The sequence below is a fragment of the Barbus barbus genome, assembly GCF_936440315.1.
Source record: "Barbus barbus genome assembly, chromosome: 40".
Taxonomy (NCBI): Eukaryota; Metazoa; Chordata; class Actinopteri; order Cypriniformes; family Cyprinidae; genus Barbus; species Barbus barbus.
The window spans coordinates 4,546,704-4,618,792 of NC_136718.1; the positions used below are offsets into that span (position 1 = coordinate 4,546,704).

Here is a 72,089-nt window from a genome sequence, read left to right on the forward strand (position 1 = left end):
AAACAGCTTGCAAGATGCAAAGATGTCACCAAACTTTAAGAGAAGTGTTTGAAGGGCGTTTTCACACCTGGCTCGCTTGGAGCGTTTGTTTCAAAACTTGTTGCATTTTTCATTTAGACATGATCCACACAAAAACAAATGGTCTGAGATCAGCTTTGCCTGGCTCCAAATGGACTTAGGAGCAGTTTACTTGTGGTAAGAAAGCAATTCAATCCAACGGAGCAACAAGCTAAGCCGAATCATAATTCACAATGGGAGATAAGTTGCATAAAATGCAGCAATGTAATTTTGTGAGGGAGCACATTACTTATCGCAGTTGAAATCCAATTATCTTAAAATGCTGTGTAATTGCTCTTCTCTGAAACATGTGCAAGAAAGCCATCCCAATAATGTCCTGGGCGCGTATTCATGAAAAATCCTAGTGCTCCTAGTAACAAAATTCTAAGAAAACTCTTAGAAATGTGGGTGTTTCCTCTTAAAATTAAAGAAAATATCCTAGTTAAGAAAAAAGTAATTCACCCTTAAAAGAGCTCTTAAGGTCCAAAATTGTTAGGAGTACGGACGAGGACTTTTAAGGGGCTTAAGAGTTTCTTTAGCAGTGGAGAAAATGGACAAAACATGAAGAGGGAGAAGAAATGTGGCACACAATGCCAGTAAGTTAATAAGATGCTACACATTAGATCGTGCAGGGATCATGTCTGTGACCGATCTTATTTGAGACACTCTAACATCTCGCTGGAATGGCATAGCGCCAGAAATGGACGTAATCACTACATTAAGTCCTTGTTTCAGAACAAACAAAACAATCTATAGGTCTGAAAATGCTTCCTGAAGATGCAACCCTTCCATTCTACATAATATTCATGACGTGTAGTATTCACGAAATGTATTTTATGAATTTGGGCATCTGAAATATAATTTACACCTTAATTATTTTCTTTCCAATTTTTTGTTCTAGCAGAGCCACTTTACAAAGAAACTCTGAAATGTCACTTTTCAAGACAAAAGATAAAAATTCATGCCCCCTGCGATCTTCCATATTTGGCTTTGATTTTTGAAAAATAATAATAAAGTGCTGATATATGTAGAATCATAAACAAACCTTCATGTCTTCTCATCTGTTGATTGTCCCCTCAGGGTAATGCTGGGAGCACCCGGGTCATGAACTTGGTTAGTAACGGTTGTCGGCCACTCTCTTCTGTGGTATGTTTACAGTACCTTGGTTTCGGTGTAGTTAGCTAGCATCAGAGGAGAGAGCTAACACAACAATGTTTGTAATTTTATAGCTCATGTAATTAGTCATTCATTACTTAGTTTTTTTTTTAACTGATACCCCAACGAATTCCCCAGCCAGAAGGGAATTTTATTGCTCAGTCTGGTAAACCTGAGACATTGTTGAGATCCAGCAGTGTAACTAAGATCTTAAGGAGCCCAGTACAACAACACATGATAGGAATGTCATTTCTAAATTAAAATTTTCCAAGAATACCTGGAGTATGTGTCACTTACGCAATCGCACCAAGGATTGTGAGGAGAGTGTTAGGAGTGCTTTAGAGCATCCAAAAGTTGAGAAATGTGAAACTTTATGCAAATGTCAAGAGAAAAATGGCAAGCAGTCGATCACGTGACAAATGAGCAAAGACTCAGAAGGTAGAGTAATTATGTTCCCTGCATTATAATGAATACTTAATATGATAAAGATTACGTAGGTGGGTGTGCTTGGTTGGTAAAAGTGTAACATTTAAAGCCACTTAAATAAAAAAAAGTTACTTAAATAATGAATAGTTTTAATGAACGAGATTGAACATGACAGTCAGTAAAATGATCCAACTGCCTAGACTAGCTGGTTTATCAAATTTGTATTAAACCAGAGTTTTCCAGTAGTGGATTGTCCTGAATTACCCCCCGTTCTGCACATTTTAAATATTTTCTTAATCAGACTTACCTGAATCTTCTCATCAGCTTGTTAATAAAGAATCCAAGACACAAAATAGGTGTCAAATAAGAGAGACATCCAAAATGTGTACTGTTGGGGGAATTCCTTCCATGTAAGGGTAGGGAGCCACTATGCTAAACTGGCACATTCTCTTTAACTGTTGACATAGACCTAATGCATCAGAGAAACAAATGCTCCGCTGTCTTTAGAATTTTGTTTTTGAACTTTTGTTTTTGTGGTAGCTCAAGAGCATCACTGTTGAAGAATTATTAGCTGGTGAAGTGGACTTACTTATTGTAGAGTTATCATGAGCACTGTAATGTATGAAACGGGAAGATTTTAAAATGAGCGGTTCATTCATAAATTCGAACAACATTAGCTTCGCGCTGTGGAAATACAAGCAGAAGACAAGAAGCACAGCGCTGAAAAGGGGCGGAGCTACATGAGGTCTCTATATGATGATGATATTGGTCATGTACTGAAAACAGCCATGTAAACCGGTCATGATTCCTTTTCAATTTCAAGTCCAAGACCATATTTTCATGGTCTTGTCCTGGTCTTGGGAGCATTTGGACTCTGTTTTTTGATCTGTGCCAACACATATGATCCGTTTGTGCAATCATATCTGGACTAGGGTACTGTGTGTTCGCTGCAGAGGTTCGAGTGACCCTGATGCGAATCCAGGCTTCATTCACCCCTAAAATATTAAATTTTTTAAAAAATGTTCAGACCCTTCGGCACTCTTTCTCAAGCCTGGTTTTGTCTGGTCTACAAGGCTGATAGATGAGGTTTGGTGTTTTCATTGGCACTGAGTGGTGATTTCTCCCACTGTAGTGGACAAGCACTGTTAGGAGATTTAATCTAGCAGGGCTGCATATGTTTGCATGTTATGAGATACTGTCATTGAACACATTGAGGGGTTTTGGTCATAATAGGTCACCTGTTCTGTGGGCCGCCTGCACTGCAGGAAGTAATGCTACTGTTGAGATCTCATCTGAAGGAAACTTGTAGAAACAGGTGACATTAAAGAGATGATGATTTCATGGTCTGTAAAACAACATCTCCTAAATGAAACAAAATACACAAGAAATATGAGATCAGAATGAGCATTATAAAGCTGTTTTTATGTGCAGAACAGAGAGAGATGACTCACAGGTTCACCATCTGTGACACACACACACACACACACCCTGCATGTCTGCACAGCATGCAGTGCTACAGCAGATCAGCCTGCAGCAGTTCACCATGTTCATCTGCGTATCACAAGACACAGTCCAGGATATCAATTATGCTCAATCTGCAGTCACAAATGAGCTGGATTTCTAAAGCGTGTGCAAGCAAATATTTATCAAAACAGACAAGAGATACACCAGTAAAACTGGATAATGTCTATAACTGAGCTCTTTCTGAAGAAGAAGCCCTGTGTTTTTGGCAGTGCTTACTAAAACACATTCTTCAGATTTCCTGGCTGATGAATGTTTCATGATGGTTTTTTTACAAAGCAAACATGAAGCAAAATATCATACTTGAGGGTGGGCTCTTTTAACTTGGGTCAGTATGTAACTACCTAACAAACCACCCATTTATCTTCAATAAACAAGCTACAGATAGTCCAAAATGCAGCGGCTAGAGTTCTTACCAGGTCAAGAAAATATGATCATATTACCCCTATTTTACAGTCTCTGCACTGGCTACCTATTCAGTTCCGTATCATTTACAAAATATTATTACTTGCCTATAAGGCCCTAAATGGTTTAGCACCTGCGTTCCTAACTTGTCTTCTACCACGCTATAATCCAACCCGCTCCCTGAGGTCGCAAAACTCTGGACTTTTGGCAGTACCTAGGATAGCAAAGTCCACTAAAGGAGGTAGAGCTTTTTCACATTTGGCTCCCAAACTCTGGAATAGCCTTCCTGATAACATTCGGGGTTCAGATACACTCTCTCTGTTTAAATCTAGATTAAAGACACATCTCTTTAGCCAAGCATTCACATAATGCATCTTATAATCTTCTACTGCAGTTATATCTGATCAAATGTACATTATTATTATTCTTTAGCTTGGGTTGAACAAATCATTTTTGCTTAGATGGAACAGCAGCTACGCTAATTATGTCTCTATTTGTTTCTCTGTTGATTAACATCCCGTGGTAACTAGGAATTACAGAAACTTCAGTCTGGATCAACCCTTAAATGATCTGAGACGACCGAACACCTGAGAAAAGATAATGCCAACCCCTCACAGGATGCCAACGCTCAGACAACATACAGAATTACCAAATTTTGCCATAAGTTAAATATATTAAGGTTCTGCAAAATATAAATATATTATGGAAACTTAATTTCCTGTAGAGCTGCTTTGCAACGATCTGTATCGTAAAAAGCGCTATACAAATAAACTTGAATTGAAAATTGAATTAATACTATAGAAGGCATCTAGCAATACCTGGCAACAACATCCTGGCATCAGTTTTGCGACTTATTTAACCCTAGCTGTCAGTGTTGTTAGATTTTTTTGGGAGTTGACGGTAGAAGGAAGTCTGTAAATACAGAGAATGAAATCTTCAGTTCATCTGATGTCTGTTTGTCACTCATTTTGCCGTGTCAGGACATTCTTCACATTCTGAGATTTTCATACTTTGTTCAACAAACATCTGGGCCCTGTTACCGCTTTGTGAGTGTGTATACATGTCTAAGAGCAGTTTCGACACAGATAACCCTTCATTAGTCTGACATGTGCTCTCCTGTTTAATGGTTTTGGTCGTCCAGCCAACAATGAACGCAGAAAACCAAGCCCAAATGAATTACAGAGTTTCTCTCTCTTTGTATTTTCTCATTTCTGATTTGTTGGGAGAGGGCACTTGTTGGCACTTGTATTCATCTTCATTTCCAAAATATTTTATCTGAACGATCAGAGCACTGACAACCACAATTGTTCACAATGTAGAAAAAAAATACAATTATTTGCTTACCATAGTGTGAGATTAAAAGGATTATGTAATATGAAAAAGGTGTTGAAAAAACATTCACAACTCAAAAGTCTTCCTTTTATTGAAAATGAGCTGCAAGAATGACTTTTCTGAGCATTCAAAACTTTCAAATGTCAAACATATGAGTACTTTTTTAACCGCTTATTGGATGATGAGAATCTAGGAACCCACCCATATCTAGAAACTAGGGGTGTGCAGCGGAGCCATTATTTGTATCTGTATCTGTGACAATCTCCAAATTATTTGTATCTGTATTCGAATGGATCCGGAAGTGGGTGTGGCTTAAACTGGAAGTCCGTCAAATTACGTGAAAATACCATTTTAAATGCAAATCTGTTCGATTCGTAGTTTTCGTTTAACAAATATGCCTTGTCTAACTAAAGAAATTATTTTTATTATAATTATAACTTTGCAAATATTTTCAGTTTAAAACTACAGAAAATGTTGATCAAAAAAGAAAAATAACTTTATTCTCCTTGTTTTCCAGTGAAACTGTGTACAAATTTGTCAAGAGACAAGCATCCACAATCTTAAATAAGATCACTAGTAGAAAAAAAAATTAATGGAAAGAAAGTGTTCAGTACTCATAGCAGAATGACAATAAAGCTCGCTTGAACTTTAAGTAACTTGGAGATCGTGTATTGCTGGAGTCTGTGATCATTTACGAGTATTTTATCAACAGAGCACAACAAATCATTTGGACCCTCCAAAAGCCTTGATCAAACCTCGCTTTTCTTCGTGTTGTATAATTAAATGTGATGCCATTCACAAAAAAGGCTAATGTAATGCGTTTTTACAGTTGGGTTTCGAAAAGGTTTGAAGTTAGGACCGTTTTTAGGATATTTTTGCGAGTTAAGCCCGGCTCACACTGTGCGATTTTGGCCACGATTTGGTCGTCTGAGACAAATTTTGAAAATCCTAAAAGATTCCTATAATCTGATCATCGCTGGTTTGACATGTTCACCGACAGCCGATTAATGGCCGTTGCGATCAATTTTTTCCTCCGATTAAATTCTGGCAGTGTCAGAAGATTTCAGACACTTTCCTGCAGTGTGACATCTCCTACGACGTCAAACCAAGAACCAATAGGAGCACAGAACTTGATGATGCAATTAGCGTGACAACTTCAAACCATTCATTATTTGTAAAAAACAATATATGTACAAAGTAAAGTTTAAAGTTTATTTATTAAGGGACAGGATGTTTAAACTGGAATAACAAAATTACCTTAAGTTCGCTCTGTAGAACTGGAAGTCCATAAAGTCCTCTTTTGCCCAGCCATGACTTGCTCCACACACGTCGTTTTTTTTTTTTTTAACATCAAGGCATGTAATTAATAAAACTAACGCTACACGTTGCTGTTGTTTGCTAGCTACCATTATAGCGAGAGAACGTGGGTCACGTATTGATGACGTAAAACTCCGGACAAGTCTTGAGTACGTCAGTTTTTGTCGCGTCTTGACTGTCGTACAGTCTGACATTAAGACAACTGAGATCCTACAGTCTGACATGGGGATCATGTTCGCACAGTGTGACAAGCAACAAACGCAAAAGACTATTAAAAATCGCACAGTGTGAGCCCGGCTTAGTTGATATAACTCCAGACAAAGCTCTGATTTCTGAGAGACGCGCATAGACCCCAACACGGCTATTGATTTGCGCTCATTTTATTCATATAGGCTAGTTTGCACTCATTCACTTTACACATCCAGGCCCATAGCCAGCTATGAGGTCCAGACCTCCGTAAATGTTTCATGTTCAAAAATAAAATTTGAAAACATATGAAAAATTATTTAAAATCATGTCGCTGAATAAATTGATGTGGCTGACTCGCAGCAGCTGAGTGAACGAGCTTGGCGCAAATGCCGTCTCCACTCCGCTCCGCCATGTTGCCAGATCTAGTTATTAGCGTCGCTGGACTTGTTTTAATACTAAATGTAACAGAGTTAATAAAGTAATTAGGGCATTAATAAACTGGGAAGTTGAGGTTGAGATTAGAGATTCTGTATCCTACTTGTGATTGTGCCTGCCTAATATTTTTTTCTGTTATTCGGATTAATTCGTTATTCGTTTTGAAGCCATTATCCGTGCCTTTCCGAATAAGGTATTCGGCTTCAGGCACATCCCTACTAGAAACGTCATAGAGACCTTTTGACTTGGATAAGTAAGCAACCACTTACAGTAGCAGCCACATAGTAATGCATTTAACCCCACATAGAACTTAAGCAAATGCAAAGCAACACCCTGGCAACTTGCTAAGTATCCTTTAGAAACCACATAGCAACCAGAATAAGCCACAACCTATTGTTATTTTGATTTTTGTACGGACGTCACTCAAATTTTCTTCAGAAAATATAAACATTTTGTTAACTCTATATGCACAAGCAAACTTTGAAAGAAAATCCAACCTGAAAACTCCACTGCAGTGTGCAGTGATACATACACTTTTGGCTTAGTTATATTTGGGTTGTATTTTAGAGACTGTGGTTGTAGCTTTAATACCAAACACATGGGTTCCCAATACTGGCTTACCCACACACATTTTTTATAAGTGTGTTTTAAAAACCACCATCTATTTCTGCCTTTGTGCCTAAAATGAGCTTTTTATGTGTTCTCTGTGTGCAGCTCCTGTGCGTGTGTTTTATTCAGAGTCATAATGTATAGCAGCATGGTTGTGAAGGGTTGATTTTGATAAGTCATTAGAACTAGTTTTGAGGTCATACTATCACAGTATCCATCAAGTGAGGTCTTTCCTCGATGAGGTCACATCCTGTATGCTTCCCAATCTCCAGAAATCCGGAGTGGGAAGTGGGGAGCTTCCCACTGCAATGTGAACGTGCTGTTGCGGTAGTCACCTGGCCAGCACTTATGCTCACTGCTGATTGGCTCTCAAGAGCTTTCTGATGGGTAATCACTGAGTCATTCAGTGGCCCACAGCCAATCAGGAGAACTTTGATCCCATCACAATGGTAGTAAATTTTAGATGATCTCACATTATGATGCATTTCCTGCAGATCATTTATCTGAAATGAATTGCTTGTTTGCTTTAACAAGCCAGTCACTGAAAAATGGTTGATGCTATCAGTGGTCAACAAGTCGTTTATCCTAAATAACCTAAAAGATTCCAAATGGTGGATAGCAACTTTGTGCCACCTTATATTTTGCAACATTGTGCCACCAAGATATTTTGACTAAAACACCATGTCTCAAACAGCCGTGATACGATATGATTCTAGTGACAAGCAATTCGTCTTCATGCGGTGCTGTGTAGATCGTTTGTCAATTTGAAGCAATGCATGTTGGTAGAAACCAACCACTTAAAATTGCACCAGTTACTAGCCATGTTTCCAACACAGTGTTTTTATGCGCATTGTGAAGTATCCCATCAGAATCGAGTGATGGAAATGCCAAATATGCCAATACCCTCGCTTTTTTTTGCGTTTTTTGCATTATTTATGTGTGCGAGAACACTCAATAGCTGTGATCTAAAAGCACTCGCTGAGCGAGTCCATCTCTGGCTAAGTGCAAACGCCGCTCTAATGAAACTGATGTGATCAAGTGCTTCAGTGATCACACTACTGACCATAACTCTGATATTTGGTTTTAGGAGGTATAAAGTCTTTCCAAATCAGAGGGCTCAAGTCCAAGTAAAGTCTTGAGTTATTGTTGTCAAAGCCTAAATCGAGTCAGAAGTCCTCTTTGATTGTGTCAAGTTGCAAGTAATCAAATTTATGATTTGAGTCCGAGTAAAGTCAAAATCACGTGACTCAAATCCACAACACTGTACTGTACAATTAAAAAATCTTTCATCTGGCAAATATTGCATCTAATAAATTAAATCCAATCACTAGAAACTTCCAGGCATGTGTTTTGGGGGCAGGTTGGAGCTGAACTCTGCAGGAAAAAATATGCCAATAATTAAAAATAATATCTGTTTTTTATGTGTGATTAATCACAGAAACCTGTGTGATTAAATAGTGTAATGTTATTAATCAATTTACAGCTTTAATTAGCTGCATGTTTTCCATGTGGGGTGTGCCAGACGTCAGAGTAACAGTCAGTGACCTGAATCTCACACAATCTCAAACAGTGTTGCCCCTGTGTGCCCTGTACGGGTGTATGTGAGCTTATGCCATTTTTACAAGGACATTTATTATTATTTATCTTGCATTGTATCTTTTGTCATGAATAAGGCCATAAATATGTGAGGGATGTGTGTTTTAGTAAAAACCAAAGTGTGATGGAAACACTTCAGTCTCAGGAATGGCCGCTAAACTCTACTGAGGGACTTTCCTCAAGAGTGTGAGGTGTGTGCAACACTTATCGAAACAATGCCCCTGTTTTACACCATGACATTGTTTTGGGTCTCATACAGTTTCACCGATTTCCTCTGGTGACGTTAGTGTGTTTGTGTGTGTGTGTGAGGTAAAGTTTCTTCGGTCCCACTTTATATTAGGTGGCCTTAACTACTATGTACTTACATTTAAATTAATAATTTGATACAATGCACTTATTGTATACATGTTTTTACATTGTACTTATATTTTAAAAATACCTATATAAAAAAAAAAAAAAGTCGTGACGGATTGTCAAGTATGGTGACCCATACTCGAAATTGGTGCTCTGCGTTTAACCCATCCAAGTGCACACACACAGCAGTGAGTAGTGAACAAATGCACACACACACACACACACACACACACACACACCGTGAACACACAACCGGAGCAGTGGGCAGCCATGCTGCAGCGCCCGGGGAGCAGTTGAGGGTTCGGTGCCTTGCTCAAGGGCACCTCAGTCGTGGTATTGAGGGTGGAGAGAGCGCTGTACATTCACTCCCCCCACCTACAATTCCTGCCGGCCGGGGACTCGAACCCGCAACCTTTCGATTACGAGTCCGACTCTCTAACCATTAGGCCACAACTTCCCACAGATCCTCAGATATATGTAATTACATCTGTAATTAGTTTCTGTAGTTAAATTTATAATTACACTGTTGACCCACCCCTTACACCTTAACCCACCCTTAAACCTACCCATACTACCAAACCTGTCCCTAACCTTACCCGTATCCCACCTCAATAGCAGCAAAAGTGTTTTGCAATACAATATGACCACAATAAGTACATTGTACTTATTTTTTGATGTAAGTACATAGTAGTTAAGGCCACCTAATATAAATAAAGTGTGACCGTTTCTTCATCTCCTCTGTTGACTGAAGGTCAACCAAGAGTCTGGTCCCTACAGTTACACCCTGAGTGTGTGTGTGTATTCAAAGCATTAGCTCCAGACTGAGCGCTGAGCAGAAATCCCATCTCTACGTCCATCTCAGACAGCTTTCAGATCTATTTCTGTGTGTGTAGCCTCTTTAAAGTAACCCAAAAAAAAAGTAGCCTCTTTAACTCTTAACCCCTCCGTTTCTCTCCAACTTTCTTTCTCTCAAACTCTTTCTTTTTGTTTCAGTATTTTTTTTCAATTTGCATTGCCTACAGCATTATCCGTGATCCAGTTACTGCATCCACGAAAGTGAGTGACTGTGTGTGTCTTGTGATGGTGCATCAGGAGAAAGATCCTCAGATATATGCACTCTCTCTCTCTCTTTCTGATCTCATAGAGGTGTGGACACGGTGGACGCTCAGCCTGACTTGGAGAGTTAGTCTCAGGCTGTGTGTGTGTTTGTGTGTGTCAGACAGCAAGCAAGACTGCTTGAGCCCATGGACATGGAAACATCCGAAGGATTTTATTCACAAGAGAACTGTGTGAATCACTCCAAGCGCCAGGGAACAGTGGTAAAGCTCTTTGAAAGGTGAGTTTATGGTTGTTATTCATTCATTTTACAACAGGAATTAAATTATAGTATTTTATATATTTTACATTCAACATTTAGTGACAGCAGCGAGTATTGTTTTTGATGCATGTGCATATAGATGTAGGGCATTTAGAGAGATATAGGGTACTTAGAGATACCTCTTATAACAGTTTTGCTTTCATGTTTATCAGGTTCTTGTTGTGACTGTGTTGTGCTGATATGTGTATTTATTGGAGTATTTATGGGTTTCTATGTGTATAGACTGAAACATAGTGGTATTAGTAAGCTTTAAGGTGTTATTTAGAAAGATTATATAACTCTACTGAGTTACTGAGTTTGCATGGTTGTGTGCGCTTGGATGTGCAAAAATTTGATACGTAACAAAGTGACCCGTTTGATGAACATACAGTCATTGTCAAATTATTGTTATATTTGTTGAATCTGTGATGTTTTTTAGATTATCATTTTTCTTCAGCATGCACACACACACACACACACACACAAACATCCATGTTATTCAGAGGAAGACCATTTCCACCTCCTGTTGACTGCTCACCCAGCGTGATCATCTGAGGCCAAACTTCCCTTCCTCCATCACTCACACACACACACACACACACACACACAGTGTCACTGACCCCTGAAAATTCAAGGCTGACCATAACCTACTTACTACACTGCTACCAAATGAACAAATAAATTGCCAGTTAACATTCATTCGAGTTGAAATAGTGAAATGTTGTGACTTGAGAGATGGGAAACTAGAAGAGTTCAGTATGTACATGCTGTAGAATGCAGAGTGAGTGTGTGTGTTTGTATCAGGGACAATAGCTTTCATTTATCATCAAAACTATACATCCACACAGACACAAACACACACTGATGCTACCTTACAGCAGGGCATATCCACGTCCTAGGGTTAACTTCACAGCTGGAATAACAGATCACTTTTCAAAATGCTAACACAGTGTCATGCATGCAAATCTACAACAAATGTAACTTGTATTTGCCCATATAGTGCATTGTGTAAGCAGAGTGTTTACCCTCTCTCCCTGTCTTTCTGTCCTTCTTTGAGAAGGAGTGCGAGAGTGAGGGACGCACTTGTTTATTAACGATTTTCTTTTGTGTGGGCCGTCCCGCCCCTCACATCCCAGGGCCTGCCACCGAACCTGTTGTCATAACAACAGCTGTCTTTCTGGCAACCCTCACCCCAGCCCTCTGTACTGTGTGTGTTTTTTTTACTTTGAAATGGTTTGGGGTAAAAAAAAAATCATTTCCAGAATTTAGCAAAATTGGATTAATAAATAACAGTAACTGTTTAATGTAGCTGTAATATAACCCTAATCCCAACCCTTAACCATTGATTGGAATGTTATTTCAATAAACAAATTCATGAATTGTTAGTGAGTGCTGTACAGTGATGCAGACAGTAATTGATGAACAGATGTAGGTATATATTTCACAGTCATAATCTGGGACTGCAGCTATTTGATTTATAAAATAATAATGATATTACTTTGCAATCAGGTTTAGCTGGTTAACTTTACTTCACTAGGTATCATGAACTAACAATTTACAACATTTTAACAGCATTAATGAACTGTAGATTAATGTTAGTTTATAAATATAATACTGTTTTGTGTTAATTCATGGCCATTCAAAATAAAGTAATATTAATTGGAAATGTTTAAAAATCTCTTATGTCACAAAGACTGAATTTATTTGACCAAAAATACAGTAAAAACAGTAATATTGTGAAATATTACTCACAATAACTGTAATGTATGTTAAAATGTAATTTATTCCTGTGATCAAAGCTGAATTTTTAGCATCATTACTTCAGTCTTCAGTGTCACGTGATCCTTCAGATATCAATTATGCTGATTTGCTACTTAAGAAACATTTATTGTTATTTAATCAAAACATTTGTGCATTTTGATGATTCTTTGATTAACAGAAAGTTCAAAATAACAGCATTTATTTAAAGTCAGTGGCTATTTGCACTAACTATAAATAGTGATAGATGTTATTTACAGTAAGTCCAAGTAGCATATTTTCTTAGCCATAGATACTATTTACAGTAAGTGAATATAGCAGTATTTTTTAACAATATGCTATTTACACTAAGTGAAAATAGCTATGGATTCTATTTGCACTATGTTAAAATAGCAAGATTTTCTGCTATTTATACTACTTATTGCAAATATTGGCAATTATCTGCACCTGTCATGGTGCACACACGAGCAAGATACAGGAACACGCAGATGAGGAGTAAACTCAAGATAACAGTCTTTAATAAATCCAAACAAGGCAGGGCAAGGCAAGACAAGGCAAGGCAAGGCCGACACAGACAGGAACACCGGGGAGTAACGAGTAGACCAGACCAGACGACACGAAACTGAACAGGCAGGAACTTAAATACACCGACTAATTACACAAACAAAGCTGGAACAGAATTAACTAATAATCACATTAAACAAGGACAGGAAACAAACCAAATAAGGAAACATGAGGCGGGAACACATGACACGCACGATAGCGTAAATTATAGTTTTAATTCAAATTAGGCTATTAAATGGATGCCACCTTATTGGGACAATAAAGCCCTCCCTACACCTACCCTAACCCTACCCGGTACTTTATTTAAATATTTTTAAATATTTCCTTCATTTTTATTGACAATAAATGCCTGTCCGATGTGATATGGGATTTGAAAAGGAAGAAAAAAGTTGGGTTCAAACTCAGGTCAATCGCGTCAAAAAGCATGTGTTGTACCAGCTAAGCCACTGAAAGTAATGTTAAACAATTGTCTTTTTGCATTGTTGACTAACCCAATCACACGTTGGTGGGCGGAGTTAGTGTAAATAGCCTTTGCCAACAAGGCGGGATATTTGCACTTAGTGTAAATAGACACTCTGTTATTGGCAATAGAAATCTTTTGAAACATTATTAATGTTTATACTCTCACTTTTGAACAATTTAATGCATCCTTGTTGAATTAAAGTGTTTAAAAAGTATTGAACTGTAGTGTATGTAAAAATCAACATTAACTTAATATGTATGTATGTATGTATGTGTATATATATAAATAATTCATTGCATTTCACAAACTGAGCCTTATTGTAATGCTTCATCAAATTAATACATTTCCGTTTTATAACACTTACAGCATAATCTGAAAAAAAAACAAAGTTTTGTGTTTCTGTGTGTTCTCTGCTCATTCAGTATATCTAGAGTAGTGCTGTCATTTCCTCCTCTGTGGTGTAACATTAGCTTTGGTAAAGTACAATATGCAGAGAGTATATGTAAACGTGACCCTGGACCACAAAACCAGTCATAAGGGTCAATTTTTTGATATTGAGATTTATACATCATCTGAAAGCTGAATAAATAAGCTTTCCATTGATGTATGGTTTGTTAAATGATCCTAAATTTGACCCGAAGACGTGGTAAACGTGGAGGCATTGCTGTTCGACTAAAAGCTGGAATGGTTATTTCTACCTGCTGCTCTACACGGACTGCGTGTGATGTACCTCTCCGCTGCCGTTGGATTCGGCCGATCATCCCCAGCTCCGTCGATTCGACTACGTTTTGTCTGCTTCCTCGGATTCGCCAGGACAGAGTGCACCCTCAGTTTCTGCGTCCGCTTAACAGGGGATCTCAAAAAGAGAACGATCCACCGCTGCTCAGGATGGCATTGCTCTCTGTTAAATAAGACTTTTATTTTACATGACTATTTCATTTCACGGAGTCTGGATTTTCTGATTATGACCGAAACATGGACAAAAGAAGGGGACTTAAGTCCTTTCTCCGAACTTGTTCCTCAAAACTGTTCATTTTTTAACACTTCGCGATCTTCTGGTCGTGGGAGAGGTTTGGCTGTTGTTTTCAAAAAATCTTTCTACGGCCGCATTATTCCGTCTGATGTCTATAAGAGTTTTGAGGCTCAATTGTCTCTAATGGACTTGGCAAATCCAGTTCTGTGTGTTGTTATTTACCGACCCCCTCAGTTTAATAATGCTTTTCTGAGTGAGTTTGCTGATTTTTTGGGAAATGTATTAACTATGTACGATAACATTTTACTGCTTGGTGATTTTAATATTCACATTTGTTGTCCCGGTAAACCACTATCTAAGGATTTCTGTAATCTTATGGATTCCTTTAGTTTTACCCAATGGGTGCAAAGTCCCACGCACATCAAAGGTCACATTTTGGACCTGGTATTCTCCCATGGTTTTTCCATTATGGACATGGAGATCAGAGACTCAGGATTCTCTGATCACAAATCTCTGACTTTCACCACTGCCCTTCCTCGTGGATCTAGTACTTCCTCTGCTACTGCCCGCTGGGTTCGATAATTTTCCCCTACGGCTTCCGAGGATTTTGCTACTGCTTATAAGGCAGTTGAGGATTTGTCAGCCACAAATTGGTCTGTAGAAAATTTTGACACTAATACTTATTTTAATCTTTTTAATAACACCTGCTTGAATATTGTTAACGATATTGCTCCTCTGAAGATTAAGCGCTCTATCAAAAAATCTGCTCCTTAGTTCAATGACTCTATTTGCTCACTTCGACGAAACTTTAGAGGAGCAGAACGCAAATGGCGTAAGGACAGGCTGCAAGTGTCCTTTGACATTCTAAGGGAGTCCTTTTCTATTTTTCAGAAAGCTGTCAAGTCTGCAAAAATCTAATTTCTTTCTGGGATTATTTCTGAAAATCACCATAGACCAAGAGTTTTATTCTCAACTATTGATGCTGTTTTAAATCCAACTGTTGATGTTTTCCCTGATGTGTCTGATTCCTTATGCGAAAACTTTGCGGCCTTTTTTGTCGAGAAGATAACAAGGTCAAGACCTCAATCATCGGCTGCTCCTCATATTTCCCATGAAATAACCGGGTGCTCTTCTACTTGGAGCATGTTTAGTTCTATTTCCCTGCAAACCTGTAAAGACATTATAATTAATCTGAAACCTACGTTTTGTCCGTATGACAGTATCCCGTCACACTTTTTTAAGCAAATTGTCGATACTATAGGGCCTGATCTCCTGTTATTTATCAATATGTGTCTGAGTACTGGCTGACTGCCTAAAACATGCTTCCGTAACTCCTCTTTTGAAGAAACCAAATCTTGCTGTATCTGATTTAGGTAATTTTAGACCAATCTCGAATCTCCCTTTTATCTCAAAAATCTCGGAAAAGGTTGTATTCACTCAACTACACTCTTTTCTGGATTCTAACTCATTACATGATAATTTTCAGTCTGGATTTAGAAAACTACACAGTACTGAATCTGCTTTACTGAAAGTTACTAATGACATTATGCTGGCTACAGATAACAGGAGTGCTGTTGCTCTGGTCCTTTTAGATCTCAGCTCAGCATTTGACATGGTTGATCATTCTACTCTTATCTCCCGTCTGGAAAATCTTTTAGGCTTTCATGGTACCGTTCTGAATTGGATCCGGTCTTTTTTAACTAATAGGACGTTCTCTGTTTGTATGGGAAAATACACTTCCTCAATTGCTCATCTTTCTTGTGGTGTCCCGCAGGGATCTATTCTTGCACCAACATTATTCTCTCTATACTTACTGCCATTGGGTTCCATCTTTTCCAAATTTGGAGTTTTATTTCACCTATACGCTGACGATACCCAATTATACATCCCTTTTAAACATAATGATTCAAGGTACATAGAGGTTTTGCTAGCCTGTTTTCATGAAGTGAAAACTTGGCTTTCACAAAATTTCTTAGCCTTAAATGAGAATAAAACTGAGGTTATACTGTTTGGTCCAAGTGATTCCTATTACCTTGGTGATTTGGACCTTGGCTACTTAAACTCTTATGTTACTCCTTGTGCAAAAAAATCTAGGTGTCTTGTTTGATTCAGGTCTTAAGTTTGACAAACAAATTAATTCTGTGGTTAAATCCTGTTTTTATCATTTAAGACGTCTTGCAAAAGTCAAACCTGTTCTTTCTATAAAGAACTTTGAAATAGTCATCCATGCATTCGTCACCTCGCGCCTCGATTACTGCAACTCTCTCTATTATGGAGCAAATCAATCATCTATCAGTCGTCTTCAAATGGTACAAAATGCTGCAGCTAGGTTGCTGACTGGCAGTAGAAAATTTGATCATATTTCACCCATTTTAACCTCTTTGCATTGGCTTCCAGTATTTTTTTTTTAAATCACTACATGGCTTAGCACCAACGTATCTTTCTGACATTTTAAAGTATCACAATCCTTCTAGGTCACTCAGATCAGACAGCCTTGGATTGCTCTCTGTTTGTAGATCTAGGTTGAAACATCAAGGAGACCGAGCTTTTGCGACAGTAGGTCCTAAACTCTGGAATAGCCTACCGGTTTCAATCCGAATGGAGTCATCGCTTTCTTTATTTAAGTTAAAACTTAAGACTCATCTTTTTAGTGTGGGTTTTTAATTTACTATCTTAGTGTCTTTGTTTTGCTATTTGTGATATTGTAAATTGTACCTTTATTTGATGACTATGATCTGTACAGCACTTTGGTCAACCCTGGGTTGTTTTTAAATGTGCTTTATAAATAAAAAATGAATGAATGAATGAATGAATGAAGGTGATTTATGAGGACACTGCCTATGTCCCCGTAATTCAAAAGGCTTAAAAAACATACTAAATGGTGTTTTTTTGAAAATCTAAAAATGCACAAAGTCTCCTGTGAGGGCTAAGTTTAGGTGTAGGGTTGGTGTAGGGCAATAGCACACACCGTTTGTTCAGTATAAAAACCATTACGCCTATGGAGAGTCTCCATAAACCACAAAAACCAACGTGTGTGTGTGTGTGTGTGATGAGCTGTATGCTGGAGCTGAAAGGTGGGTTTAAATTTGGGTCACTGGATATGAATAGCCTGCCGATTGAGGATCGTCAAAATAGTTACTGAGTGTGTGTGTGTGCATGCACACATTACACTAATGCTCATTAAAAGGTATTATCATTTTTACAGTTGCTTATATTGTGTAAAAAGCTTCTTTTTTTTAGGTGTTCAGAGGGTGTGTGCGTTTAAGGCGTGTTAGAGTCACTTGTACTAGCATGTACCTCTGTCTCTTTCTGAATGTGTCCAAGGAGAATGTATCTTTTCAACTCAATGAAATTCTGAATCAGCTCAAAGCCACAAATCTGTTTACTTCACACTTACTAATTACCCAGTGAAATACTGAACATTACTCAATCTTTGATTAACTGTCCACAGTGGGTGACCACAGACGTCTGAATGATGCATTAGATAAGTACAGGCAATGATGTGATGCTGATGTTTGCTATTTTGTTGGCATGAAAGCTCATTGATGCCTTTATTTCATTGCTCACTCATCACTTATGTCAATTTAAATGTTTGCTGTGTTTATTGGTTTGCTGTTAGATAATCCTATACATGTATACAAAAAAAAAGCTAATTGGACAAAATGTATTTATAAATATATGATGTAAATTGTAAATAAAAAAATAAATAAAAAATAATAAATCTAATTCAAATATATTCTGTTAAAATGATCAAATATATTACATATAATTACAGTATAAGACTAATTATAAAATTATTATATGAAAATGTTTTTAAGAAGTGCCCAATGTTTATATGAAGAAATATAGGTAATTAAACCTTATCAAAAAATATTTGTAGTTCTGTCATGAAACTCTAGCTGGTGCAGACTGATACTGTAGCTCCTTAAAACAATCTTGGTTCATGGTTCATTACCCGTAGCAGAGCTGTACAGGAGAAGCTGGAGGATTTCTGACAGCAAAGAAACCCTCCACCTCCCCAGCTCCACCTGTATAGGTCTGCTACTGTTTACAATAGGTCTGATAAATAGCATTTCATATATACTATTTGTGTGGCAGCAGTATGTCTTACATGCTCACTGCAGTTTGTCTGTGGATGTATTGGCAGAAGCTGTTTACTCATTCTGCCAAGACCAAACACAGTCAAACACGTCATATTTATTACCATGATAAACTATTCTGAGAGCGGTCATGATAGAAATTATTATTTTTTAATTGCTGAGTAAAAATAAATAAATAAATATTTTGCGGTTAGTTAATTAGCAGGTTGATTTATTTATTTTTTTGCTCAATCTTATGAATAGTTAATTCACTAAATCATTTCGATTTAATTTAGATCATTTCACAAAATCACGAGATCATTTACCTGCACATTAGTTAGTTAGTTAATAGTTAGTGTGTGTTTATGTGTGCGTCTGTGTGTTTATTCTTATGTTTTATGTTTATATTTATTTATTTATTTGAAAGACAGCCATGATATCTAATGTAATATCTAGATAATTGATAATTGGGGCAGTCTTTATGTGGGGTTGTTCTCCGCTATTGATCAGACCTGAACCCCTGCTACTGTTTCAGTGTGTGTGTGTGTGTGTGTGTGTGTGTGTGTGTGTGTGTGTGTGTGTGAGAGAGAGAGAGAGAGAGAGTGAACTGTGAACCTGCTGACTAATGCAAGTTAGTTCTCAACTTGCTATCATTTTCTCTCTTTCTTTCTCATTCCAGGGCTCTATTCCAAAACCTAGGTAGACAACATTTTAAGCTATAGGTGTGATCCTGTTGTGAAATTATAACACAATTATTATTCAGTCTAAGAGGCTTTCTTTTGCCACGTAACCTTTATAGAGAAGACAATGCCAGACAATGAACTGCAACCAAGAATATACTTAAATGTGAACCTAATGTAATGTTTTGAGACACTTATTGCACGTTAATTATAGCTGAATGCTTGTTTTGACCCACTCTGACTTGATCACATTTTTATATGTCCTTTAATTAATTGTATTGTTTTTGAAATATGGTTAAAGTGTACAGTACTGTTGAATTTACTGATGATAAACTGAATTATATTTTAAATGTTGTTTCCACTGAAACTTGAATGTCATATATTTAAATGTTTGTAATTACACATTTGTAATAATGAAGCTGCAATTAAATACATTTCATATATATATATATATATATATATATATATATATATATATATATATATATATATATATATATATATATATATAAACTTCCAAATATAATTCCCCAAATTTGTCTCAAGACAGTCAGAATCAAACGGTGTCAAAGCTTCAGTGTTGAAGTTTTGTTGTGCCAAAATAGAAATACTTAAAATAAGTCACATGACAAAAAAGAAGGGAGTAAATGAATAAACACTGTAAGACAAACATGCAAAAAAATTCCCCAGGAGTTCACAGGAATTCAAGAGAGAGAGAGAGAGAGAGAGAGAGTCATTCTGTGGAAGTCTGAGGGAGGAGCCACAGGGAGGGAGATTTGGGAAGAGAATCTAGAAGTGCTCAATGTGTGAGTGACAGGCAGACCGTCAGGACCGTTGTGGTGCGGCTCAGAGCTCATGAGTGTGTGAACCGAGGATTTACTGAATGTGTGTGTGTGTGCAGATACCCGCAGTATCACTCACACAGACGGCCCTATCCTGTGTGTCTCAGGGAGAATGTAAAGTGAATTGAAGGATTAGAGGAGTGTGTTGTGTGTGTGTGTGTGTGTGTGTGTGTGTGTGTGTGGCACTGGTCTGGAATACTAAGTGGATATGTGATCAAATCTGGATCGAGCTGCAATGCCTACGGGTAAGGGATCACACTTGCATGCAGCATATAAACAGAAAACAAGTCTTTGTTGTTACTGTTATTTTGTTAGTATGTTTTATTGTACTTTTGTGTGCACTTGGTTTCTTTAGATATGTTGGTCATGTGTTTTATATGTGCAGAATCTTTATGATTATATGTCTTTATGGCTTCTAAATTCATATCCTGTGAATGTGTGACAAAATATGAACACTTCTTTGATGATGTCTGAGCTGCTGTGTTTAAACTGCCCGAGTCCTGCCGTTAGGGCACTCTCTGTTTAACTAAATGTCTGTATGTGTGTGTGTGTGTGTGTGTGTGTGTTGGCAAGTTGTGAACTGAGAGTATTTATTTGGCTTGGTTTGTGCTGGTGGGCTCTTGTACCAAACAGAAGTCCTCTACACAACCTCAACTGACTGAAATGTTTATAAGTGCATACATATATGTGTGTGGGTTGGTTAACTTAGCTATAGTTTTGGCACAAAATTGCCTCCAGACATTACGCAGAGCTGACAAAACCTTTATTTGAAGACACTGTCAAAGGTAAATGTGATTCATAAATAAAGTAAATATTAAATAGTTATTTTAAAGGTAGATGTGTGTGTTGCCGTGAGCATGTGTTTGATGGGATTTTACATGTATGTGAAGGGTATTACACTGATTTGTAAATAAAACAGATTACTGGAATATGTTAATTTGGTAACACTTTATTTTAGGATCTCTTAACTTGTTGCTTATTAGCATGCATATTACTAGCTTATTATTCATTATTAGCCATTTATTAGTAGTAATTAAGCACATATTAATGCCTTATTCTACATCCCTAATCCTACCCGATACCTAAACCTAACAACTACCTTACTAACTATTAATAAGCAGCAAATTAGGAATTTATTGAGGGAAAAGACAAGTGTTCCCTATTCTAAAGTGTTACCGTTAATACTATTTCAGTCAATTTTCATGTTTAATGCAGTGTTACTTGTGAAATTTATTAGCATTTTCTGAGTGAAAATTGTTTCAAAGTCATCATCTACTTTTTTTTCAGTGTAGATGTAATGAGTAAGGGTATGTTTCGGTTATTTTGTCGTTGTGAGGAACCCTTTCGCTCTCCCCCACCCCTGACCTAAATTAGTCCCCCATGGGTTGAGGGTTGAGGGGGGATAATAACAGTTTAGAGTCTGCTTTAGATAATACCAGCACCCCCTCAGGACATCTGTCCCTAAAGTAATACACCCCCCGGGACGCAACCCAGCTGGAGAGAGCGAGAAAGAGTTTGAAGCGTGTGTTTGAAAGATGGCATGGTGAAAACCTGTTAGAATTACTTGTTTCAAAAGTTCAAAAACAGTCATCCTAGCAGGTTTTACCCTGGCTTATCCCTTATTAGAAATTGTATTTTAAAAGTACTTTACACCTTTGTACCTTATTTACCCCTAAAATGTTCAATATAGTACATTTTTTGAATCACATTTATCACATTTTAATCTAACAGTGTACTTTTTCCTCAAATTAGGAGGTTGCCGAAGCCTATTCATTTGCATTCTTTGAGCATTTGTGTTCTGGGGTTATAAATGCATGCCATATATAAATGTCAGGTTTAGGTTTCCCTGAAGCAAATCCGTCTCAGTGAAATCTAATCTGTGGGTAGCACTGGGGCAGTGGGTCACGGGTGGACATTCACCCCGTATGTGTGTGTGTGTGTGTTAGTATGTTCATTCATGCAGATTAAGTCCCTTTGTCACATCCTATTCTTTAAATGCATTCAGTCCTCTAAGGGAACTTCTTACCAACCTGTCAGTAATTTGGTTGTTATAAATGTGTAATTATCACATTGTCTTAAATGTGTATGTTATATTATACAAGGGATGTGAAAAAACTTGTTCATGTTAATGGCATCACGCTGCTGCTGTCTGGGAATAGAAGCACATCAATAAATATCCCGATCCTCCAGACAGGGCAAACATAGTTCAGATGTCATACCGGACAGCACCGCTTTGCAGATGACTGCAAAGATCATCAGACAAAGTCTGATATATGGTCATCCATCCATCAAGAGTGTGAATGGGTCTGTCCTTCTCCTGTACGGAATAGGATTTGTGGTTGATGCGTTGATATTTAAGATTTTCCTTGGAGTGCAGTCAGACCGTTTTGTCTTTTGCAGTTCTTTGATGTGTTATAGAAGATAGAGGGATTGTCTACAAGTAAAACATATGGAAAAATAATTATCTTTCTCTTCAGTGTGCATCTGCACTCTCAAAAAATAAAAGTGCTTCAAATGGTTCTTCAAGCGATGCCATAGAAGAACCATTTTTGGTTCCACAAAGAATCATCTCTTTCTTACCTTTTTAGAATCTGAAGAACCTTCTTTCACCACAAAGACCCTTTTGTGAAACAGAAAGGTTATTCAGATGTTAAAGGTTCTTTATGTAATCATTTAGACAAAAAGGTTCTTCGATGGCATCGTGAAGCACCTTTATTTTTAAGAGTGTGGTTGTTACAAAGTAACTGAAGTGATGACTGTTCTGAGTTAGAATGTCCAACTTTGAGAACATTCTACAATCAAAACTTGAGTCGGTTGGTCTGATGACTTCTGGGAGATAATGGGCTGGTCTGATTGCAGGAAATGGGCAGCGAAGAAGAGCTATTTATAAAGATGTGATTACTCCAAGTCATTATGTTTGATTGAGAGATAAGCAAGGACTTTTTCTCAGGGATTCTCAGTCCTGGAGTAGATAAGAAGTTTGGAGTTGTTTTGGGAAGGTTTTCGGCATGTTATGAATCCGTCACAGGCATTCCAGCTCCAGAAGTCGTGGTGGAGTTCCAACATGTTTCAGAGACCAGAATAGAAGTTGTGTTGCTTGTGTGAGTGTGTGTGCTGCTCTCGTGCAGTCGGGCTGGAGAGAATTAATCCCATTGGTTATGGACATGCAGCGCTTGGCTGCAAAACATACATTGTCGTGGAGATGTCAAGACCATGAGAGCTTTGTGTAATTTTGCGCATGTGTCCGATTCTTTTTATGTTCAGTGATCAGAGTTCTCTTAAAGCTAATGTGACAGTATAAAATCTTGGTTTGTGTTTGCATATGTTTCACGCTGTAGGATACATTTATAATGAATACACACAAATGCCAGTGTTTGAGACTGAATAGCATGATACAGCAGAAGAAGGTATCATTTTAAAAGTAATATAGCTTAGTTTTTTAATGAAAATCTGTCAACCAGTGGAAATTAATTCACAAACTGACACACATATTTGCTGCTACAGATGAGAATGAGGTTATCAGACTGAATCCACCATAAAAGGATTACCCTTATCTGTCTGAGCAGATAGACAAATCTAATATAAAAATGGGCAATCGATCAGACAGAAAAAGCTGTAATGCTTAGACCAAAAAGTAAAAAAGTGTCTAAACTCAAAATTATGTCATAGTTTGTTTTACTGTCTAGTTTTTCTAACGCAGGATTTTTTTTTTTCTTTTTACAAACACAAAAGGAAATCTTAGGCATCATAAAATAATCATAAAAGTAGTCCATATAACTCATGTGTTGAATTACAAGTTGTCTGGAGCCATATTATAGCTTTGTGTGAAGAACAGACCAAAGGCCACTGATAATCTTTCCCTCTGCTCAAGCTCCCAAATATCATTTACAGTATAAATCAATATTTGCTGTGTAGAAAACAGCAGCTAAATTTCTCCCTTTGTGTTTCATGGATGAACAAAAACAATATGAGATTGTAAACGAGTAACAGAATTGTAATTTATGAGCACAATCTTGTTTTTTTTTTTTATCAGAATGGTAAAATTGTTATACCACAAAACATTTGGCAGCACTATTTCATAAGAACTTCATTTAGTGCTCAACGAGCCATTTAACAATCATCTGCAGTCAACCATCTTTAATACATTTAATGCTTTGATGTGCTTCTAATTTCAGTTCCTGCAATAGTTTCCAGTGGAACACAGTTCACTGGCCAGAACAAAAACACACTCAAAAGCTCACATTCTCTACAGAAGGACATGTGTGATGTAACATAACTTACAGTTTTACCTTTATATACACGTCACACTACATTATAGCATAAATAACATTAGTTGGACACAAGTAGAGTCATTCGTACTCAAGTTTGAGTATTTGACATGTTTATAAGCGTGTGTTTGGCAATGATTATGTATGCTTACTGTACAGTATGTGCGGTCAGGAACTGCTTACTGTGCATAATGACAGGGCGGAAATGTACACAGATTGCAGTTATATGACTGTCAGACTATTTCACTGTGTGTGCATACTGTATATCTCTGTAAAACAATACACGACTGGTGGGAGTATATTGTTTTTTTATGTTTATGTAGTTTTGTGTTCACTACTAACGTTACAATTTGTTCTAAATTTGACCTTGGAATGCAATTCATTACAGCACAGTTTGTGCCACAGACATGAATGGTACTTCATATGTCTTCTTGAAGGAAGATGTGCTGTTACATTTCCAAGAAATATGATTTGGTAAAAAGGGGGGGTGGCATAACCATTTAGACAGCATAGGCTTTGGCTAGGTAATTCTTACTTTTTTCTCATTTATGCAGCAAAGTGTGTGAAAGATTGTGTTTATCTAATTTACTATGAATTAATTAAAATGTATATCTGCATTATATCAGCCGCCATTATATCAGCCACTGCAAACCCCATGCTGGTTGAGCACTAGTGTGTTTTCTAGATTAAATATAGGTTTAAATTGGACAGACAGGCCTCAGGAAACGCTCAGCTGTACCGATTACCTCACAGCTGGATGGACTTCAGCTCAAAGTCTGTATTTAAAACTTTTATTGACATCCAGCTATATATAAACACACACACATGACTTAAAGCAACACTCCACTTTTTTTTGAAAATAGGCTCATTTTCCAACTCCACAAGAGTTAAACAGTTGAGTTTTACCATTTGTGAATCCATTCAGCCGATCTCCGGTTCTGGCGGTAGCACTTTTAGCGTAGTTTAGCAGAGATCATTGAATCAGATTAGCATCTCGCTCAAAAATGACCAAAGAATTTCGATAATTTTCCTATTTAAAAAATGATCTTTGCTGCCGTACCATGGGTGCAGCAGGCGCAATGATATTACGCAGCGCCTGAAAATAGTACCAATATTTTCAGGCGCTTCATAATATCTTAGAATCTCTCTCAAAATCTCTTTCTCCCTCAGTAAACTATAAAAGCTTCACGTTCACAGGCCTGAACTCCTTCAACCCGCTGAATGTGTGTGTAACTGTAAAGCATTCACCATTCATCTGAAGAGGGCTGTTGGAGGGACTATTTGATGTTGTGTGTCTGATGAGTGGACGAGAGCGAGGCACAGAGTGCGTGTGTGTGTGTGTGTGAGAGAGATCTTTGTCCTTTAGTCTCCTCTGAATTATGTCATGTTTGAGTCTCCCAGCAGTAGCGCTCAGAGGGGGGCAGACAGGCCTTAATCCGCCTTAAACCCCCCGAGTTACTCTCTCCCCTTTGTTCACTCTCCATCTATCGTTCACTGTGAGGAATGGATCTGTGTGTCTAAGCCAGCATTGTGATATGGAGAGAGTGGGAAATTGGAGACCAGCTGCCCACCTTCTGGTTTTACCTCTGAGTCGCATTGTGTGAGCAGTGAAGCTTCTGGAGACCTACATGGCGCTTCATAAGGCACATTCATAGCATGTTACATCACTGTTTCAATACAATTAAGACTAGGGTGATTAAGACTAGGGCTGCAAGGTGGTTGCACACAATTATTTTGATAACCGATTAATCGAGTGACTAATCGATTAAATGACTAATCGTCGATTATTTCACTTGTTGTTTATTTTGTTACTGAGGGGAAAAAGTGTAGCATACACATTGATCTTAACGCCGCTCCCATCAGTTTCAGGATGTTCGCTTACAGTAAATTCCTGCTTGCGTATATCAAACGTATTTTTACCTTTTACAGAACAATGCAAAACACTTGAGTATATCGGGGCCTTTAGCATTTTTTCATTCATAGTTTTGTACAACTTTCCCGCACTCAATTGCCTCGGTCAAACTGTGTTATTGCAGGGCCTTACATTGTCATATGAGATAAAATAATTATTTGAGTGTTTTTTTTTAAATTGTTGACATTGTTGGTAATATCGAATAATCAATAATATTCCAAGACTAATCAATAATTTCAGCCCCTATTTAAGACAAGCATTGTTTTAATGTTCCTCAAACTTCAGCACATAACTCATCCCACACATTATAGATAATACTTAATAATCAGCACTAAATCTTGCATGCTGAAAAATAAAACTAGTGACAAAAATCCAATAGATTTATATTAAAGTAAGGACCTGGGCCTTGTGACCAGAATATCATAGAGACTTAAGGTGCAATAATCTAGCCATGTCTTTGCAATCACACAGATCGCCCTAGCATACAGCAATGCAGTAACAACCACTCATATCATCCTTGCAACTTTGCAGTTTCCCAGCAATCATCAAGCCCTAGTAACCAACTATAAATGCCCTAGAAATCACCCAGAACAGCTATGGCATACCAACAAAAATGTTACTTTATATCACTACTTCCGCAGATTAAAGAGTAAATACACATAAAGAACACTGGATGTAGCTGTAATTTAAGCTGGTGAAACCCAGAAAAACCCTGGTCAAACCCTTCTGCTAAATAAACCGAAGACTTAGTGTGTTAATGGGTTTGGTTGCAATGATCAAAGTAAATATGATCTTATACAAATGTCTTTACATTTACCACACACACACACACACACACACACAGAGTCACACCAATTTTCTTCTTACACCATTGCTTCGTTTTCAGTTACCCCTGAGCTTCATACACAGCTCCCTGCAGCCTTTTGAAGTCCAACAGCACACGCCATACTTGTGTTTATTTGCATGCGTGTGTGTGTATGTGTGCACATATGTTTATGTGGTTGTAAATATATGGCAGCTGATTTTTTTACAGGGCATATCAGTGACACTTACTGTGTGTGTGTGTGTGTGTGTGTGTGTGTGTGTGTGTGTGTGATCGTGGACAAACAATAGTAGTTCCAGTCATGTTACAGCTGGCGTTTCTCTGGAACAGGAAACTATACAAATACACAAGCATGTTTCTCACAATCCAGTGATTAGTTTGCATGAGCTCAGACTGTGTCTGCAGTAAAGCAGTCAGTCCAATCATGACAAAAACCACATATGGCTTCTTTTTTAGAATGCTAAGGATTCATATAATCAGGTAAAATGGAAAACACTAACGTTTCAGAGCCAGAGCAAATACCCAAATTACTAGTAAAGTCCACACGGCATCTATAACATTAAGGAACATTATCACTGGAATTCCCTTCAGGATATTTTGTTTTTCAGCTGATGAATGATAAAAACACTGACAGGCAATCAGAATCCACCCAACTATAAAGAGCTTGAGAATTTAAAGCGGTACACACTTATAATAAACACAACATTATTGCACATTTGTGTAGACATTAATATAGTTAATGTTTTAATGGTATCTTTATAGTTATCATTATTGGTGTGAGCGGGCCTTTACAACAAAGAGACTGCACCTGTAGATGATAACCATTGCATAGTGAATAATATTTTAAATTTGCCATGTTTTGAAATTTTTTGTCATAAGAAAGTGATTTTTTGTGCCACTTTTGGTTAGGAATGACAAAAAATTATTTGGAAAGTAATAGGAGCACTGCCACTTCTCAATGGACTATCTACTAAATTGATTCTGATATTATACTAAAATTATTAACTGAAAACAAATCCACCGTAACAACATGGAACAGCACTGTTTTCTAGTTCAGTGGACTTTCACAAGATCCTTTTTGTCCAGCAGATAGCTTTTAATTCTTAGAATCCTTGTCCCAAACCATCTTAGTTGTCTCCTCACCAGCTATAAGCCGAAAACGAGGGATAGATGTTATATTAATAGCACTGTACTGGTACAGTGTATCAGCACAGTACAGGTAAAAAGAACAGATCAGGTTATTCAAGGTAAAATCACATTCAGTCCTACTTAATTAAAAAAATGTTTGTCCCAGGATTTGATCTCTTTTTGTCTGTGACCTCATTGTGAGATTTTATTTTGACCTGATTATTATAACTGAGCTGTGTGTGGGCTTGTGAGCTACGGTGTGGCGTATTCATCATGCTTTGAAGGAAGTGGAGATCAGTGGCCAGTTTCATAATCTGCTTAGACTAGTCTTACAAGTTAGTCATCAACTTTTTTCTTTAGAACTGGTCATAACTTTTACATCAGTTACAAAAATCGATAGATGGTCTCCTTTGATTCCAAAAAGTAAGTCTGGTTAATTGCTACTATTGCTAGTTTCTTAAGAAACACAGTCTGAACATTTTGGCTATATGTTTATGGAATTGTTTATGGTAACACTTTATGTTAATGACCTATTCTCACTATTAACTAGTTGCTTATTAGCATGCATATTACTAGCATGCTGGCCATTCATTAGCTCTTATAAAACACATATTAACACAATCCCCATGTGAGGGACATCCTTCTTGAAATATAAAGGCAGGCGTATGTTTTCAATTATAAAAACCCATTTATACTGTGTGAGAAAAAGAGTGATATCATAAAGACATGTCATGTTTGTGGTGTTCATATTTGGGAGCAACAGTGTGCTGACTTTTTGTGTTTTAATATACAAAACATTGCAGATTAGAACCACAAGAGAATCTTTATACTTTAAGATAAACACAGACAAACCCGTGCATGAACGGTGTTCAAACACACCCACAGAAGTTTATTTTACTTGAACACGACCCCACCCACCAAAACACACAATCAGCAGTGAACCTGATGCATGAAACATTAATAAAGGCGTTAACGTATACAGACATATCCATTTATCTGTTCAATAGTTCAACTGAAATAAACATGCAGCACAAGAGCATATGTGTTTACTTGATGGCTGCATCTCATTTTGTGTTTGTCTAGTAGTGAAAGTGGGTCAGTGTGTGAGTTTGGCATGTACGGGAATTAACCAATCACAGGCTGGCTCAGACAATCAAAAACCAATCATGTGGCTTTGCTCTGGAGCCTGGATAATATAGACGGCTCCATGTTGAGTGAGTAATGACGGCGATTATTCATAACTGGCAGCTGAGAAGGAGACATGTGGTTGACTGCAAGACAAAAAGAAAGTATTAAATTCCCTGGAATCCCTTTATATGGTTTTGTTGTCAGAGAGCGATTACTTGTTGCATCTGACTGACTTCCATGATGCGATTTGGTGAGCATTGTATGATATATTGTAATTCAATGCTACACTTTGTCTCATATGTATATCACATACCTCTTTCGACTGCGGTAATCTACCTATTGTGTTAATGGAGGGTAAAAATGGCCATGTTACACTGAGTTGATTGTGTGTGCACACCTGTGCTAGTGTGTGTGGAGTGGGTGCGTCTGGATGATCTTACATTGTTGTGTTAGTGAGTCTGACAATAGACAGTCTACAACCACACACGTGCACAGACACACACACACACACACACACACACACACACGCATGCAGTCACACAGAGCTCTCTTTCATTTCACCCAGAGAGTAAAATGTCTCCATTAAACGTTAATCTGCTCATTAAAGCCTCTCTCTTTCAGTGCTGCCCTTTCTCTTTTATGAAAGACTCTGTATGTATGTGTGTCTGCGCGCATGCGCATGTGTGTGTTCCCATGGTAATTCACTGAGTGATGTGGTTAGTGACTGAATCACAATTGAATCAAACCTCAAATCAGAGACACGTGCAAACACTGCCTAGCAGTAAAATCTCTTAAGCATTTTGCATCTTCTGAAGAAAATGTGAATGGCACTTGCCATGCTGCTCACACACCCCAATGCTAAGACGATGTAAAGGTTGCCATGTGGCTGCTAGGGTCTTTTGAGTGTTTTCTAGGGTGTTATTTACTGTCCCACGTCCACCCTAAATTCACCTCCCAGTCATATTCTGGTCTCTAGAAATGAGTCCTTACCTAGCAACAACCCAGAAGAACTTATTAATCACCTAGCATTATGCTAAAAACACCTTAGCAATAGAATCACCCATAAAACCCACAGGTTTTCACTCACAGTTTCTATTGCGAATGTAAAAAGGATGTATTTTAGTGTTGTGTTCTTGATTTTACTGTTGGTGTGTTACTATTTTAGTTTGCAATAATGGGACAGTGAGAGTAGTGAGATGAGAATAGTTATAGCTGCTTAAAAGTAATCAACTTTTAACTCTCTCCTAAATTGTGTAAAAAAAAAAAAAACAGGAACAGAGAGAGACCAGCGAGACGAACCAAGAACGGTTTTGAGTGTGTGTATGTATGTGTACCGCGATCAGTACACAGAAATGCTTGAGATTGCTGTGGGTTTCTCATGATATTTTTGTGTGTTAGTTCCCCTCAAGAAGTCTGTGGGAATCAAATTTATAATTGCAGTTGGTGGGATTTTTGGTATTGTGTTCAACATGAATGAAACGGAACCCCCCCAAAAAAGAAAAAAAAAAAACAGTTGCCAGTGCTATTGACTTCCATAGTATGGGGAAAAATACTATGGATGTCAATGGGGACCAGAAACTGTTTGGTTAAGAACATTTTTTAAAAATACCTTATATTTTAAGCCTTTAAGAATTACAGTTTCTAATAAAAGAATGGGCTGCATGCTAATTGATATTTATCACAAAATACCTCAAATGCACAAATCCAATATGCATATTACATTGTGTTGCGATAACTGAATGGTTTTACTACTTCAAAGTTTTAGTTTAATGCAGATAGGAATAGATTATGCATGCAACTTTTTACTTGGGGTGTGTGTGTGTGTTTGCGTGAGTGTGTGTGTTTATGCAAGTCTATCAACAATCATTGTGATGTTCAGCAAATGCTGTGACACTCTCATAGCGAACTATAGTCAGTAAGCAAACATCTGAGGAAAGACAATAGAGGGAGATAAAGCAATAAGCAACCTTTAAGTAGGCAAACTAATTCACTGCCAAGTTGAGCAAAGAGTCGGTAGTGTTTAATTTTCTTTTAAACATTGATGTTAAAATTATGTTTTATGTAATGCAACAGTAAAACATTGCTGTTTGCGTTCAGAAGTTGTTTGTGATGCTCTCTTTTCCTACACAGAATGCGAAACACATGTTGGTTGTATCATTTTCCGTTTTTAAATTAATTTAAATATAATTGAAACTTGATTTTGCATCATATTGCTAATTTCTGACCACTTTTTATATTTCAGAAGATTATCCATTCTCCACTGATGTTTTACCGCCACTCCCGGAGGTCCCTGTTGGAGGGCCGGTCCTAAGCCCAGCGGGTCCCATCAGAAACTCTGCTCTGAGATATTGCTCCTCGCACAGCATGGACTCCACGCACTGCAACGAGCGGCCTGTGAGCTACGGCTCCACGTCTTCATCCACCTCCTCCCGTGACAGCCACTGCTCGCTGGGGGGGCGGCCAGTATTAGGCTCCACCCCCGAGCGGGATCATGATTCTGGAGCCATCCGACTGGAGCTGGTGCCTGCCCAACAGCTAGAGGAGGAGGAGACGGGAAGACAAACACCTACACCGACCAGTCAGAGTGATGCAGAAATTCAGTCGCCGGAAGGACGTAAAGTCCAGTATGTGGACCGAGTGGTGGAGGAAATTCTTGAAACGGAAAAAACCTACGTCCAGGACCTTCGCAGTATAGTCCAGGTAAGATAGACCCAAAGCATGTGCGGTCACTTACCAATGCTGACACACAGCAGATTGCTTACTCAAAGAAACTAATCACAACAAACAAGTTAAAGGAATAGTTCCCAGTTTTTACTGACAGTAATTGACAGCTTTTATTTTTATTTTTATTTTTTTACTTTTTTTATTTTATTTATGAAATAAAATTAAATCAATTAAAGTAAAATCAAATAATTAAATAATTATTTGTCAAATTTATTGATTTATTTACTTATTTGGTGTTGTTTTTAATCAGTTTTTGTATTTTGAGTTTAGTAAGTTACATTTAGTCAAAATGTGAACGTTTAGTTTTTGGTGAGAAATTGCTCAATTTAAACCCAATATTTTAACATTGTATATATTAAATTGAAAGTATCAGCAGTTAACAAGAAAATATCTAAATAAAAAAACAATATTGCCAGCGCATTGTTAATATCTAGCAGTGTTGTTTTTTCTTGTCATATTTTCATCAACAGTATAGTTTATATTATATATATATATATATATATATATATATATATATATATATATATATATATATATATATATATATATATATATATTACATTTATTGCCATAATGTGCTTTTTTTGCTTCACTATCACTGATGAAATCAAAACCCCTTCATAAACAAATATTTTCATCATGCCTTTATATTGTTGAAAAGATGAATCATTTATTTATTGCTATGTTTCAAAGAACACAGCTTTTAAAGAATGTTCAAGCTGCTCTTTCCATACATTGTAAGTATATGATTATTCATACTGTCAAGCTGCAAAAAGTACAAAAAAGACCATAGTAAAAGTAGTCAAAGTATTAGAAAAGTACAGTAGACCATATAACTAAAGTCATGATAACTTCATATGAGAAAATGAGTCATAATTAAAGTCATTCTTTGCTGAAAATCATCTTCTCTGCATTAACGCTCAGATCTCATTTGTAATTCTGCATAGTCAAACTTGCAGTGTTGTGATTGTAAATGCATACATAAATGGGCACACACACTCTCTCTCACACACACATGCAATAATCAATGGAGTTTGGTGTCACATCAAACCTGATGTACAGTCCCCTCCATAAGTATTGGAGCAGTAAAGACAAAATTGCTCTGTTGGCTGTGGAGTCGAGACATTTACAAACATGATTAAAAGATGAATATGAAGCAAAACTACAGAATGTCACATTTTATTATTAGCCGTTTCAACACATATGTGTTTTACCAAATAAAAAGAACAGCAGTTTTAGAGTTCATCCCACTCATTGATGTGAGCATAAGTATTGGGACAGTTGAACATAAGGCAGATATAAACGATTAAAAGCTATTATTTAGTTGCAGATCCCTTGCGCACAATCACAGCAGTGAGTCTGTGACCCATAGACATCACCAGACTCTTGGTCTCATCCTTTGAAATACTTTTCCCAGCCTTTAATGCAGCCAATCCCAATTGTTGCTTGTTTTGGGGAGTTTCTGCCTTTACTCTCCTCTCCAGCTGGTGAAATTCATGCTCAATCAGATTTAAATCTGGAGATTGACTTGGGCAATCTAAGACTTTCCATTTCTTTGCTCTTATAAACTCCTTGACTGAACTGGCAGGGTGTTTTGGGTCATTGTCCTGATGCAATATGAAGCACTTCCCAATGAATCTGGTGGCATTTTCTTGAATATTGGTAGGCAAGATGGTTTTGTACCCTTCCAAATTCATTCTGCTACTGTCATCATACATTAAGTCATCAGTAAAGTTGAGAGGGCCTGTTCCAGAGACAGCCATACATGCCCATGCCATGACACCACCTCCACCATGCTTTACAGATGAGGCTGTATGCTTGGGATCATTGCTGTTCCCTTTTTTTCTCCACATCCTTTTTGCTTTCCCATCACTTAGATAAAGGTTCATCTTTGTCTCATCGGTCCATAAACACAGATCCAAAACTCTTCTGACTCACCTTTGTGCTTTTTTGCAAACTCTACTCTTGCCTTTCTATGTTTGGTGCTGGTCAGAGGTTTGCATCTTGCTGTGTAGCATCTGTAATTCTGTGTCAAAGTCTCCTGAGGACAGTAGATTGTCAGAGCATCACCCCAGCTTTCTGGAAGTTGTTGCTGATTTTACAGACACATCTTTTAGGGTTCATTTTCACAGCTTTTATGATTTGTCTGTCATCAACTACTGTTGTTTTCTCAGCCGATCAGGTCGTTGTTGGTTGCTGGTGGTTTCTAAACTCTTGATTTCTCCATGCCCTTTGTTTTTGCTAGAGCTCTAATTGACTTCCTCTTTTCTTTTAGCATCCAAATTGCTTGCTTTTCTCTCAAAGTCAGCTCCCTCGTCTTCATCCTGGTTTGTGTGTGTCATCATCGAATGCAAGATTCAGAATACAGACGTAATGGATATAACTGATACGACACATTCCCTGCTTTTAATATCTGAAGAATTAATGCAGCAGGACACAGCTGATCACTTAGAAAGACCTGAGAGGCAACTGCTCCAATACTTATGCTCACATCAGATAGAGGGATGAAACTCTAAAAGTGCTGATCTTTTTATTTGGTAAAACATCTCTGTGTTGAAACGGCTAATAATAAAATGTGACATTCTGTAGTTTTGTCTCATATTCATCTTTTAATCATGTTTGTAAATGTCTTGACTCCACAGCCAACAGAGCAATTTTGTCTTTACTGTTCCAATACTTTTGGAGGGCACTATATATACAAATTCAGTCTGGTGTATTATAAAACATAAGTCATATGGACTACTTTTATGTTTGTTTTTACATCATTATAGATCTCGATAGCATCTAGTTCAACATATAACTTTCTTCAGAACATTTCCATCTTGTTTTCATGGAAAACTCAAATTTTTGAAAGACAGGATAGTAAGTTATGACGTAGTGAGTTATGACATGTGCATAAAAAGCTCATAGTGAAGTGCTTTGCTCAAAGAAACAAATGGTGGTGAGTGTCCAATGTATGGGTTTCCCATACTTGAGCTCAAACCTTGAAACTTTGTGCTTAACCACCACTCCCCATAAACCACGCAACTCCAAATACTGACACTCTTTGAGTAAGAGGCATGAGTGTGCTTTCTTTGTCTATGATTTATATAGCTGTCAGTTGTAAAGTGCACATGGCTGTCATTTGACCTAGCGAGCGAGGAGATGAATGCTAAACTCTTCCTCTCACCCTTGCCCTGATTTTCTCACTCTTTCTCGGTTAATGTGGGGACAGAGTTTTAGGGGGTCGCAGCCCCCTTCCCCACCTACTCCTCCATAAAGACACATTCACAGGCCCCCAGGCACTGAGAGAATGATAGATGGTCTGAGGAGAGAATGGAAGAAAAGGAAAGCAGGCAGGATGGATGGACAGGACAGATAAAGGAGAGGAAAGAGGTTTAGGAAAACAACTTTGAAAGATAACACATGAGACTTGAATACATGAAGGCAACATGTTCTCACTTTACATTATTTCTTTTTATTGTCTCTTAGTTACAACATTTTTGTGAGCTCAAGGTTGTAAATAAGCCACTCAGCCATAACATACAGTTAGTTGGATGTTCCTGCTGATCTATAATTTGTTTCTCAAAAAGACCTTGCATTTTAGCTATTTTAAGAATATTTTCTTTTAGAAACAGTAGTGTGGCAGCTTAACTTTGTGTAACATGCTAATCTCCCACCTTTATAAAGCCCAACAATCCATTACATTTTAATTTTACTTCATTTACTAATGAGGGAGAGACAATTCATCATTTAGCTGACGTTTATCTTGGGTTGAGGTTAACTGAGCTCAAACAATATTTACTGGACCCCTGCAGTACCATCATGGACCCCCTAGAAATTGCAGATCCTCTGTTGAAGACCCCTTTTTTTACCATGTTTAAATCCAATCTAAAGATTTTTTGCTTCCCTTTTTGTAGCCAATGTAAAAATGTGAGCACGTTGAATTTGGTATTTGCAATTTGATGCCAAAGTTCAAAATGTCAATGTTACTGCTTGTCATTGTTGGCTAAAGCTGAAACTATTAAAAAATCTTTTTATTTTATTGAAATAAAGCTGAAATTGAATAAAATATCAATATATAAACAAAACTGAAATAAAATTAGTTGAAATAAAAGTATATTAAAGCTAAATAAATATTTAAAAACTCAAAAATGACTAAATGAATAAATACAATGAAATGGCTAAAATGTAAACTAAAATTCAATTTCAAACTGAAAGTATAAAGTTAAAACTAATAAAAAAAATAAAATAAAAAAAAATAAAAAAAAATATATATATAAATATATATATATATATATATATATATATATATATATATATATATATATATATATATATATATATATATATATATATATATATATATATATATATATATATATATATATATATATATATATATATATATATATATATATATACATAACTAAAATAACCTTGCTGCTTTTTGAATTTTCATTAGTTACAAATGGCTTGCAGTATTACATACAAATGTAAGCGCCAGAATATCTTGGAAGGAACCACCTAGAAACCTTTCTTTGAAAAATGTTCAAATCTGTAGATAATTCTCTCCGACTCTGACATGTACCAGAATTGTTGTTACAGTAACTGAGATCTGTGAAAGAGAATTCATTATTTGATGCTTTGCATAAATACATTAAAAAGACCATAGTCGTATGGAGTCACATAAAGAAATTGACTTTGATGAAGACCATCAAAAGTTCACTGTGACACTTCATATCAACTCTGAGACGATCTAGAGTTTATGGGACGCTTGAGGCCTGAAGTGCAATCACAGCAGGACTCAAACTACTGCTATCATTTGACTCAAAGGTAGATTAGACCATATATGCAGGAAGAAAAGACCTCCATGACCTTTGAAGGTTATTCATATGAAAGAGTGCCCCCCAGTTTCCAGCAGCTATTGGGGTCTGTTGGAGTCACAAAGCTGGAGCTCTTTATAGATCACAACATCACTTTATTGCACTTTGTCTATACTCGAAATGACTTCTTTACGTTGTTTTTGACAGGTTTGAGATGATTAATAGAGATTCTGCTGTATAGTGCTTGTTACCTCAGTATATTTTCTGCACTTTTATCTACACGCGAATAGAAAACTATAGCATACTCAAAGAAAGCAAAGCAGGTACCCTCAGTGTAGACAATATGTTGGTGATAATGTAGTTTTTTTTTCCCCTGAGGTGATACTGTTTACTCTAGTAAAATAACAGCACCTCTCTGTCTGTGTTCATGTGCTGACGCAGGGTGTGTTTTCCCCACAGAATGGTTATTTTACACTGCCTGAGGGTGTTCAGGTAAAGACTTCTGTCAGAGTGAGAGAATCACTTATCTCATCTGTCAACCAAAGACAGAGACCTTCAGATGCAGGGCGGAGCAGAAGTTACAGATTCTGACATGCTGTGCTGATATTTGTGTATGTGAGAGCTCACTGCGCTTCTGCACTGTTACGCTCTTATAGTGTTTCAGTGCTCTTTAAAACACCAGCACATCGGTATGTTTCTACAGAAATAGAGCATGAAAAGCTCATTGTGAAGCTTAAAGCTGAAGTGTTTTATTCCTGCATCATAGCAGCACCAAACTAAACTGCAGAGATACTTGTATCACAAGAATATAACAGAAAGCTCAATTGTATAATTTGCATCCTGTTATGGTAAATACCATTATTTTGATGCTTCATACTATATGCATCAAAGTGTCACTCTGTAAGTACTTTACATAACGGACATAAGCGGACATACTGTAGCTAATCTGTCTACGTGGAAATGTTAAGGTCAGGTGTGAGAGTTGAAGCCGTACTGAAGCAGGTCCTTCTGTCCAAATATGGCAAACCCTGAACATCATGAAGCCAGTCAGAGGACGGGACCCTTGTGTTTGATGGCAGGCGTGCGGCCCGTCTCACATGATGCTGCTGATGAGATTATTCATCCTTTCATCTGTTTCTCTACAGGATTACCTGGAGTGCATCAGCAATCAGTCTCTTCTGCTGCTGGGAGATGAAGAGAGGAATTCTTTATTTGGAAATATCCATGAGATCTACTGTTTCAACAGGTACACAGACACAGTTCAGGTCCTGTTTGTTTCAGTGACAAAAACATCTCGTGAGAGAAATGTAATGGATGTGGGTTGATTTGTATTTATATATATGTATATTTCCATTCTCTCATTTTTTTTTTCTTTTGTCAAATATTGATGTTTTAAATGCAATCATCAACCATTCAGCCCTAAGATTTCCTTTCTTGCTCTCTCTCTTTTGGAAATTATGGGAAATGTAAATTCATACAAGCAAAATTTCATCCTAAAATATCTGACAGATTAAGATAGATTATTGAATTTGGTGTAGTTTTTACTTTACTTTACATTTAATATGTATAACATTTAGTTTGACCTTCTGAGATAGGCTATTGAATATTTTTGAAACACCTTCACTGACCATATGCAGAAAAAAATGACAGAGAATGTTTACTTAAAGACCTGATGAGAGAATATCTTCTGTTTTAGACTGTCTGCTGTATTTGCCATCACTCTTTCCTCAGTTCCTCTCACTTCGGACCACACACACACACACACCTGCACACTTGGCCAGACTCACACCAAATTCAGCCCACACACACACACACACACACACACAGAGTGTGACTTCATATGACTGCAATGCTGAAGTGACCACACATGCATTCACAATGCTGTTCAATTCATGGAAGTGGGTCTTTCCTTACAATTCACGGCCTACAATACAGCACATACCTGGAGGACAAGTTGAATAGTTTCATAACGGCTCAGCCCTTTAATGGAAGTGAGTAATGCTATATAATCATTCTGTGTGTGTGTGTGTGTGTGTTTTAGTGATCTACTTCATGACCTGGAGAAGTGTAACGCCAACCCAGTTGCCATTGCAAAGTGTTTTGTAGCCAAGGTAAAACTCTCGTCTTTTCTTTTTTCACAAAGACAAACCTCACACACACATCATTTACTCAACCTCAAGTTATTACAGACCAGATTTTAGACTTTCTTTCACCCATGAAGCTCAAATGGAGAAATGATTAAGTCTGCTGTCACATGGTCGCACACGTAAACAATCAACACTATTACGCCTACTGACTCGAGTTGACTAGTGTAATAACACATACTTGGGTAAGTGTTATAGCTGTTTTATAGCTGTAATTAACAGCTGCTGGAATGCAGCTGGTTTGTGTGGTTTTCTGTCCTGTGGTATTGTGTGATATTTGCTTTGTTTTGTTCGGGGGTATTGTTGTGCTAATGAGCTGTTAGCAGGGGGCTGACAATTTACACAGTGCAAATGACTGTGGCTTACAAGATCTCATATAAAGCCTAAAACCCACACATCCAGCCCTGGGCATTAAACGCCTTCAGAGGTCTGCGTATATGGTTATGAGGATTTATGTTTATGTCTATTTGAGAGATATTACACAGAGTGGTGCTACGGCTAAGTGGTGGTTTCCTCAGATACTTTGCTTTACCGGCTGCTTCTTTTGTCCAGACACACACTTTCTGTTCAGTGTTATTGATTATTTGCTGACAAACTTGAAATTAGAACATTAATACTTGATATTCATTAATAGCAGCAGAGTTTATAAGAGGAATCTAATGTATGTATACATCTGACAAAAAAGTGTCCCAAGAATATCCATGTCTGTCCACTAAGGTAAAAGGGAATCATTAAATAAAACAATAATGAATTATTTTAATTTAATTGTTCATTACGTAAATAAATAGGATTTGGGTTAGTCTGCAACTGTAGTGTCTGATGTTAATTTTTTTAATATTTCAATATTTGATTTCAAGGGCCTTATTCCAATGAGTTTAAACTAAAAATAATAGATAATGAACTAAACCTAGAATGTGTATATATAATAACAAAAACAAAACAACTCAAACATGAATTCATTTATTACAGGGACATTTTCTCCATGAATTTCTTTTTTTTTTTTTTTTTTTTTTTTTTTTTTTTTTCAAGAGATGATGCATTTTTCTAAAGCAATTTACAAGTGAGAAATACAACAAAGCAGATCATCTCAAGTGGCTCATCAATAATACCAGTGGTATTTTAGCATTATTTAGATACCTATCATAGCATGTATTAATATTTTTAATTAGCTTTTTTTCATATTTGCAGTTTTGATTTTAATTTTAGTTGAAGTTTTAGTATTTTGTTATGTGCCTTTGTGATTTTTTGTTAGTTTTTTTTATTATTATTATTTCTATTTAGCTTTTTTATTTTTTTTTATTTCAGTTTTAGTAATTTTAGTACTTCGATTTAAACTTTTTAGTTACTTGCTGAGCCAATATGTTTATTTCAATTACCAAAAACTATTTTCAATATTTTATTAGTTAACAATATTCAGTTTACAGCAATAAACTAACCTAAACGTGTAACATCTAAATTAACTGGTTTTATTAAAGTAAATATTATTTAATGTCACTGAATCCATCTACATGTAAATGCATTAATTTGTAACAAAATGGGTTAAATCAGATATAGCAATAGCTTGTTCCCATTTTTTACAGTGTATTGGTCAGTAAAGGTTAGTCATCGTGAGCAAACACTCCCAGAACCGTGTGTGTGTGTGTGTGTGTTTAAAGCCATTACTCTGCCAGTTCTGTTGTATTGATATCACAAAGGAGTTTCAGGCTTCCAGTAAGAGTGAGGAGTTTTTATTACATCTGATTCCTATCAAAGCTTCCCGAGAACACTGTTTTTCTCTTTCTCTCTGTTAAGGACAAACGCTGACTCAGTCTATTTCTCTGAGAACATAACGATCCTCCACCTGCTGTTTGCAGCTCTTCAGTTCAGACAGAAGGATATTACACAGCACTAACACAACTTATACAACAAATAGTCCTGGATGCTAATTGGTTAATACAGTGCTTTATTTGCACCAGGATGCATTATATAACAGTTCTGATACAAAAGTGTCCATTCATTTTAAAATTGGAGTACATGTGAAAACTGCTCACATGTTCACATCTATTCATACATTTGTAGACTGAAGACTAATTAAACTTCAGCATAAGCAAACAGTAAGCACACATCTGGTTGTGGTTCCGGAGTAAGCTGCTCTTTAATTTATACATTTTCCCATGGAGAACCTACAACTCAGTGTGTTTGTGTTTGCGTTTGGGTCACAGCATTTATGCAAGGACACCTTCATTAATAAAGCTACCTGTATGTATATGTATGTGTGTGTGTGTGTGTGTGTGTGTGTGTGTGTGTGTTTGTGTTTGTGTATGGAGAGAGAGGGCAGATGTGAAAGCTGGCGGGGGCGGCAGAGAGAGAGAGAGGGGGGGGGGGGGGGTATTAGAGGAAGAGGATAAATGGCTCTTTGGTACTCAGACTCTCTGTACTTTTCCAAGTGCTTTGATGTTCATATAGGCGGAATGAGAGAGCAAAAGACTTCAGATGAAGGAAGAGAGGAGAGAGATTTAATCAGCACAGGCTCACATCTACAATTACTGTAAACACAACATCAGGACTCTTACAGTCACTGTTACCGCTGTGTGTGCATGTGTGTGTGTGTGTGTGTGTGTGAGAGAGAGAGGCTGTAATGCACCATCCTGATGTGACCTTTCAGAGCAAGTCTGATGCTTTGTGCCAAAACAGCCATATACACACTGACCCAGCTATCTAAAAACAAATTCATGTGAATCAAGCATTGTTTAATCCATTTCTTCTGAAGAGGCACATCACTTTATATGATGAACAGATTTATTTATGTGTCTTATCACATAAATATTGATCAGTGTACATATTAGAGGCACATCAAATATGGTAAATACAAGCTCAACTGTACTTGCTTGATACACAAGATCCACATTCATTGGATCGTGCATCTACATGCAACAATAAGCCTTATTGGTTCATGTGTATGAAGAACATATAACTTAACTTATAATTGATCGTATAGGTTTATAACAACATGAGGGTCAGTAATTATGTAATTTTCTTTTTTTTTTGGATGAATGAAGTATTAAAATTAGGCATATAACTTGTCCTGCACAGGTGTTATTTACCCTCACACAAACCTTCCTGCATTACTTTTCATTATGATATGATTTAATATGCTAATCTAGTTATTTTCCACACAAACACACATCTTACTTCGAGTAACTGACCCTAATTTCCTGATTGTTTTTCAGAGTGAAGACTTCCACATCTACACGCAGTACTGCACAAATTATCCAAGGTAAGAAATACTTCCTGTGGTTTGTGGTTGCAGTTTTACTTCCTGTGGTTTGTATGTCACCATCTGTCTCTCAATATAGAGCTTTATAAGCGACGGCCGTCTCAGATGCCTGGTGTGTGTGTGTGTGTGTGGAATGTGAGACTTGTGAGAGTGTGTGCTCATATTATATGTTGTATGTGTGCATGTGTATAACACCATTGGAGTCTGGGAGTCTGTTCCTATATATTCCCCCCTGAGGGAAACCCCCTGTCTGACTGTCTGACTCTCTCTCTCTATCACATATACAATCTGCCTCTTTGTTTATTACATGTAAACATGCACCAAGTAACCTTTTGCACTTTAAGAGCATCTTACCTCTAAAGAAATGAATAGAACATTAACAAACTTTTTCACAATGACATACAGATTAGATAAAATGGCCAACATGTTGAGATCTCTTGACCAAGGGTGCGTTTCCCAAAAGCATTGCTAACCAACTAAGGGTCGCAAGGTCTATCATTACCATCATAGTATGATTCAGTGTTTCCCAAAACCATACTTCCAACAAACATTTGCAAACAGCTTTGCAAATTTGTATGGCTGGAACTACAGCTCTCGACGTGTGATTAAACACAAGTTTCTTGACATTAGTTTACCGTGAACTTAATTAGCTCCAATGCAGTACAATCTATATATTTCAGTCCATATAGATAAAAGCTTTATTCTGCATCTTTTAGATTGTCAACAGAATGTTTATGAAGTAAGAGGTAATCAAACAAATAAAGAAAATTAAGCGAAACGACAGGGAACAAAAATGGCAAAGTAGTCCTCAGATGCCATGTTTGGTATTTACAGCAATGATCTGACAATCATTTGATCTAAAATCATTAAATTAGAAGACATTGGCTTCATAGACAGGGCTTAGACTAAACCAGGATTAGGCCATTGTTTAATTAATTACATTTAAGTAATTTTTATAAACATGCCTTTGAAAAAGCATTACTGGTGTGCATCTTAAGACAAAACAAAGGCACGGACATGTTTTAAGATCATTCAGTTCAAGTTTCTTTCAATTGAAACAGCTCAGATTTACATGTTAGTCTAGGACTAGGTTTAAGCCTTGTCTGTGAAACCGGGGGATTATTACTCTACCAGATATGTGACATCATTACCGACAGCTCTTTTGTTGAATTAACGTGGTTTGAATGACGAACGTGCAACAAAGTCCCAACACCGAACCCCCAACTGCTCCCCGGGCGCCGCACCAATGGCTGCCCACTGCTCTGTGTGTGTGTGTGTGTGTGTGTGTGTGTGTGTTCACTGCTGTGTGTGTGCACTCGGATGGGTTAAATGCAGAGCACAAATTCTTATTAGGGGTAACAATACTTGGCCACAAGTCACCCCATTTTCACTTTTAAAAAAACATCCATGAGCTGTACATATTGCACTTTTTTTCTGATTTCTTTAGTAGACTGACACTGACCAGACTAGTCAAAACTCAGTTAGCATTAGCGTTTTATTCCATACTAGTATAAATATGCTGACGCTGTTCAGTTTTAAAAGTTCCTTTGAAATGGCTTAGCTTTGCTTGGTTGGCGAACTGTATTGGGTCAACTTCACAAGCATTTGTTTTAATTGCATGTATAGGTGATAATCAGAGATGAAAATAAATATGAAGTTAGTGTTTTAGTGACTGCTGAGGTCTTGAATAAAGGTTATCAGAGATAAATGTGAATGTGTGTCAAATATATTTGTCTTTGGGTGCATGTATACGTGCAGAGTTTTAAATCTATTCACAAGCCTGAAATCTGACAACGTTCAACAAAAGCTTTGACATACAGCACCTTTCCCTTGCAAAATGCCACCCACACCCATGGTTTATTTTCCTTTATCAAACACACACACACACTGGTGCAGCACATGCTGCCACGAGTCCTACTTCTGATGCGAGGAGAAATTAAAAGTGACATGACTCAGTAGTAGTTTCATCAGATGCTGAATGGTGTGAGAATGAATGGATTCTTGTCTGGGCCACGGAGACCCTCTCTCCACACCCTCACACAGCTGTTGACCCTAACCAAGGTCATATGGCACGCTCACTCACACATACAGTAACGCTCCTGAAAGCAATAGCTGTATCTCAGTGATACCCGGGTCATATTTCCCATCGGGACAATGTGAAGTCTGTGCGCAGGACGCAGGAATGCACACACACATGTCTATCTATTCCAGTGCTTTGTGAGGCGTGGCAGCAGATCCAATAAACTGTAAAATCGGTGTTTTAACAGAAGGGCCCGACCTTACTCTCTCAACCGTGCATATACATCTTTGTTGTGTGCGCGCATGTCCGTGTGTGTTTGTTTGTTTATCTATGCAATAATGTACTGTACATTAGCCCAAAAAATGCACTTGATCACCTCAAAATATACATTCTGTCATCAATTACTCACCCACATGTTGTTCCAAACCTGTATAAATGTTATTTGTCTTTCATGGAAAACAAAAGAACATGTGCGTTCCAAAGTGAGTACATTAAAATTTTTGGATGAACTATTGGTCACACTTTATTTTGAGGTCCAATTCTTGCATTAACAAACCATTAACTATGACTTTTGCCTCAATAAACTCCAAATTTGCTGTTTATTAATATTTAGTAAGGTAGTTGTTAAGTTTAGGTATTGGGTAGGATTAGGGATGTAGAATATGGTTATGCAGAATATGTGCTAATAAACAAGTACTATGTAAGTAAGTAAATACTAATAAACAGCCAATATGTTAATAATAGGCATGCTAATGAGCAATTAGTTAATAGTGAGAATTGGTCCCCAAACTAAAGTGTTACCGAACAATCCATTTAAGCTATAACTTAAAATGTTTGAAAGTCATTGCATTAGATAAAGTTTCAAACAAAGGGCGAGATTTACTAACAGCTTGTATCAGTGCAAACCCTCTTTTGGTATTGAAAAAAATAATAATTATAATAATAAAAAAGATACAAAAAACTACTGTAAGGATTTACTAAAGACATGTAGTGAAAACATAGCGATGAAAAAATATTTTTGTAGCCTTATTGTCTATGCATTTGAAGTAGTTTCCCTTTCAGACACAAAATGTATGAGCGGAGGAGAGTATTGAAATGAATCATGCAATTTACTAAGGCTTGTGCTAGGCACCTGTTAGTAGTTTACCCACACCTGATTATCATTGGCTTTGCTTATTGGCATTTACGCTAATTTGCGCAGCTCTTATTAAGTTGGTCAATATGAAAATGATCCAGCTGCATCTATGTTCTTGAATTTGTGCATTGTCTGTAGATCAACCGCAGAACTTTCCACTCCCATCACCGCATTTATGAGAATGCATTCTCGTGCTAATTTGCTCTTAGTAAATATGGCCCCAAATCTGTTGAAATTTATTTCAAAGCATGCACAGATGACAAGCAATTTATTTTACAAAAGGCATTTATTGGGTTGTAAATGCTACCAAAAAAAATATAAAAATAAAAAATAGATTTACTGTTTAAAACTAAGAAAATTGCTCTCTCAATACGCTCTCTCTTCTTAATACCCTTTAGAAGCCTAGTAACTGGATTCTGAACAAGCTGCAGGCGAGAGAAAGAGAGAGTGGCCGTACTTGCACCCAAATATAATGCATTACAATATAATAATCCAAATGAGATGGCACAAAGGCATGCACAGCTTTCTCCAAATCCTCAAAAGAAGGGACAGACTTCAACTTAGATGCAGATCTAAAATGGAAAAATGAATTGATGAATTGACTTCATACAGCCACTAAATCACCAAAACACTAGCTGATTAAAAGCTGCTCAGCAACAATGAACAAAAGTGAAGCTATTTTTAAGAACATGCAGATGACATTTGCTTTGATATTTTGTATCTGATGTAATGAGATGTTTAAGTGCACTTAAGTACTTTTTTGGCCGTTGTATATAATTTTGGTTCTAACCTGAACAAATGAATCGTAGAGAGAGACGCCAAAACAATAATATGTCACTGACATGTTTATGTTGTGCATATCTGCCAAAGTCTGAGTGGATATAAAATAAGCGTTTTTATTGATAACACGTGTTTGTATGCATCTACAGATCCGTTGCTGTCTTAACAGAGTGCATGCGGAACAAAACAGTTGCAAAGTTTCTGCGAGAGCGCCAGGAAAGTCTTAAGCACTCCCTTCCTCTCGGCTCCTACCTGCTTAAACCTGTCCAGAGGATCCTAAAGTATCATCTACTACTGCATGTAAGTACACAAACACCCAGAATGACCTTCCTAAGCACACACAGAACCTAGACATAGTACACCTGTACACAAATACTACCCTACACACAGATGATTGTGGCTCTGATCTGAGATCACAGATGTACTGGTGTTTTGCAGGAGATCGCCACTCATCTGGAGAAGGATTCAGAGATGTATGATGTAATCCAGGAGGCCATCGACACCATGCAGAGGGTTGCCTGGCACATCAATGACATGAAGAGAAAACACGAGCATGCAGTTAGACTGCAGGTTTGTGTATCCTATACACACACACACACTCATATACACACTATGCACCATATAGACTAGTATATATCAGTTACTTCACAAGAATACATGAGGGTAAACTGACCTGGGCTACATTCCCCAAAGAATTGTAAGCCTAAGTAAATCATAGATTTGCCAATAGCTTCTACCATCTATTTAGGCTTAGAAAAAGGGGAGTCATACAGTTGTTTAGAAAATAGTAGCGTTTTTTTTTTTTTTTTTGCTGGCACAAGGTGCCGTAGATGGTCTACAACAGGGGTGTCCAATTCTCCTCCTGAAGGACAATGTTCCTGTAGAGTTAAACACCTAAACAAGCTAATCAGGGTCTTCAGGATTACTAAACTTACAGGTAAATATGTTGGAGCAAGCTGGAACTAAACTCTGGGAAAAAAAGGGCCTTCCTGGAGCATGACTGGACAACCCTGGTCTACTATGTCAGCACCACACAAGGCCACCAGCTAGTAGTTCAGTCGATCAAACATTGAGAAATGGTCCTTGAAAGGAAATAACCATCCTGGACCAAGTAAAATCCACTACCAACTACTTTAATTTGATTTTGGCTACAGGGTGCATGCTTTTTTTTTATGGATAAGTGTGTGGTAACAGATCACAGAACATTATGTTTGAGACCGATCAGACATAAACGTCATTCCCAACTTGCCCTTCGGCTAAGTTACTTGATATACGTGAAGATTGACGCTCCTCCTCTTCTGCTCTCACCTTCTCTCTTTCAGGAGATTCAGAGTTTGCTGACTAACTGGAAGGGGCCTGATCTGATTGGCTACGGTGAGCTGGTTCTTGAGGGAACATTCCGTATCCAGAGAGCAAAAAATGAAAGAACACTCTTCCTGTTCGACAAACTTCTGCTGATCACCAAGAAACGCGAGGAGACTTACACCTACAAAGCCCATATCCTGGTGAGAGTCCATATACCTACTAGTTTCCCATTCTGAACAGTCAAGCTGGTGTTTCGGCCATGGTAGCTTTATTTTTTGCTGGTAGTTAGACTTTTCCAAAGTGGTCTACCAAGTCACCCTTATCCTCACCAGCTGGTCATAATGCATTTCTCATTGACGCTTGTCTCCGGAATATGCCATTCTGGGAGCAGCTTGCATTCTTCACATCTCTTTCAATGTAGCCATGGCAAATACAAGCGGCGGGTAAAGTTTGGTGGAAAATCCAAAGGCACAAATGAGTCATTATGCAGCTACTGTAGTTAACAGCTTTAAATAGTACTCACAATAAAGATGCAAATATACCATAGTTTGAACCCTAATAGTACAGTGTGAAAATAGACCTGCAGGGGAGGTGGAATTGAACTCTGATTCTGATTAAGCAGGTCATCCAATTGTGAAAACAACCTATTTTACCAGTTTTGGCCAGCTCGAAAAAGAACATGTTTTTGTTAAATATTTGCATCAGTGTGCACTTTCAGAAAAAAAAAAAAATGGGGAAAACTGTACCCTCAAAGGGAGACCTCTGTACCTTATTTACCCCTGAAGGCTTCATAATAGTACCATAAGGGCACATATTACTATCTTAAGGCTGTATACTATTACTACTCAAAGATAATAGCATGCAACCTTTGTGGGTAAAGCAAGTCTCAAAGTTGTACTACCTCAGTGACAAGTTGTCGTAGCCCTAAGCGTACTATTTTTACACACATTTCTTACAGTGTGTTAATGTAATGTGCATAAATTGTTGTTATTGTTCAATAAAATGTTTGGAACTATAAATGACAGTGATTTCTTTAATCTATATTCTGTTTCTGTACATTTTTTTCCAGTGCTGTAATCTAATGTTGGTAGAAGTCATTCCTAAAGAGCCTCTAAGCTTCAGCGTGTTTCACTACAAGAACCCCAAACTTCAACACACTGTGCAGGTAATATTTCAGACTTTCTCACACACACAGCATGTAACCAAAGATCAACACTGTGTTGTTTTAAACACACAGTGGAATGTCCAGCCTGAGGCCAGGCTTCTGACAGACAGCCAATCACCTTGAACTTTACCCTAGTAAAACCACACCCCTTTACCTGCAAGCTTCAGCATGTATGAATATACGCACACAACAGTGATGTTACGTAGGCGTCTCGCCTAAAGCCAGTGCTGCTAAATCTGACCTTTGTGTTGGACCTCTGCCGAGTAGTCATAAATATGATGCAGTATGTGCCACAGAGGCCTGAACCAACTGAACGCTTGTAAATCACCTTGCCTCCTAATTATTGAATGGCTCACTGTTATCTCAGCAACTAATACATGCCCGGTCAAATGTACTCCATGACTTCATAAATGCTTAGGGGTTAGTACATCCATCCATCTATCCAACTATCAATCTATCCATCTACTGATATTTTTCAAAGCATTACAGTAATATGAAATGTATTATGCCCGAATTATGAATTCTCACAGTAGGATGTTGGGTTTTACTGTCTCTGAAATGAACCGTGTATAAGTGCGTCACTGCTGAGTAGCAGTTCCAGTCAGCCACATCTGTGTGTTAGTTACTGATTCTGCTGACGTTCACCCAGTTGATCAAAGTGTTTGTTTTGATTTTGACGACTGGTGTCGATGTTCTTTGATAGTGGGATGACTCGGTCACAGTAGTTTCAAAGGTGTGTCGGTAAATGATCTTAAATTTGCAGATTGTGCTGATATGTTTCTAATCCACTTTTAGGCGAAGTCTCAACAGGACAAGAAAATGTGGGTCCTGCATCTAAAACGGCTGATCCTTGAAAACCATCCTGCCAAAATACCGGCCAAGGTTAGAACGTGCACATCCTAGCTCTGCTTCTGTACAATGTACTCTGTAATTAGGTAGCTGTGGCCGAATCTGGCTATTCACACTCAACTGTGTCAAGATAAAATAGTTCACTCAGAGAGAATAAAAGAACTTCAAAGGTGGAGCAGAAATTTCTGTACTTACAGAAGTGAAGACATAGTGCCACCCAGAGGCCATTTAGTTCAAATAAGAATTATCACATAAAAAAATATGATTTTTTTTTGTTTGCTAATTTCTAGGATCATTTAAATGGTTTGATTAATTTCAAGGTCTTTAAGTATTTATTTTATGTGCATTTACTTTACCTTTAGTAAGGTAAATCATGTGTAAATTTGTCTATCATATTTTGCCTCAGTTTAAAAAAGGAAAAAATATTTTGCATTTTTTTTTTTTTGCATTGACAATTTTTTTTTCACATTACTGTAATACAATAACTAACCCCATTTTGTTTTAATAGTTTAATTCATAAAATGAACCATGTCTAATTTTATAAAATAATAATAACTTACTGCAAAATAATATATATATATATATATATATTATACTTTTTATAAAAAAAAATTACAAATTAAAGTTAGTTCATGAAATACTATTATGCATAGTAAACACAAATAAATACTAAAAGGAAGTGTTTAAGGAAGGTTTTATTTCTGTCTCTGCAGGCTAAGCAGGTCATTCTGGAGATGGATACTGCAAGTAAGCATTATCTTAACTTCAAACTGAAAGCTACACAGCACTATATTTATCACTTTCTGTGTGTTTACGAAGAGTATTTTACAGACACTATTCTTAACTTTTTTCAGACCACCCAAGTTTGAACTACAACTCTGATGACAAGAGAGTGAACACTAAAGAGGGTCCTTCGCCCCGGAGAGTACGCAGGAAGACAGGTGAGCCCCATAGCAAATACAACAAACAAACAACAATTTTTCACTGATCATGTTTACTCATTATTTTTGTCTCTCCCTCTGTCTTGCTGTTTTATCAGAGCCCTTATCTAAGTTACTGAAAAACTCCAAACATATAGGCCTAAGTAAGTAGCATTCATATGAAAAATGATAATTGAGAAAACAAAAAAATGCTAAAATAATATTAATATTTTAAACATCGTGGCAATTTTTTCTTTTTCTCTTCCTTATTGTTGCTGTAGTATCCAGTCCAGATATTCCAAAGGTAAAGAACACCACCCATAGCATGCAAGCATTAATCCATTATTCAAATCTGATTAAACATTTTTAAAAAGTAAATTAAAATTGCATTTGCTCCTCACAGCGTTCTAATTTGGGAGTCACTCTGCTGTCACCTGTTGCCCATTTGGGTACTATTGGCCGATCCCGTAGCCTTGTCAGCGAATCACAGGAATCTCTGGACCCTGGTGACCACAGTGATGTTGACGACGAGCCACATCCACATGATGCTGATGATGAGGACGATGCCGGTTTGGTGAGTCTGAATTTACATTTGATGTTTTATTTTAATCCTATTGATAGATACTTTAAGGGTTTAAGATCTGAGGTGCTAACATATTGAAGACCAAAAAAAGAACAAGGGAACATAATACCAAAGATGTATCTAAAAACCACCTGGAAAATCTGTATAGCAATGCCCTTGCAAAACCTTAGTTTTATGCTTGCAATTTTTGTGAGAAAATGCACCTCTCTCATTTTCAAATGTAAGGCTCTGGTTTACATTTAATTTTCATTGATTATGAATGATATACTAAGAGTAAACTTCTGCATGATCAGAGTTCTGGGGGCAAGCTGAGAGTACCAGGGAAGGGCAGCCAGAAAAGACTGAACCAGCAAGTGTCAGTGGACAGCATTGACCAGTGGAGAAACCACAACCTTACTCATGCAGACCTCCAGGTAAGGACATAGTGTGACATCAATAATAATTTTTTGGTTCCTGCAACACTAATCTTAGGTATGGTAAAAGTGATTATTAATTTTTTTCTTTCAGACTGTTAAAGAGTCCCTGCAAAATAAGGTTATCACGCCCCCTATCCTACGGGTTACCGCACCTCCAGAAGGAGACCGAGATGAACGCTACTCTCGCATGCTGGGAACAGGAGAGGAACCTTCCTTCCGCAACATATGGACAGACCATCGAGTCCGGAGGGCTATGTTTCCAACTCGTCAAAAGAGTTTTCAAATTGATGATGATGAAGACATCTATCAGATGTTCCTGCCAACGGAGAATGATATGAGCAGTCATGATGCCGAGAGTGACCATGAGGCTGCTGACCATCCAGAAAGACCCTGTAGCTGGCATGTTGAACCAACTAAAACATCACGGCTAGACCTCCCCACAAGCAGGAGCAGAGTACTTCGCAGGGCCAACAGTGTTGGAGAAAACCAAAGTGAACGACAAAGCCCTACCAAGCGAGCCCTACAAGAAGAAGAGACCACCAACCAGACTGAGTCATCAAGCAATGAAATCTCAGGGTCATCTTCTGCCGAGCAGTTAACAATTGATGATATCGAGAATGTTTATGACAACATTAGTTACGAGGAGCTTCAGGCCATGGGGCTTATCCGCAAGGATCAAGTGAACCATGGAGACTCTGAGGTTTCAGAGGTTAAATCTAGAATAGCACCACAAGTTATAATAACTCCAACTGAAATTGAGAGTTCATGTGGGAGCAATAGGTCTTCTGGTCAAGGCGGGGAGCCGCTTGAGACATGTGAACTGCAAATTGTTGAGGATGAGGAGAATGTCTATGATACCATTGTCTTCCAAGAGCCCCCAGTTCTTGCAGCTGTGATGGATCAGGGAAAACCAGAGAGTTTGCAGACATCTGAAGCAGACCTCATGGCTTGCCAGATTTTAGGAGGGTTTGCATCTGAGGAAAAACTCTGTCCTAGAAATAAGACAGAAGTTGAACAGCCTCATATTCCCTCTGCTGCAATTTCAGACACTGAAGCACCTGATCATACATTAGAGCAAGTGGAAGAGATCTGGACGGATTTGGAAAATTACATCCGGAACAATGAAAAGAAGCCAGATAGACTTCCAGCTGCATTCCCTGTAAGTGGAACGAACAGTGCATGCAAAACCCAGGACTCTCCCAAAAAAGTGCATGATACCCCACGCAAAGCACAAGACTCTCCACGAAAAACACATAACTCCCCAAGTAAAGGGAACAGGCTGCAACAAAGAGCTAGTGATTCCCAATGCAAAGCACAAGAATCTCCAAGTAAGAAAGCCAATTCTGCACAAAAATCAAATGATTCTCCATGTAAATTACCCTTAAAAACAGTCCCTGTTTGTGCTGCATCTGGGTCACCCAACCCACCAGCCTCTAACCCCCCTCCAGCTCTCCAGATCCCTATCCTCAACATTCCCGAAATTGTAGAAACTAGGTTGGATGAGAAAGACGAAGTGTCTTCTCCTGCAGCACCTTCCCTTCCACTCCCTCCTATCCCTGAGCCTCAACCTGGTACAGTGAAGAGCATCCGCAAAAAACTTGCAAGATTAAGCAGCGGAAGCTTCAGGATGGACGATGAGGATATCCCTTCACCAAAGGACTCAGAGTTTCAGACCATGTTTAGTAGCTTGGACTCGGGCTCCTCTAATCTGCTGCTGAGAGTGGAAGCTGGGGACCAGTTTCTTGAGCTTGGGGAGAGGGGCAAGAACAGAGTGTTCCTCATGGCGAGACAGTACAGTAAGAAGATCAAAAAAGCCAACCAGTTACTGAAGATGAAGAGCATGGACCATGAGCCCAGTTGTGCTAAGCTAAGGCTAGGCAAACAGAAAGACTTGGCAGCCATACTGGAGGAGAAGAAACAAGGTGGCAGTGCAATAGGTATGACATACTTATATGGCAAAAGTTATTTTTTCTCTGTTCTACAATGTTTTATTCATAAAGATTACACATATGATATATCGGTTTATGAATGCCTCTGTCCTCCTCTCTTCTGCTTAGGTGCAAGAATAGCAGAGTACTCTCATCTGTATGAACAGGTGGTTTTTAAAGGCTCTTCAACCACTCCTCCATTTCTGAAGTCATCAATCAGTATTGCAGGCCCCCATCCACTTTTCCCCAGCACCACATCTTCCCCTTCCCTATCTGATAGCTCTACCCAAGAATCAGACTGGTGGAACTGCACGTACAGTAATGGAGAACTTGCTGATTTTGTGTCTTGGCCAGCAGAAACAACAGTAGGCACTTCAACCCCACAGAGAGGACTGGCACCCGCAAGTTCTACTCCTGCTTTGAAGAACCTCCCTCCTACTCCGAGTACTCCACCCAATCAGCGTTGGAGTGCTTTTGTGACACCAATTAAAGATGACTCTGATCACATTTACACTTCAATTGGACCACGCAATGCCAAGGTGTCACCCTATAATCGCTGCCAGTCCTCATCTTCACTGATAGACCAGACTGGAAAAGAGAATGGCAGGGGTCCAAGTAATCAGGTGTGGGAGGTGAACGGAAACGAATCAAGGACACACATGCCACGGCAGCACAGCCTTCCAGATTGCCCCATCCAAGGGACTTCAGACCTCTCAGCACCATGTGATATCACACTGAGGGACTCACAGCAAATACTGGTGCTCAACAAACAGGTGCCACTGAATGCGCAAAGTGCCACTGAGAATTATCTGGCCAACTTTAAAGACACTGGAGATGATGATGATGACTATGTAGAGATCCGTTCTGAAGATGAGGGTGAAGAGCAGAAGCAGGTAACTGCTCAGCTGCACAATCTGCCTGGAGCTGCAGTAAATTACTGCAACGCACCTCAAGGCAGCATGCAAACCCTCGTAAAAGGACAGCAGGTTTCCACTGACCCTGAGATGGCTCTGCAGGGATACATGTGGAATGACCCGGATTGCAGCCAGCAAGGTGTGAATCAGCCCACGATTGTCCAGTCACTGAGGGAAAAGTTCCAGTGTCTCAGCTCAAGCAGTTTTGCATAGGAAGCAGGAAAGATGGACAACATGTCACATGCTTAGCACACAGGACGAAATGAGACACAACAAACTTCAGCTTCCACATGGAACATGTTACACAACTTAAAGACACAAAGCACAAGACATACTACATTTTAACTCTAATTCATTGTATTTTACAGAGCTTAATGCACTCAACAACATACGATGTGTAAATTATGGATTCAGCATTACTCTGCTCATCTCTACACTTGAATTCAGTTAAACACAGTAGTTATATATCTAAGCAGAACACTGTATACAACATCTTTCAAATGATTCATCTTATCTCTCTTTTTCTTAATATGAAGAGCCAATAATTATATCACATGAAAAGTCACGTACATGTCAGATCATGTTTTAAGAAATGAAAGAAAATTAAAGAAACACATTGGCTACATGGGCTTGAGTGGCAGGCACAAGTTAAACTTGTTTCTCTCTAAAACTGTTACAATATTCTCAAACTACTGGTTATAATATTCTAGTACATGTATATAAATGTTACCATACACGCTTTAAGATAAGCCACATAAGATGCACATGAATGGTGATGTTAATTAAATTATCTGCCGTAATTTCAGTGTAAACAACAGTTCCTTAAGCCAATAATTAAATATTTGTTTTTTAATTGTGTAGAAGTTAGTAAATTTGGTCGTGTAGGTGGCTGCATCTACAGGAAACTATGCTAACATCAGCCAGTGACCATTCAGTGTGTAATTTGTAATATTTGCATGCCACATTTTTTCAAGTCCAGGAATACATAGAATCGATATATTTTACTATGCTGTACATTAGGTATAGATATAGATTTATCAGTCTGAAAAGTAATAAGTATATTTAAAAATGTGATCTGGTTTTGCTAAAATCCTACAATCAACCATGCCTCAGACATAAGCATATTGTCAGTAATTATGGCATACATTTACTATACTGCTTTTAGATTAAATTTTTGCTATAGCAAGATTTCAGGAACACCACTTGTAAATGTAATTGGCAAAAAAGATATAATTTATAGTGTGTTAATTTAGGTTAATCTGATTGTGTTCAGGGACCATGATGGAGATTAAGGAGTTTGAGGTGTCACAAATGTACTGTAATTGGATGTAAATTTCATTTCATTGTTAAGTGTCTAAAATATTCAGCGTTGGCTGTCCCCACCCTGTCTCTGCCTTCAAACTACACACTGGTTGGCTGGTTGTCATCCCAAAGATTTAGCTATTTTTATTAGTGATTTTCACAGCACATTTCTTATTTATTTACTTCAGGGAAAATGTGATTTACCCCCACCCCCCCAATCGACATTCTTCGATTTGAAGAAACTGTAATTATGATGTTTTGAATGGTGGTTCATCGGGTATGACAAAGTTTCAAATGTGCTTTGAATATTGCAGTGTCTCTGTTTTGATGCGCATTGTTCAAAGATGCTACCTTATCAAAATGTTACAAATGTTAGAAGAAATATCCTAAAGTCAAGATCTATTAAGTACCATTGTAAATAATCCGATGAAAGCTTTGAATGAAGTATGTTTATATAGTTTTTCTTTCATTTTTATTTAGTTGTACATTTTGTTTTCTGTTTCACTGGCGGGGACTGTTATCCATTGGCATTGTTACTTTTACACTTTCCCTCCTTCTAAACATTCTGTTTGTAAAGATGTACATTTTCATGAATGTTGCCATTCACCTATTTTCGTGATCTTAATTTAAGTTTTTGCCATTTTTTTGTTTGTTTTTATTTTTTTATAACTGCCTAGTTGTAACTGGTCAAAGATGTAATGCAGGCAACAAATAAACATTCAATTAAAACAAAACCGATTTTGCCTTTAGTTTTGCATCACAAAGTTGTTTGTTTATATCATTTTTTAACAAGCAAATTAACCTTTGGGTCCTTCCGTGTCAACCAGTCTTCGCCTCAAATTTGTGATTTTGTCAATATTGTTTTCTGAAGAAAGATAAAAACCATGCATAGTGATGTAAGCCAAAACATTACGTCACACACATTTTTAGAATTTAGAGTAATCCACTATTTTGTAGAGGAGGGTCACAATGGCAATTTTTCCCTGAGATTTAGAGCCAAATTACAGGAGGGTAAAAATAACTTTGGAAAGATTGTAGCAACATTGTTATTTTTTTTACACAGAGATTGGTTGCTCTATTAGTAAAATCTGTTGACTTTATCAATCTTAATTGCGTTAAATGCCAATGGTGATCATTGAAAAATGGGGGAAAGCACTTTTGAGCTGTATCATCTGGCCAAGCTTCAAGTCTCTAGTTGAGGCCTTACAGTTTGGTCTACCTGGCCAGTTTTAGGGCATAATAACAACAATAATAAGCCTTAGAAAAAAAGCACACAAAGGTTGAAACTCCAAAACATCAGGAGTGTGAAGGAGAAAAAAACACTCACAAACATGCTTATACACACATACAAACATACACACAAAACAGAGTGGCTTGACTTTCCCATTGTCGATACAAGATCTTTGGCAAAAATAAATGCAAGTTCTGATGAAAATATAAATGTTTTGATGTTGCATTACACTGTCGAAACAATGCCACTAAGAAAAAGCACAATCGTATCAAAGCTAAAGGTGTTCCATTTATTGCAACATTTATTTGGACAGGCAAAAGTCGACTTCAGCACGTCCCAAAGACTTTCAGTGGGGTTAAGCTCCGGACTCTGTGGTGTGGCCAGTCTCACAATCTGAGCCTGATGAATCTTGTCATTGTCATTATGGAATATATGCACATATACATCTTCCAACATACTTATTTGAAAAATTAAAAGCTACACTGCATCAGTTAGGGTTCATAGAATTGTTACAAAACATACAACATTGCAGAAACATACAAATTACTGCAATAATGATTCAGTCCTAAAATCTTAAGTGTTTGCTTATTTGTATATGCAGCACCTTTTTTTTTGGCCATTTATACAACCCCTGGAAAAAAAATATGGAATCACCACACTTAGATGATATTCACCCAAATATTAAATAAATCACATATATAACAAAAATCAACACATTTTTTTGTTTAATAATTCAACACTGTTTATGTGAAACATACTTCAAACAAATGAAATTAAACTTTTAATTAATGGACATTTATTTTGCATATCAGATAGAGAAAAAAAATGGAATCATTCAATGTTGAGGAAAAAATTATGGAATCAGCTTGTAATTTGCATTTCTGAGACAAATACCAGCTGCACATATCTAAAATGCTAATTAGTCAGCAGTTAAAAGAGAGTGCTTACACACCTAGCTGTTGGACTTGGCTAATTTAAAGGAAACATGGTCCAAACAAGAGAGCTGTCAGTTGAAATGATGGAAAGGATTATAAAACTCCTTCAAGAAGGAAATCCAACATGGTATGTGGCAAAAAAAAGTTGGATGTTCCCAGTCAGCCGTTTCTAAGATTAGGTGCAAGTATAAACAAAATGGAAAGGCTATAAAATGAAAACACACAGGCAGACCAAGGAAGACATCAAAGGGTCAAGCAATTTGTCTTGAAAATGGAAAGGCAGCGGCTATTTGCACTAAGTGTAAATAGCATGTATTCTTAGCGATAGACACTATTTACACTAAGTGCAAATAGCAATGGATTCTATTTACACTGTTAAAATAGCAAGATTTTCTGCTATTTATATACTACGTATTGCAAATAGTGACAATTATCTGCACCTCAGTATCGTAATACATCATAAAACAGTATGCAATAATAACATATTGAGTGTAAATTATAGTTTTAATTCAAATTATTAAATGGATGCCACCTTATTGGGACAATAAAGCCCTCCCTACACCTACCCTAACCATACCCGATACTTTTATTTTCAACTTTTTGAATTTCCTTCATTTTTATTGAAAATGCCTTTCCAATGCGATATGAGATTTGAAAAGGGAGAAAACAAGTTTGGCAAAAGGCGGGAGAAGAAGTCATGGAGTGTGGATGATTTCATGAAAGCGATATTCAGTGATAAATCACGAGTCTGCTTTGAACAAGGATATGATGCTGGAACTTTAGTCTGGTGCCGTTCTAATGAAATGCATGTCAGTGCAAGTGTCCCACACCATGGGTTTATTATAGTAAAATTGTAGTAACCATGGTTTTTTGGCGTATTGACTAGCCTACCATTTGCATCACAGTTTTACTACAACTACCATGGTTAAACTATGGTTTCAAAACCATTATTAATTTGTGGTTGACATCTATAACCATGTTTTTTTTTTTTTTTTGGTGATTACCTATCACTGAGCCTCCAATGCACACTATCCATCCTAAATTCTGTGTGATATTAGTAATTTCCGATACTATTTAGGGCAGATAGGGTGGATGGTATGCACACTGGGACGCAGGCTGGGTTTATCTTGTTAGGGCCCAAGCCAGTAAGGCGCAGGGCCCTATTGTTCCCCTAAGGATTATTATTTTTAGGGCCCAAGCCAGTAAGGCTATTCAGGGCTGTTTAAAAAGTGCATGCTCTGGAATTTGATATACTCCTCTGAGGATTTCCATACGATTGCCACCAAACTCGGTGAACATGATCTCAAGACATTGGGGACGCTAAATTGCGAAATTGTTTTTGATATCTCGAACCGTTTGCCCGTGGCGAGGCGATTAATGCAAATGATATGCAAGGCTATAAGATGCTGAAACAATAATGTACGAGGCCAACATTCGTGGTGAAGATTTTACTCGCTGTTATTTTTATTATTTGCTTATGAGTTATTGTTTTTAATAAAACAAAACCATTGTATTGGTGATTCGTTAACCCTTTTAAACAAGTCTCTGAATGATTAATAAATAATAACTAGTTATCAGAACCTGAACAAAATCCTTATTACGAGTCCCAAGAGGCCCGAGCTTGACTGAGCCAGGACGGAGACCGGGGGAAAAGGACAGAAGACTTCTGTCAATATCAACTCAGCTGAAAGGTGATTATATATCTGTTGATAATGATCCATTTATGAGTATGGTAGACGAGAATCAGAGGTTTTAGCCCTTTAATTCGGTATATCAAACACAACATGGTCCTCATAAAACAAGGTCCTCGTAATACAGGTGTAAACATACACACAGGAACATGTTCTCATGATGGTCCTCATAAAACACGGTCCTCATAATACAGGTGTAAATATACACACAATGTGACATACTGGAATGAACATGCATGTAATAATGTAATGCATAAGAAGTCACTAACCTTAACTTGGGTAACAACTGAAGTTTAATACTTTTAATCTTTATTATAATCCAAAAAATCTAAATTGACAGTGTAGATGTTTCAATACTGTGCATCGCCATGGCCACTCCGAATCACCGTAATCGCATGTGATCTCTTCACCAGGACAGATGTTCCTTGTAGCAAATAAGCATAAGTGAGGTTTTCCATCCACAGAGATAGTCCCCATCCTGCTGTTTGGGTTAATATGGTAGTCGTTTACAAGTCGCCCGAGAGAACCGTCATCTCGGGCTGCATCGACACTAACCAAATGACATACAATATCAGCACTGAAAACTTAGGACCAGCAGAGATCATATTCTTTGTGATCACCAATCATTTAACAGTCATCACCAAGCTTTGAGAACACATAACTGATTATTTTAGCAAAACATGTGCTCTAACCACTGACATGTCCACTGCCACATTTTGAATCATGTAATTTAATTATCAATAAACATGTACATCAAACACTTGTACATACCAGAGGAGTTTTCCATTGTAGCGAAACTCAAACATGAAAACTTTAAGTGCATCATGATATATCCTTTGCCTCCGGTCATATTCTTCTTTGCTGATTAGGTGGCCTCTGTATTCCAGCAGGAAATCTCCTTTATCAAACTCAGTACAGCTGAACACACCTCTCCCTAAACAACAACAGAGAGGTAAAACAATAACTGAGAACAAAATTTAATCAACCTGAGACAACTTTATTACACAAGTCACCTTAAAGGCATAGTTCAAGCAAAAAAAAGAAAATTCTGTCATCATTTACTAACCATAAAATGGTTAGCAATATCTTCTTTTGTGCCTAACAGAAGAAAGAAACTTATAGAGGTTTGAGACAACTTGAGGGAGACTAAATTATGACAAAATCTTCACTTTTGGGTGAACTATAACTTTAACTTGACTCAATCAAAACATTTAACTCACCTTTAAAATCACTGATGAATCTGCCATCAAGCCCATTTTTGTCTTTCTGTAGAAGTGAAAACTGTATGCCCTCGTCCATTGGCTTGTGTCACGGCTGCGGGCTCACGGTGTCATCCTCGCTCTGTCATTGTGTGTGTTAGTGTGTGTGTGTGGGTGTGGCTGATTGAGGCTGATTCGCTCCAGCTGCGAGTCATTATCAGCAGCACTTAAGAGGCTCTCACGCTGTCTTGTGTTTGTCAGATCCTTGGATGTGTTTGCCGGGCATGGTCACTGTTTTCTCCACGCTCCTGTTTTTGGATCCTTCGTCTACAGACTCCAGTCGTTTCCTGGACATCACCACCGGACACGTGGTTTCCGACAGGGGTCCCCAATTTGTGTCCAAATTTTGGAGAGAGTTTTGTCGATTACTGGGGGCGACTGTTAGTTTGTCTTCTGGGTTTCACCCTCAGACCAACGGTCAGACTGAGCGGGCCAACGAGATCTCGAGAGGGTATTGCGATGTTTGGTCACCCAGAATCCTACTTCCTGGTGCCAGCAACTATCATGGGTTGAGTACGCACATAACTCATTACCGGTGTCGTCCACGGACCTCTCGCCTTTTGAATGTAGTTTAGGTTACCAGCCACCTCTGTTTCCCACTATGGAATCCGAAGTCGCGGTCCCCTCTGCTCATGCCTTCATCCAGAGGTGTCACCGTACCTGGACGAGAGCTCGAGAGACTCTCCTCCGGGTGGGGGCGAGCACCAAGGCGAAGGCTGATCGCCACCGGTCGAGGCCTCCTGATTACGTTGTTGGTCAAAAGGTGTGGCTTTCTACCAAGAACATTCCTCTCCGGTCCGTGTGTAATAAGTTGGCTCCTAAATTTATTGGCCCGTTTCCTGTCACTAAGAAGATTAGTCCAGTAACAGTCCGCCTCAAACTCCCTCCTGCGTACAGGAGAATTCATCCCGTGTTTCATGTGTCTAAAATTAAGTCCGTTTTTCATTCTCGCCTTAATCCGCCTACTCTGGTTCCTCCCCCGCTGCGACTCGTAGATGGGGAACCCTCTTATTCGGTCAATCGTATTCTGGATTCGAGACGGAGAGGATGAGGTTTCCAATACTTGGTGGACTGGGAAGGTTACAATCCGGAGGAGAGAAGTTGGGTTCCGACCAGGGATATATTGGATCACTCCCTTATTGATGATTACTATCAACGGGTAAAATCGGCTGAGGCGCTCTTAGGGGGAGGGGTACTGTCACTGTTGCGGGCTCACGGTGTCATCCTCGCTCTGTCATTAGGCTTGTTTGAGATGCGCCTTGCCTCGCCTGTAATTTAGCCGAGAGTAGGCGGCTGCAGTGAGGGGAGGAGTGAAAAAAGTGCAGGCAAGCCGGACACTTCCTGAATCTCGTTGTGTCGTTGGACTGCAAACGTCAGCAATGGAAGAGATCGCGTCCGTGTTCTTTATCACACTTTGTGGATGCCTTTTATAATCAAAGCCATAATGAGAAATGAGGAGCACACAGATGCTGCACTAAATTTACACTGTTATCCCTAATTATGGGTTAAACATTTCAGAGTGGGATATGGCACAGCTGATTAACCTAATTATGTGTATCCTACTTAAGGGACAGTTTACCCCAAAAAAAAACAATATTTGGGTGAACTATCCCTTTTTTACGTGAAACATGTTCCATATAAATATATTACACAATTGTTTGTCACCTTAATGTAAATTTGTATTTCATGTTTAATGATTAGGAAAAGTGTGTACAGCAAATTATTATTCAAAATTAATATGAAACAAAAACATTTTAAATTAAGAAATTAGCATGCATGTGTGGGCTTTGTTTACTGCACTCCTGAAATAAGACATACCCAGATAAAGATCTCAGATAAAAACACACAAACTTGAGGCCTAAATGCAAAACCGTCACATTAGATGTAGCCTATGCATGCATGTATTGATGGATTGACTAATTTATTTAATGGAATAATGTTGTACAAAAATGTAAATGTACAAAATTAACACCAGCATACAATACATAAAGAGAAAATTACAACAAACAGGACTTCAAACCAAGAAAATAAAAATAAAAGGGTAAATAAATAAAGCACATGTCCTAATTACTAATAAATTACTATAGAAAAAGTAAATAGTATTAGGCTATAGGTAATGGACTTTTTAGGATTAAGGGGAAAAAATATCAGCTGACATTCGCAGCCAATGAGCATTAAGCTGTGTCGTCAGCAAGTCGTTTCCCATGATGCTTTTGATCAGCGCAGTCGGTGGAGAGCAACTCCGCTCGACTGCAGAATCCGACACGTGCGCCTTGCGCTTGCGAGAGACTTTTGACATACGTCAGCATGACATCAGAGCAAGGCGGACCGCACTCGGACACATTTCTAACCGGCATGCATCTCGCGCTGATCACCGGTGATCGGTTCTGCGCAGATTTTGCTCATCTCAAACAAGCCTATTGTGTGAGTGTGTGGGTGTGGCTGATTGAAACTGATTCGCTCCAGCTGCGAGTCATTATCAGCAGCACTTAAGAGGCTCTCACGCTGTCTTGTGTTTGTCAGATCCTTGGATGTGTTTGCCGGGCATGGTCACTGTTTTCTCCATGCTCCTGTTTTTTGGATCCTTCGTCTACAGACTCCAGTCGTTTCCTGGACCTCACCACCGAACACTTGACCGCCCTTGCATCCCTGCGTTGCCAAGCCAGACGGACGCTGTACACGCTTTTTCTGATTATTGTTATCCTGACCAGTGTTTCTCAATAAATACTTATGGTTCCCGCAGCTTGACTCCTCCAGTTTTTTTACGACCATGACAGCTTGAGCTTTCTCCTTCACCTTCTCACTTCAGCCATCATTTGATGTGTCTGCTTTAATAATAAGAACTATTGGATTCCATTTGACTAAGTTTATTTCAGCTTAAAAATTAATAATGACAGTTCTACTGGGACAGAATATGATGTATACTATTTTGCCTGGTTATCTTTGTAAAAGTGCTTTGACAATCTATATTCGATAAAGCACTATACAAATAAAGGTGTCCTTACTTATTATTAGCAGTAAGTTTTCAGAAGTAATAATCTCATTAAACCAAGCCGAACAGTAGTAATATTTAACATAACTGGCATGTTAGGATACTGTACGGAGTGGAAGCCCCTCCCCTTCACAGACTGTAGTCATGACAACACATTATTATGATGGCTAATGTAGGAAATTAATCCTTTCACAAATATTTATTATTATTATTTAGCTTTTCGGGAATCACTCTTAAGAGTTGATCTTCATATGATTAATTGATATTAATCAGAATGTCCAACTTATGCCTTGTTAACGACTTGTCCAGCAAGCATTAATATCAGCAAGTTATTTCTTAATGCTTTATTTAATTCGTGGCCAACGATTAGAATAACCAAATAGTTAACCTAGTTCTCAGACTCATGAGCGTAGGTAAAACGCGATCTTTTTGGCAAATAATTACGACATGTAAAATCCATAGCACAGACAAGAGATTTCTTAATAAAGTCAAAGTTTTATTCACTAACTCTAATACACTACTGACTAGACAACACAAACAGACGATTTAACATACACACAAATGGGAGCGAGTTGTTTATATCTGAAGAGAGAGAGACTTAGGTTTTAATGCTAGCTTTTCAACCTGAGGAAACTCATAGACAGAACTATGCTATATTCAAACAACAACAGAGAGGTATCCCGGTTTCAGTCAGTAAAGAGATTTTGCCTTACTTTGTCTTTTGCTTTCGGTTCAACTCAGTCTTTCCTTCAGTTCAAAGAGTCTTTTCTTCAGGTGATTTCCGTCCTTTGCTTTGGTCGAGACGGAACGCGTGTGGATTGGCTGCTCGGTAGGTCGTGTGACGCGGTTACTCTTCAGTAGTTGGAGGGTCTCGTTCTGACGTGATGAAGCTTTCAGGAAGTCGATTCAGGTCTTAGTTTCCAATGTTAAAGTTCTTTCAAAGTTTAACTGAGTCTTGGTGTTAGTTGCTTGGCTTCGCCGTGATGTTCGAGGCCAGAAGCGCTTTGCAGCAGAACGAGAGACGAGCGAGACGTGTGTGAGTATCCTTTTGTTTTCAACTCCAACCAAAACTTTCGGTTGTGCATCTGGTTTTAACGGGCCGATTTGGGGTCCGCCTTTTGGGCGCGTGGTCCAATCTCCTTTCCTGCGGGGCGTTTGATCCAATCGCAAGTGTAGCTGTGGGCGGAGCCCCGCCCTGCACAGTTGCGTGTTTTGCATACATTATCTTGTTCAGTTATTCATCACATAACAAAAAATTATTGCAAGCAAGTTTCTATCCGTTATTGTAATCATGGGTTGATAAAACGGATCATTTTCATTCAACCATAATATTCTTCATAAGGTTAGCTTTCTAAAGAAACCAAACACTTATATTTTGATATGCACAAAAATACACGTGACCACAGAGGATATTACTGGGTTAAATACATTGATTAAACAATCCCAAATTCTAAACGACACAAATAGCAGGTGAACTGAACATCTAGTGATCAGGTAAACTTATACATTATGGAAACAGATTTACCATAGATTTAAAATAATGCAACAGCTTATAAATGTCACAAACAGAAACGTCCTTTAATATTTGTATAGATATATTGTATATAGTGTTTCTTTTCTAGTAGAATTTCAGTCACAGAAACTTAGTGTAACTTATGTTCCCTTTTAAAACATATTAGTCCTTCAGGGTGTGGTTCTCTTTGTTAGCTACAGACGCACAGAAAAGGCGCGTTTTCAGGAATGTGCGTGATAACCGGGTCATAAAGTCAGTTCTTGGGGAGCTCTGGAATTTGTCCTTTGTCAGAGTTACTCGTAAAAAACGTCATCCTCTGCTATCGTCCTTGAATTTACTGCGACTTAATGGTGAGCAGTTAGGGAGGGTTTTTCTGTGGAGTTCCTCCAAATGACAAGGGCTCTCAAAAACTCAAAATATATGTTTTTCTGGTCTCAGGAGATTTAAGGGAGGGCCTTTCAGGAGGCGTCAAGCGGTCTGGAAATTGTGTGTGTGTGTCCAAGCAGAATTCTTCCTACACTAGACTGTGTTCTATTACAGTTACAGTTACAGTTATACTGTAAACGAAAAGCTAAAACTGACAAGTATTGCTGATTCTCGTCCGACGTTACTGTTAATAGACTGACAATTAGTGTAAATACGCTATAGTGCCGTTAGCATCATGCGCTAGCTGCTTTCTAACTAACGAGCCGCAAAGAGCCTACAAGACACTCACGAACAAGCCAAACTGAGCCATAAACTCTCAGAGAAACGGTTTAACAGCAGCATAACTTAACTTTCATATAATGTTGGTCTCAAACAGGTTCACACCACAGGTGTCTTCACTTCAGGTGCAGATTCCGTCAGGTCCAAACCGGAAGTTACAAAACGTCACACTCGCTCTGATTAGAGCACGTGTAAACGGGATTTACAATATTAATATGTAATTAAATAACCATCTATAAGCCTTGGTGTTAACTTTACGGTTAGGATTAACGTTACATTAATAGCATTACATTAATTTCTCTATATTGAACTGATTGATTACAGCTTTCAAGTCAGTTTTATACTTTATAATATGAAATTTAAGGAATATGTTTAATTGCAGGATCATTATGCACTTATATATTCATATACAATCGATTAATTCTAGAAAATAATGTTTAAATAATTAGTACACTGCATTAACTCACTTGCTCGAAGCTACATAGTGGCAGAATGTAGCCCCACCCACCGGCGCCATCTTGTTTTCGCGATTAGCTAATCAGCGGCCTCCAAACTTATACAAGTGTAAAATATGCAAATTTTTGATGACTGCAGGGGCGCACTCTCGAGCTCAGAGGATACACTGTGTACAGTAAAATTTCAGGATTTTGTGGTATGTAAGGACATGGCGCGAAACTTTGAGAGGGAGCTTCTGGGACATAGAGAAAGGCATCTACACTGTCGGAATTATAAGGACATGGTCCCTGTCCTCATAAACCCAAATGTCCCTGTAATGCTGGTGTGTATTCAGGTCAAAAGTCCTCGTAAACCACAAAAACCAACACACACACAATCACTCACACACACACACACACACACATCACTGATATACACACACACTCAATCGATAGAGAGTTGGACTTGTAACCTGAAGGTCGTGGGTTCGAGTCTCAGGTCCGGCAGGGATTGTAGGTGGGGGAGTGAATAACCAACACTCTCTCCACCCTCAATACCACGACTGAGGTGAAACCCTTGAGCAAGGCACCGAACCCCCAACTGCTCCCCGGGCGCTGCAGCATAAATGGCTGCCCACTGCTCCGGGTGTATGTTCACTACTGTGTGTGTGCACACTTTGGATGGGTTAAATGCAGAGCACAAATTCAGAGTATACTTGGCCGTATGTCACGTCATTTTTTTTTGTCCACTTATATGCCAATAAAATAAATAACCATATTAGAATTTAATATATAACTTATATTAATGCTTTAGAATTAACATCTCATATATATACAGTATATATATGGCGTTTTTGGAACCGAAAGCTGTTCATTTGGGGGAAGTCGTGGCCTAATGGTTAGAGAGTCGGACTCGTAATCGAAAGGTTGCGAGTTCGAGCCCCCGGCCGGCAGGAATTGTAGGTGGGGGGAGGGAATGTCCAGCGCTCTCTCCACCCTCAATACCACGACTGAGGTGCCCTTGAGCAAGGCACCGAACCCCCAATTGCTCCCCGGGCGCTGCAGCATGGCTGCCCACTGCTCGGGTGTGTGTTCACGGTGTGTGTGTGTGTGTGGATTTGTTCACTACTCACTGCTGTGTGTGTGCACTTGGATGGGTTAAACGCAGAGCACCAATTTCGAGTATGGGTCACCATACTTGACAATACGTCACGACTTTACTTTACTTTTTTACTTTTCATCTGCTCACTAACCCTCAAACACACCCAGGTGTGTCACATAACCTGCTTTCTAGAACACCCCCCGGATCTCATTCATACTTAACCAGATTTGGCTGTAGAGTACACACTCGTTTAACGCTCGTTAAGTACATTTATTGAAATTAAGCACCTACTCATTGAGTATGCCATTTCAGACGCAGATGTAGTCTTTTTTTAATCTATTGATTCTACAGCTTATTTATATTACATATGATCTGTATTAAAATTTATTTAAAATTATTTATAATAGCTGTTAAACTAAAATTGCTTTTATGTAATGGATTAATATAAATCCTATAATTATATAAATCATAAAATAACTAAGTAATTATCATTAAACCCAGACTTTTTTTTACTTTGAATTTGGAGCAAGAGAAAACATTTTTTGCACACACATACTTTAACTCAAAGACTGAATAAGATTAGTAATATGCAGTGTTCTCCCATCAAATAATCAAAAACAATCATCTGCAGCAGAGATGGGCTCCTGTTCAATCAGCAAACACAGAGTTTTCATGTAAGGTTCACAATGTCACTGTTTATCATTGAATATTAATGAAATCAATACTTGGAGGTCACTCAAGGTTGATAGTGAAACCTTTATTAATAAACAAAACACCAAAACATGATCTTAGCGCTTGCCACCAACACGAGGAGCGCTGATCTTCATGGGCTTGGCTATTTTCTGTTTGGCTGCGGCTTTAACAGGGGCCTAAAAACAACACAAACACGTTACTGACTACATGAAGGACACTCAAACAAGGATTTACATTTGGTTTGCAATAATGTATAGGGCTATAAATGACACTGAGCACCCATGATTAAGGGCACTAAGTGTATACATAGTCCTTCTACTCTATGCCACCTTATGACGCAGAAGAGACAGAATCAGTCACACTGCAATGCCTCAAGGGGCAAAAAACAACCACACCACACAAAATACATCACTTACAGAAGATAAAGAGCTGAAGAGTAGCTCATAGCCTTTTCTACAAGAGATAGGTCACCCAAAAATAAAAGTTAGCCCATGATTCACTCACCCTCTAGTCTTCCCAGGTGTTTATGACTCTCTTCTTTCACACAAATCCAATCAGAGTTACATTAAAAAGTGTCCTGACTCTTCCAAGCTTTATAAAGGCAGTGAATGTCCAGCAGAATGTCCAGGGTGAATAAAGGCCACCTGAATGAATCGATGCCTTTCTACAAGACAAACTTCCATATTTAAAACTTTATAAACCCTAACCTCTTTTCTGTGGTTAACTGTTGTACGAGAGAGAAAGAGAGCGGTGTTCCAGCGGATGACAGAGGAGCTGGGAAGAGCTTTTAAAATAACTCTGATTGTATTCGTCTGAAAGAAGAAAAGTTAAATACATCTAGGATGACTTGAGGGGGAGTAAATCATGGGCTATTTTGTCATTTTTGGGTGAACTATCCCTTTAAAACCATCTATTACCTTGTTGCTCTGACTGGGTGTTTCTTAGTTGCCTGCTTGGCCTTCTTGGCAGCCCTGAAACATCAGATCAAAAACACAGTTAGAAAGGAAATGTTTAGTTTGGTTTGCACTCGTCTCAACTTAGAAGAGCCAGAGCCCCAGCCCCCATCATGTGCACCTTCTACAGAGGCACCATCGAGAGCATCCTAACTAGCTGCATCACTGTGTGGTATGGTGCTTGCAACGCATCCTGCCGCAAGTCACTTCAACGCATAGTGAGAGCAGCTGAGAAGATCGTTGGTGTCTCTTTCCCCTCCCTCCAGGACATTTACAACACCCGTCGCACCCACAAAGCCCTCCGCATTGCAGTGTAATGCCCACCCGACAAACAGCTTCTTCAGTCTGCTGCCATCAGGGAGGAGACTGCGGAGTCTCCAGGCAAGGACCAGCAGACTGAAGGACAGCTTCATACATCAGGCTGTCAGGAAGCTGAACTCCCTCCCGTCCTTCCCGTTTTGTTTTATTTAACTGGTTTGCACTCTATCTGCCATGTGCCTTATGCCACTTTATCTATCTCTTTCTTTATTTTTCTACAATGTCCTCATTTGTATATCTGTATAGTTGTATGTACATATGTTTAAACTGTATTTATCTGTATTTGAACATCTACTGTCAGTGTTTAATGTTAACTGTATGCACCAAGGGTCTGAGAGTAACGCAATTTCAATTATCTGTATGTGTGGTACATGTGGAAGAATTGACAATAAAGCTGACTTGACTAACCAGTCACAGTCCTGGGACATACAAAGCCAAGTTAAGATTTTAAGAACTGTACTTCTAAAAGACATATAACTATTTTAAAAAAAGTTTTTGGACCCTAAAGTCTAGAGCCAAAATCCACAACCCTGTCACTTATTTATGCATGAACCTGCAATGCCGTCTGAAGAGTGTTACAAAATCAACTTGAAATGAAGAGATTACACATTCATATCCAGAGGTGATTTACGATGCATCCGATCAATCAACCGAGGACTTTCAAAGAGCAAGCTGGTAGCCCTAGTTCAACCAAATGGTTTCCCTCTACCTAACGAACTGACTTACTCTATTGAGATCGAGCTTATATGCCCGGTTACCTCCAGACAATAGCGCCCTCCAGCTGCTCCTAGTGGTACTACATATGACCCAAATACATCACACTATGAAATCAACAAAAATAGAGGAACTAAAGCACAAAAATAAAACCAAGTAACGTTTTGTCCGTTACAGTGTATAGAATTGTTATTATTATTAAAGTACCTGCATTAAAATTAATGATTCTGAAATAAATATCTTCTGCTCATCAAGGCTGAATTTATTTGAATAAAAGTAAAAAAAAAAAAAAAAAACTGCAATATTGTGAAATATAATTATTATATAATTGAATTAGTTTAAAATTTTAATATATTATAAAATGTTATGTTATTCCTGGGATGCAAAGCAGAATTTTCTTCATCATTACTCCAGTTTTCAGTGTCACTTGATCTTATAGACATCATTACAATTTATTTGACTCAAGAAACATTTCTGATTATTATCAATGTTGAAAACAATTTTGCTGCTTCATATTTTGTGTGGAAATGGTGATACACTTTATTTTTCAGGATATTTTGATAAACAACATTTAATGAACAGCATTTATCAAATATATTAATTAAATTTGTTAATGCATTTATTATATAGAAATCATTTTAACTGTCTTCACTCACTTTTTTATCACTTTCATGCATGAATAAAATTATTAATTTCTCTCTCTCTTTTAAATCTTATACAAATGTTTGAGTCGTATCTTTGTTTCCACAAAAATATTAAGCAGCAAAACTGTTTTTAACATTGATAATGAGAAATGTTTCTTGAGCAGCAAATCAGCATATTACAATAATTTCTGAAGGATTGTTACACTGAAACTTCTCTTTTCTAATGATGAATGTTGCATTCCCAAATGCAAATGAAAGCAGCTCAAACTGCAGCGCAGGGAGCACTAACAGTGAATCGAAACTAAAAACAGTCTTGTAACAGCACATTCTACATAAATAAGGGTGCTTAAAATAACTCACAGCTAGTATATTATAAACACATGGCTAGCAATGGCTAAAAAAGAAAAGTGGACCGCGAATATAGACAATTCCAACAAAGATGGGAAATAGAATATTTATTCTGTGAATACAAAGAAAAGTCAATGTGTCTCATATGTCAAGAGTCACTTGCGGTTTTCAAGGAGTATAATCTTAGAAGGCATTTATAAACGAAACATGATCAGTATGGAAACATGGTCATGGAACTGCGGCTGCTAAAAGTCAAAGAACTAAAACACAAACTTCAGCTACAGCAAAACATGTTTACTCGCATTAACTGTGAAGGTAAGCTTCATAATTGCAGAGGAGATAGCAAGAGCATGCAGGCCGTTCACAGAGGGGGAATTTATTAAAAACTCTATTGAAAAGGTATGTGGCGTTGTGTGCCCAGACAAAAAAGCAAGCCTTAGAGTCAAACGGGTTGGCGCGTTTGGTCGGGTTGTTAGTTAGTGCGCTATACAGAACCGTTTGCCACTGAACCTGCTTTAACGACGACAGTGGGGCTTCGACTGCCTTATTCAAACGGCTTTTCTATAACGAGTGAATATATCCACTATAGCGTTCTATAACAAATCCAATCAGAGCGCCTGTTTATCACTAGTTTTATTCTGATTCTCGAGTCTGCTATTAGCTTATAGCCCGTTAGCATCGGCAGCGTGGCAGCCGCTAATCTCGCTTACATTGCAAATCCTCTATTCACACACATTACTATCGTTTCACTGTTACTTGCTTAAATGGCGGATTTGTGTCTACCTTTGAGTGCAGGTGAGGACACGTTCGAGCTGCATTCGGTGCAGCTGGAGCTGGAGGCCGTGGAGAAACAGATCCGCGACCTGCTGGAGAAAAAGGCCCAGCTGAAGGAAACATCCCGGGCTGACGCTCACAAGTCCGGGGTAAGTATACAGCACGC

The 72,089-nt window shown here is 38.1% G+C and overlaps 1 protein-coding gene across 2 annotated transcripts; it reads left to right on the forward strand.

The window, feature by feature from the left end:
- Window positions 1–10,647: 10,647 nt before the first annotated feature.
- On the forward strand, window positions 10,648–56,342 carry LOC306859709 (pleckstrin homology domain-containing family G member 1-like). 2 transcript variants are annotated; one of them, XM_079400912.1, is made up of 18 exons: window positions 10,648–10,732; window positions 31,614–32,071; window positions 38,046–38,146; window positions 38,942–39,011; window positions 42,254–42,300; window positions 46,385–46,535; window positions 46,674–46,805; window positions 47,558–47,740; window positions 48,610–48,705; window positions 49,501–49,587; window positions 50,268–50,301; window positions 50,409–50,495; window positions 50,594–50,638; window positions 50,756–50,778; window positions 50,878–51,048; window positions 51,351–51,470; window positions 51,565–53,410; window positions 53,531–56,342. In XM_079400912.1, exons 2-18 carry the CDS (start codon window positions 31,736–31,738, stop codon window positions 54,526–54,528), a joined length of 4,527 nt encoding a protein of 1,508 aa, XP_079257038.1. In that variant the 5' UTR covers window positions 10,648–10,732; window positions 31,614–31,735; the 3' UTR covers window positions 54,529–56,342. The 2 variants fall into 2 exon arrangements, with proteins under 2 accessions (XP_079257038.1, XP_079257037.1); XM_079400911.1 differs by lacking the exon at window positions 10,648–10,732 and adding an exon at window positions 20,072–20,357.
- The last annotated feature ends 15,747 nt before the right edge of the window (window positions 56,343–72,089 follow it).

What these genes read in the sequence shown, in the direction of transcription:
- LOC306859709 (XM_079400911.1), top strand. An exon ending in AGCATGCAGTTAGACTGCAG is followed by an intron (nt 46,806 to 47,557) that starts GTTTGTGTATCC and finishes TCTCTCTTTCAG; the next exon opens with GAGATTCAGAGTTTGCTGAC. An exon ending in TTACTCATGCAGACCTCCAG is followed by an intron (nt 51,471 to 51,564) that starts GTAAGGACATAG and finishes TTTTTCTTTCAG; the next exon opens with ACTGTTAAAGAGTCCCTGCA.